We start from the raw sequence: 59,533 nt of genomic DNA on the forward strand, positions 1-59,533 counted from the left end.
AGAGAAGGAGACTCGGGAAAACAGGGTCCACACTCCACAACACCATTTCCTGGTCGTCAACCGCCCGGAACACACCGCTCGGGCGCAGACGCTGACCGTTAGGCGCGGGCGGGGCCGGGGTCACGTGACCGGCGCCGGGTCATATCCCGGCGTATGCGGGAGCACGCAGAGAGCGGCTCGGCCCTCGGCCGCGCGCTTGGCGTGCGCGCGCAGGCCGGGGGCGGTGCGCGGCGGGGCGGAGGCGGGGCCCTAGCAGGGCGGAGGGCGGAGGCGGGACCTACTTCTCCACCTCCTCCTCCTTCTTCTCTTCCTCCTCCTCCTCCTCCTCCGGCGGGGCTGGGCTGGCCGCGGCGGCGGGAGGCGGGTGACCCGCGGAGGGGCGCCTCGGCCATGACTGCGGAGCTGCAGCAGGACGACGCGGCCGGAGCAGCCGATCGCCACGGCTCGGTGGGCCCCGCGGCGGCGGGCGGGAGCCGGGGGGCTGGCTCCGGGTCCCGCGGGAGTAGGGGGTGCGGGGCCGGGATGGGAGCGGCGCGGGGCGCGGGCGGGCGGGCCTGCGGGGCTCTGGCTCGGGGCCAGGCGGGAGGGGGCTGCGGAGGGCGCCCGGGCCCAGCTGGGGAGAGGACGGCGCGCCTGCCGGGGTGAGCCCTGGGGCTCGAGGAGGAGGGTGAAGTCTCTGCAAGGCTCGGTCGCAGAGATTGAGGACTCTTTTCGGGTTCGGGGACGGGCTGAAGTTCGAGGGAGATTAGCTAATTTGGAAAATCAAATATAAAGGGCTGGACGTGGGCTGTCTGCATCAGGGATCTCTAAGAAGAGCGCTCCTGGCCCCCGACCAAGGGTGAGAAACTTCCGAAAGGGGCAGCTTTGGTGGTTTTTGTTTTTGTTTTTGTTTTTGTTTTCGAATCCGTTTTAGAGCAGTGCTGTTCTAAGAGTCTAAAGCAGACGGAAGTTATCTAAGTTAAAGCCAGGATTTATCTACACTGTGTGAAAGACCAGGGATCTTTGTTACCACTTCATGCCTTCCACACACACCCCTATTTTTTTAAGCAGAAAGCAGCCTTCCCAATTACTGCATTCATCGCTCTAGATTTTTAAGGAAGGGGGAGGAGCAGAACAGCGCGATGAATACAAGGTATGCTGATAATGCTTTCCCTTTTCTATTATCTAAGAAGATTGAAATCAATACGAGGATTTCTGGGCTAAGGTGGTGAGAGTAAAAGAATACTGGTTTGAGAGAAAATCAAACGGCTAATGTCTGTGCGAAAAAAACTTGGGAAGTGGGCAGTTTGAGAAAGTCTTCTAATGTTACTTTGGAATGTTATAACTTAAGACTACCCGTCACCCGTCAAGTGCTAAGCTGTTTCAAGACAGAATTGGAACCCTGTACCAAGTATTTAAATGCGAGTTTGGAAGTGAGGAATTTCATAAAATATTTACAGTACAGAGCTGTCAGATACTTCCACGTGAGAAACCTTTTATGCCTTTTTGTTCTTCCTCTTCAGGCACTCGGGAGACCAATAGTGTGTAAAGTGACCACACTTACTTTTTAAACTCCTGTAGTAAAAGATACCTCCGGGTCGTGGACTCAAAAATGAAAGTAGGCAGATGGTGTTTCATGTGCTGATTTGTCATAGAAAAATTGTTAGGTGTTTACCAATGTCTGTTGGAACCTGAGTCAGGATTTTCTTTGGTTTCAGAGATCAGTTCTATTTGTTTTTAGGACAGTGAGTTAAAAACAGGTGGGAAAATCTTAGCTTTGAGACAGTCATGTTGATTTGGAGAAGAGACTATTTTAAGGGAGAGCAAGTCATTTATATTCGTTGGTTGACACCATGTGCCTTTTGGTCAGCAGCAACTGCATTTACCTCTGCCGCAGTTTGACAGGTGACCATTGTCTCAGCACTCTCTGTTTAAGAGTTCATATGTGAGGTGTTTGATGAACACTTGTATATAAGTCATAGCTATTTTTGGAAAGCTTTGGAACTCCAGTGGCTGTGGCTAGCTGGAGGACCCTGATTCCTGGCAACCTGCAGAGTGATGACATTTACCGTTCTTCTCAGTGATTCGCCCCATACAGACAGATGATAAGCTTGGAATGCTTCATAATGTTTGCCCTTTTTGTTTTTGCTAATGTAAAATGCTTGAAGTTAGCAGGCTAGGCTGAAGGAGTCTTATATGAGGAAATTACCTTTCACATCTCAGAGGAAAGATTTTAATATCTTCTTCCTAATCTTCATAAGTTTCATGTTAGAATGGACTCTGTTTTGAATTCTCTGAAGCATTCTACCTTGCCCTTAAAGGATCTTTAATTGCTGTAATTGAGGGGAGCTCTCCTCCCCTGACACTCAATCTATTTAAAACCTAGAATGCTTCCCTTCCATTATTGGTCATTTGTACATGGAACAGGCAGAACCCATTATAGCCGTCCAAGATTTGAGTGCAAGAAAAATGTATTACTCTTGAAATATGTTCTCAGTATGTACTCGAGTCTGAAAGAGAGTACTCTTTCAATCAATTCTTGACTTAGATGAAAACCAGCAACAATGTTTACTGTTATTGTAGGTTAAACAACTTGAAGTCAGGTTGGCTCTTAGAAACCTGTGGTCCTTGGCAGCTATACCAGGGCTCTTCACACATTCTGCTAACTGAAGCCCTGTGAAAACCTGTCAGTTTCGGTGAAAATTTAATGCTTTCTTTTGATTTTTTGGCTTTACACCCTCTTTTACCTTGTCTCATTAATTGTGATTTTTGGCACATCAGTAAGTCAGTGCTTGGTTGGCTTCCACAACTCTCATGCCTCCAGCTACAAACAGTTCCTATTCATACAGTACTTTTAGTAAATTTATAAAACACATTAACAAGTAACACCTCACCAGGCAAGATCTTTCCATGTGTTTTGTTTCATCCAAGAAATTTAAAGCAATAGCCAAGTGAAACATTTTTCAAGGAAAATAATGACGCTGATAATAGTAGTAGATAACATTAATTGATCATGTACTATATGCCACACTCTGTGCTCCGAATTTAACATATATTATCTCAGTACTTACCACAACTCCAGGAAAGTTTCTTGTTTCTTGTTAAATAATTTGCCGAAGGTCACCAAGCTAGTCAATGGTACAGCCAGGACTGAACCCAGGCACTTCTGACTCCAAGGAGCCCAGGAAATCCCTGATCCTACTTCTTAGTCAGTGGACCCATTGTTTTGGGTCAGATCCTTTCTATTACTCTCTAGAACTCTCTTCCTGATCTTTTAAACTTTCAGTTCTCCCTGCACTCTTTCTAAATAGATAACCTTCCTTTCTACTTAACTGAGCTTACTGATACCTTAAGAGCTCTCTGTCTCATATTTGGGGTTTCCCCCCCCCCTTCAGCATCCCTCTTTCTCTCAGTGGAAGAGGTACCCTTCCCTTCTCCCTTCATTTCTTAGAGATGAATCTAAATCATTGGTGTCTAGAGACCTTTTTGATTGTGACTACTGGTCTCGGGAGAATGCTCCAGTAGAAGCCAGGGATGCTGCTAAACATCCTACAGTGTACAGGATAGTCCCCTCTAAACAAAAAGCTGTCTGGCCCAAAATGTCAATAATTTTGAGCTTAAGAAACCCTGATTTAGATGTCTCTCCTCACATGCCTAAGTTTTCTTACATCTTCCTTATCCGAGCCTAACCCCCAGGCTCCTTCACTGACTTCTGCTCCCTTGTGACTCAGAATATGGTCCATGGACCAGCAGCATCCACATCACCTAGGAGTTTGTTAGCAATGTAGAAATTTGGGTGTGCCGTAGCTAGCTTGTACTTGTCCTGCATCCAGAATTTTTTGACAATTTATGAAGCACTTTAACATTTATTCTCATTGAATCCATATAGCAATCCTATGAAGTAAAATTTAGTGCGACTAGGAAGTAGAATTTGCAGAGTGATGCAGCTAGTAAGTGATAAAACCAAAACGCTGGCACAGGCAGTTTTCTCCTAGGATATCAGTATTATTATTATTTTTTTTGTGGTACGCGGGCCTCTCACTGCTGTGGCCTCTCCCGTTGCGGAGCACAGGCTCCGGACGCGCAGGCCCGGCGGCCATGGCTCACGGGCCCAGCCGCTCCACGGCATGTAGGATCTTACCAAACCGGGGCACGAACCCGCGTCCCCTGCATCGGCAGGCGGACTCTCAACCACTGCGCCACCAGGGAAGCCCTAGGATATCAGTATTTTTACTACAACCTCTAGATGAGTTTTGTTAGATGGGCAGGTCACAGTATTTTACAGTTAAAAATCATTTTTTCATTTTAGTAACAATTCCTGTATGCATTACTTCATTTCATAGTCACACCAGTGCTGTCAAGGCTTATGGTATACTTTATTTTCCAGGTGTGGAAATCGATGCGCAAGAAAGTTGACATTTGCCTAGAGGCTAATGTGTGCTAAGAATCTGGGCTACTTAGTGCTATTTCCACCATCAAGGCTTTATAATAAAAAGGGAGGTCAAAATACTAGACATTCAAAGCCAAATAAAAGATCTGCGTGAATAGGTGCTGGCAGCTGCTGCATGATGGTTGGTAGTCAGGTTAAACTTGAGATGTCCTAAACAAATATTTCCTTTTTCAATATTCCAGCTCAAGTTAGTACTTTCCTGGTGTCTTTTTTCTTCGTGTGTGTGTGTGTGTGTGTGTACGTGCGTGCGCGCGATTGTGCAAAGCTTTCCCTTTTTATTCAGTTGAATAAATTCATATAATATAAAATTAACTATTTTAAAGTGTACATTTAGTATAGTCACAGTATTGCACAACCACCACTTCTGTCTAGTTCCAAAATATTTTTAACACCCCAAAAGAAAACCCACTAAGCTGTCACTCCCTATTCCCCCTCCCCCTGGCAACACCAGTCTGCTTTCTGTCTCTGCATTTACCTGTTCTGGATGTTTCATGTAAATGGAATTGTATAGTACGTGACCTTTTGTGTCTGGCTTCTTTCACTTAGTTTAATGTTTTTGAGGTTCATCCAAGTTATAGCATGTATCAGTACTTCATTCCTTTCAATAATGGCTAATATTCAACTCTGTGTATCTATTACATCTTATCTGTTTTTCCATTGGTGGACATTTGAGTTGTTCCCACCTTTTGTTTTTTATGAATAGTCCTTCTGTGAACATTCACGTACGAATATTTTGAGTACCTGCTTCCAATTCTTTTGGGTATATACCTAAAAGTAGAATTGCTGGATCATAGGGTAATTCTATGTTTAATGTTTTGAGGAACTGCCAGACTTTTCCACAGCAGCTGTACCGTTTTACATTCCCACCAGCAACGCACAAGGGCTCCAGTTTCTCCACATCCTCCCCAAACACTTGTTATTGTCCATTTTTGCTTTTTTTTTTTAACATCTTTATCGGAATATAATTGCTTTACAATGGTGTGTTAGTTTCTCCTTTATAACAAAGTGAATCAGCTGTACATATACATATATCCCCATATCTCCTCCCTCTTGTGTCTCCCTCCCACCCTCCCTATCCCCACCCCTCTAGGTGGTCACAAAGCACGGAGCTGATCTCCCTGTGCTATGTGGCTGCTTCCCACTAACTATCTATTTTACATTTGGTAGCATATATAAGTCCATGCCACTCTCTCACTTCCTCATTTAGTTTTGCTTTGCATTTTCCTAATGGCTAATGTTGTTAAGCATCTTTTCTTATGCTTATTGGCCATTTGTATCTCTTCTTTGGAGAAATGGCTGTTCAGATCCTTTGCTCATTTTTGAATTGGGTTTGTTTGTCTTTGGTGGTTTGAATTGTAAGAATTTTAATATAATCTGAATGCTAGACCCTTATCAGATTTATGATTTGAAAATATTTTCTCCCATCCTGTAGGTTGTCATTTCACTTTCTTGATAATGTCCTTGGATGCACAAAAGTTTTTAATTTTGATGAAGTGCCACTTACCTATTTTTTCTTCTGTTGCTTGTGCTTTTGGTATAATATAAAAAGAATCCATTGCCACATTCCAGATAATGAAGATTTACCTTTAATTTTCTTCTAACAGTTTCATAGCTTTAGCTCTTATATTTAGGTTGTTAATCCATTTTGAGTAAGTTTTTTAATATTGTGTGAAGTAGAGGTCAAACTTTACTCTTTTGGAAATGGATATCTAGTTGTCCTAGCACCATTTTTGTTTGTGGTGTGTGTAAATTTAAGGTGTACATTATGTTACTTTGGTAAATTTGTATATTATAATATGTGTGCTCCTGTAATGATACTTATCATATAACATACTTATAGTGCAATATTATTGTCTACGTTCAATAAACTGTACATTAAATCTCTGTGACTATTTTGGTACTTGTTACAAGTTTGTACTCTTAAACACCATCAATCTTATCCCTACAGCACCCCCAGTACCATTATTTTTTTTTTTTTTTTTTGCGGTACGCGGGCCTCTCACCGCTGTGGCCTCTCCCGTTGCGGAGCACAGGCTCCGGATGCGCAGGCTCAGCGGCCATGGCTCACGGGCCCAGCCGCTCCACGGCATGTGGGATCCTCCCAGACCGGGGCACGAACCCGTATCCCCTGCATCGGCAGGCGGACTCTCAACCACTGCGCCACCAGGGAGGCCCTCCAGTACCATTTTTTGAAGAGAATATTTTTCCCATCAAATGGTTTTGACACCCTTGTCAAGAATCAGTTGACCATAGATGTATTTTTTTTTCTGGACTCCCAATTCTTATTCATTTGTCCATATGCCTGTCCTTATGCCAGTACTACACTGTCACGATTACTGTAGTTTTGTAGTAGGTTTTGAAATCTTAAAGTGTGAGTCCTCTAACTTTGTTCTTTTTCAGTATTGTTTTGGCTATTCAGGGTCCATTGAAATTCCATATGAATTTGAGGATCAGCTTTTCCATTTCTGCAAAAAAGGTCATTGGAATTTTGATAGGGATTACACTGAATTTGTAGATCACTTTGGGTAGTATTGATATCTTAACAATATTAAACCTTTGTGATGATTAGTTTTATGTGTCAGCTTGACTAGACCAGGAGGTGCCCAGACATTTAGTCAAACATTATTCTGGGTATGTCTTCGAGGGTGTTTCTGGATGAGATTAGCATTTGAATTGGTAGGCTGAGTAAAGCTGATTGCCCTCCCTAGTGTCTGTGGGCCTTACCCCTTCAGTTGAAAACCTGAATAGAACAAAAAGCCTGAGTAAGAGGAAACTTTACCTACCTGACTGGGTGCAGGTCTTCTCCTGTCCTCCGACTGGAACTTATATCATCAGCTCTCCTCGTTTTCAGGCTTTGCAGATCTGACTGGAATGACACCCTTGACTGGTTCTCCAGCTTGCCAACTGCAGATCTTGGGACTTCTCAGCCTCCATAATCCCAAGAGCCAATTTCTAATAATAAATTTCTTAATTCACACGCACAGGAAACTAGGAATACAGGGTCTCTTCATGTGCTCGCACACACATGTGCCCTATTGGTTCTGTTTTTCTTGAGAACCCTGACGGATACAGTCATCCAATCCATGAACTTGGATGTTTTTCCATTTGTTAAGGTTTCCTGTAAGTTCTTTTTCAGTGTTACGTAGTTTTTAGTGTACAAGTCTTTCACCTTCTTGGTTAAATTTATTCCTAGGTATTTTATGCTTTTGGATATTATTGTAAGTGTAATTGTTTTCTAAATTTCCTTTTCAGATTGTTCATTGCTGCTGTATAGAAACACAGCTGATTTTTGCCTGTTGATCCTGTACTCTTCAGCTTTGCTGAATTTATTTATTAGCTCTAGTGACTTTTTTGTGGATTCTCTGGGATTGTATATATCATGTCATCTGTGAATAGAGATAGTTTTACTTTCTCCTTTCCAGTGTGGGTGCCTTTTATTTATTTTTCTTGCCTAATTGCTCTGGCTAGAACCTCTAGTATAATGTTGAATAACATTGGGCTTCTTTGTACTCATACTGATTTTAGGGGGAACTCTTTCAGTCTTTCACCATTGTGAATGATGTTAACTGTGAGTTTTTTTTAATAAAGGCTCTTTATCATGTTGAGGAAATGACCTTCTCTTCCTAGTTTCCTGATTGTTTTTATCATCAAAGGGTGTTGGATTTTTTCTGCATCAACCAAGATAACTGTGTTTTTATCCCCTTCATTCTGTTAGTGTGGCATATTACATTGGTTGGTTTTTACTGGTTTCCTTTCACGTCTTCGTCAATCACGTTCTCTTAGGCATCCATTTTCAAATATTTGGCTAAGCTTTATCTCTTCATTCCTTGAGATGTGGAGAGTATACTCTACCTTTCCATTTCTCCTGCCAGCTTCCTACCTCTGTCATCACACTTGGTTTATTCAGTAGCCCTGTAACTCATGGTTAAGCTTTCTTTCCCTAGTGTCATCCCACTTTAAACTAGTTGTTGACATGTGCTAGATGAATCCCCTTAAAGTACCTTTTTTACCCCTCATATTTCTTCCCTGCTGAGGAACCTGTAATTTTCATTGTTCATTAGATAAAGTCTAAACTCATCCTGACATTTAGAACCCTTCATAATCCAATCCCACATCACCTCTCTGGTCCCTGTTATTTATCAAATATGGAAACTACACACTGAGGCCCATCTATTAATAACTTAAAATTTTACTTTTAGATTTCTAAAACTATAACCATGTAAACTTTTGCCATATTTTCTTAGTTTCTCAGTACACCTTAGCAGTAGATTGCTGAATGGCATTTTCTTTAATTTTTGGAGATACATTTCATAAGACCTTATTGTAACAGTTTCCTGGCCTCGTTTCTTGTATTTAGTTGGGGCACATATGTATTTAAAGAAATGAAAAAAATATTGTCTTAATGTATTCAAAAGTAAGAAAAAAACAAGGTGCAGGACATGATGTATAGTATGAAAGAATATATTTGTGTGCATAGAACATTTCTGGAAAGATATGTCAGAAACTATTAATAGTGGTTAGTCCTGGGAAATGGGACTGGATAGGAGGAAGAGGGAAATTTCCCTTTCATTTTATATCTTTTTGTGCTGTTAGAATTTCCTACTCAGTGAATATGAAAAAAAAAGATGAAAAAATTTGAGTAAATAATGATTAGTTCTTTTTTTTCTTGCTTTTAATTTTAGTTTAAACCCCTCTATACCATTTAGAATTGGCTAACTTTTAAAAACTTTTAATGCTTTTTAAAAACTTTAAGCCAGTTGATGAACTGAAACAGTGATTTTCATCACGTACCTAATTTTTGCACCATTAAAATACGTTATCAAGTAGCCCATTTCGGGGGATTTAGTTTCATCCACTAAAAAAATGCTATTTGTCAATTGTAGAGTCATAAGGCACTTCAGATTTCTACGTTATGAGTAAATTGGACCAACATGGAGTTGTTGCTGGGAGAAAAACTGAAAAAATACCAGGGCTTTTGTGGACTTGTTCCTTGTTTCGTGGAAGTTGGAAAGGTTAGTGGCAGTCTCAGACTGTGTTGTTAAGACCCTGTTGTATAGGTTGGGTTTCTGGAGTTGCTGCTGTATATTTTCTTTGACTCCTAAAGTTATTCCTTTGCTTTCCTTGGGTATTTAAGTTTTATTTTAAAATTAGAAAACCAGATCTTTAACTTTGGAGGGAATTTCATTAGGCACACCTTGGTAGTTCTTTGGAGTAAAGTAACATTTATCAATTATGTACTTAGTTTTAAATTTAGAAATGGCTTTGTAAAAATAGTTGAGATCAGGAAATGTGTGCATGAGAATGATGAAAATAGCATCCTTGTTTGAAGGAATGGAATAATCTAGAAAGCACCTCATCACAGTGCTAAACTGAGTATTTGAAGATTGTGAGATTAGTAATCTCACTAATTTGCTGATCAAAGAGTTTTAATTTAGTTGCAGTAGGATTAGGACTATAAAACTTCATAGTTTAATGTTTTACTGGGTGACTAATCCTGTTTATTGCTTACTATAAGGTGAGTTATTGTCCTTGCTTTAAGAAAACCTCATTTCTGAGAAGTTTTGCACCAAAACCACGGAGTAGTTGAGGTCAGAAAGCTTGAGTTCCTTCTCTCTAGAGATTTGTGTGTGCCTGTCTTTTTTCACTGCCTCTGGGCAAGAAAAGAGAGTACTCTTTGTTTTATGAAAATAATGTGTATTTAGCTAGGGAAATGCAAACATGTTGGCTCTTGCCAGTTATTTGACTTCATTATGACTGGAGCACAGGCTTTGTCTTGTCTCATGTTGGGTGTGTATTTTATATGTAGCATCATAGTTAGGGTGAAGTTAATATTTAAATCAGCTTCCTGTGAAGTTCCAGAAGAAACTGTGAGTTAGTAATACAGTAGGATCCTAATGAGCTTAGCTTGTCTGTTGTGGTAAAATTAACATGTCATATATAGTACTGATCAGGATTTGCATTGTCTGTGTGAGAATTTAGGTTTACCTAAATATTTATAAGACTGAGTCATGTCATAGCAGTTGTTGATGTGTATCACTAGCATAGCTTAATCCTTGTGAAACTTGTTATTCAGACTCTTAATAGTTACTTTTGATTAATCTTTCAATTCAAGACACTTGATGACAAAATAGGTTTTGTAAACCTCAGTTTTCTAATTTACACAATGAAGATAATGATTCTTAACTTTTTTAGGGTTGTTCCAAGGATTACATGTGTGTGTGAGGCATCTCAGGTTCCTGACAGAAAAGCATTCAGTAAGTGTTAGTTACTTGTTAGTTACTTGTTAATAGCACTGTCCTAGGGCTAATTCAAATCAGGTAGTGTGTTGTGTGATTCTTGCCTTTACAGAGGCAGGAATTTCACTTAAAACAGTTAGGAAACCACGTGGTGAGAAATACCAGGTAAAGCCAGTAAGTCCTATTCCTTCGCAGGCTCATTCGTTCCCTCAGCATGGGAGGGGGAGAGGATAGTAAGGGACCAGAGTTCTTGAAGGAGGTAAGATGAATATAATGTCGCTCTTGACACTGTACAAAATGATTTTATGTAGCTGTCATCTCTGCCCAATCGCTTTTAAAAAAGGGAAACTAAGAGTTTATTTTCCTTTCCTGAGTGTATTATTCTAGATGTGTTAATGTCCACTGCTACCTGTTACAAAGTGGAGACACAGGAGTGGGACTTTAACCCACAGCCAAATGTAATGGTTAGTAAATTATTTATCATTTCAATACCGTATTTCATTGATTAGCATTTATTTGGCATTCTGAGATCTCTGAAATTGAGATGGTCCTTACATTTACTATCATCCAAGTAGCACATGTGGTGTAGTTACCATAGTCTGCACATGTGTGGGCTCAGCCATAGCTGTTCCTGCCGTCATGGCAGTCGGGTTATATGCACTCTTGGTACCGCACGGTTAGTTTACTTGCCATTTAAAAGGGCTTTAAAAGATCGAAAAAACTATGAAAAAAGGCACAGAAATAGAACAGCAGGGTACAGATTTGATTTCATGTGAAGTAAAATATTTGTCATTGGAGGAATGATTGCAGTTTCAAATTTTCTTGCAAAGCTACAATCAAGTGCATTATGGGACCTCAGAAAGGAAGATACTATAGGTGTTTTAAGCTTTTTGTTGTTGTTGCTGAGAAATATGCCAAAGAATTATGTATTGCATGCCAGGCAGTGCACCTGGAAGTAGGGTGAATTGCTTTATTTCTCAACATAAATGAGACATTTTGGAGCTACAAGAAGCTGATGTGACCAATTCATGTGTCTCCTAGGACTGTCATAAAGGCGTTGGCTCCTAGGACTGTCATGAAGGACTTCATCACACTTCACTGTCATGAAGGCATTTAAGTGGCAGCCGTTTTTGTCTTTGGTGGTGCATAAAATAATGGTGCTTTTTATAACTGATGGCACCTTACATTCCGTCCATTATAGTGTTTACCTCTCTACTTCCTGATGATAGCTTATTTGGAACTGATTGTACTACTAAGTAATCAAACTTGTGATTATATAAGGGCAGCTAAAATAAAAATAGGAAACTTGTTAAGATGCAGAGATCAAGGTCAAAGTATAAGAATAAAATGTTTGCATTGTTTTGCATTAAATAGGTATTCTTGCCTGTTTTCTTTGTCTTCTCAGATACAGCATGGCATAGAGGTTAGAGTGCAGACTCTGGAGTCAGGCAGCCTGGGGTCAAATCCCAGCTCCACCCCTTACTAGCAATAACTTTGTGTAAGTTACTTAACCTCTCTATGCCTCAGTTTTCTGTCAAATGGGCACAGTGTCTATCTCACAGGTTTGTTATGAGGCTTAAATTAGTGAACACATATGAAGTGTTTTGAACAGCACCTGGCTAAAAGTAAGCAGTGGGTGTGAGCTATTATTTTAACTGGGATTGTCTTCTGTGACTCCTGCATCAGTTGGTACACAGAGTAATTTGAGGTGAAGATGTGATTGTCTATCCCACTCTTACCTTCTTGGTTCCAGTTCAGGGCTGATATGCTACCCATTTCCTCTTCCTTTTATTCCACCCTTTTTTGGGTACATTGATTTGGATTTTTTAGAAAATTGGTTATGATTGACCTATATAGATTCACACACTTTTACACAATACGATCAATGGGATTAGAATTTGTTTGGAAACAAACTTTTTAATACTTTATTTTTCTAAAAATCATATGCTGTGTTTTCAGTGTTTTCCAAGGTTAAATCTGGATACCTCTTAGTGTGAGAGTCACTCTAGCAGTGCCCAGGCGGTGACTGCCTTTGACAGACTCAACAGCCTCCAGGACTGCTGGGATCAGCAGGGTAGGGTTCCATTTCTAGCCTATGACGATGACCTGTGACTAGAACAGAAAGACTGTTGATGCTTTTCCAAGGACTGTACAGGGGTGTTTCAGTTTGTTATTTCTAGTGGTGTGCTGCTTGAGTGTTGCATTGGGCCCTCAGCTGTTGAAGAACAGAGGATACTGTTTCTATTACAGCTGGCAGTGAACTAGACTGCCCCTTGGACACATAGTACTAACTGAAAGACAGTTAATGGTCAAGCATCAAGTATTGAATCGGGGCTTCATTCCAGTACAATGTTAAGAATAAATTAGATTTCTTCTCGCTGGATTAACTTTGAGCTATTTCATTTTCAGTATTCATCTGTAAGATCACTGTGTCTTCACTTGGGCCAGCCAATTGTTTAAATTGTTTAAAAGCTTACTTGTAAATAGGTTTTTTGTGTTAACTTGTCTGTGTTAACTTGTCAGTTGAAGACTTTAAGGCTGAAAAGGGTTATAAACTGATCTTGTAGCTGGAAGTTAATAAGAAAGATTTTTCCATGATTCAGATTAATGAAGAGAAAACATTCCATACTTTATTCCCTCCACAATTGTATTTATAATTCAGAAAATTCTAGCTTTATCTATACATTTTTTTAAGAAATCAAACCTAAAGTTTCAAATATGACATTGGTGGTATCGTTCGTTAATTACATGATTGGAAACTTAATGTCAGTGAAAAATGACACACACAAATGGCATGTGCAGTGAAGCTTAAAATAGCACATCTTCACATCCATGCAAATTCCCTGGACTCCTTATAATGACCTACTTACATACCGCTCACAGAGAGAAACCTGAGGCACTTGAAGCGTCCATTAAGGCTAGAATATTACATTTAAATGTTTTATGTATTTGTAGTTTTGCTATTTACTCATGTTTTGTCCACAAATGCCAAAAGCATTTTCCATGATTAAGCTTTTAAAAGAGCAATACATTTGGCATTTCAGAATGTGTCTGACAGTCAAGTACCTTGTTCCTTGGAGCTTGTTGGTTTTTTAAAGTAAACAATGCAAGTCCCAAGCCTGTTTACCCATGATGCTGGTGTCTATTCTTTAAATGTATCCAGATTTACTTTCCAATTGACATATGTCTGTGTTCTTTCTGTTTCTCAAATATAGAGCTGCCAAATGCTGTTAAATCAACTGCGGGAAATCACAGGCATTCAGGACCCTTCTTTTCTTCATGAAGCTCTAAAGGTTAGTCTCAAGGCCTCTATTCAACAGGTTTTAAAACTGTTGTTCAGGGCTTCCCTGGTGGCGCAGTGGTTGAGAGTCCGCCTGCCGATGCAGGGGACGTGGGTTCGTGCCCCGGTCCGGGAGGATCCCACATACCGTGGAGCAGCTGGGCCCGTGAGCCATGGCTGCTGAGCCTGCGCGTCCGGAGCCTGTGCTCCACAATGGGAGAGGCCACAACAGTGAGAGGCCCGCGTACCGCAAAAAAAACCAAAAAAAACAAAACAAAAACTGTTGTTCATATCACAGTTATGTCAGTTCAAGCTATATTTATGCCAAAATGAAAGTGCATACGTATAGGACAGAAGTTCTGAAGGTCAAATGACCCAGTATCTTCAACATGTAAATTATAAGAGCAGGAAAATGTTGAAGAGGGGAGAGACTCACAGTGCGGGGGAAGCCTACAGAGATTTAAGGTACCTATCAACTAACTGCACCGTATGGACCTTTTGTGGATCCTGATTCGAACTAAAAAATATTTGAGTCAGGGAAATTTGAACTGGTTATTTGTGTGAGGATAGCATTATGGGTTATATTTTTTTAAAAAATACATTCTGAAATGTTCACTGATGAAATGATAAGACACTTAGAATTTGCTTCAGAGTATCTGGGGGAGGAGAGGCAGAATAGGTAAAATAAGATCGACCAGGGCTCGGTAATTATCGAAGCTGAGTGATGGGCACATGGGGTTCAATTATACATTCCCTCTCCTGTTGTGTATGTTAGAATTTTTTCCTAAGAAAAGTTTAAAAAGTTAAAATGAAATAGAAGTATGGTCATCACGACAGAATATGATAACTGTTTGGCACCTTTACTGTAGGGGCTGACTTCATTTAGAATCTGTGTCAATCGCCAGCCTCCTTTTTGATACATCATGCCTTAGCTATTCTGTGAAATCAGGCGGCATAGTGTCCAAAGCAGTGAGATTTCATTCTTGTTTGCGTGTTGTGGGAAATCAGAGCATGACAACTCCCTTCCTGTAACTAGGAGTTTAATAGCAGTGCTTTAAGCATAATAGACCTACTATCCTCCACTGTACTCTGTTTCCTCCTTTATACCCTAGCATTATGCCTAGACTTATTCAGTATGTCACCAGGGTAATAAAGAGTTATAACCCCCAAACTAACTTGCTGCTTATTTTAAATGCTGTGATGCTTTACTTTTGAAATTTCTATTTTTTTCCTCCCCTCAGGCCAGTAATGGTGACATCACCCAGGCAGTCAGCCTTCTCACTGATGAAAGAGTTAAAGAGCCCAGCCAGGAGACTGCTGCTACAGAACCATCTGAAGTAGCGGGCAGTGCTGCCAACAAAGAAGAATTAGCAAGTAGGTATATCCTGGCTTGGTCCCGCTCTGATCTAGCGGAGAGTAAGAGATGAGTTTATGTGAGTGTCCTTTCCATCACACCAACCCTTCGGAAATAGTAGTAATAATGGCTAATTACTAAGCCATTACTAGGCGCCAGGCACAATTCTCAGCACTTCAATGGTTCCATTCATTCAGCACTTATTTAATGAACCCCTATTATGTGCCAAGCACTCTTTTAGGCACTGGAGATGAACAAAAGAAACAGGAACTGCTGCCCTGTGAGAGATGCGGCCATTGAGGGAACAAATGGGAGGCAGATCTTGCAGAGCCTTCATAGCTGCTTGGCATTTACTCTGACTTAAGAGGACTAGCCTTTGGAGAGCTTGGTGCAGAGGAATGCTGTAAACTGGTTTCCTTTGGCTAAAGATCATTCTGGCTGCTCTGCTGAGAACAGAATGTGTGGGAGGGAGTAGCAAGCATGGGGCAGAGCAGGGAGCCCAGGACGACTCAGTAAGCTATCGCAGATGAAGGCGGTGTGGGCCAGGATGCAGTGGTGGAAGGGTGACAAGTGCTTGCTCTACAGGATTTGCTTACAAAGGATCTGAGGGTTGTGGAAGAGAGAGGGGTTAAAGATGACTCCAGGTTTGTTTCCTAAGGAGCTGAAAGGATGGAGTTGCACTTAACTGACATGGGAATAATTGCAGATGGAGCAGATTTGGGGTGGAAAATGAGGAGATCGGTTTTGGCAATATTAAGTTTGAGATGCCTGTTAGACATCCAGGTGGAGTATCAAAAAGGCAGTGGAGGGCTTCCCTGGTGTGGCGCAGTGGTTGAGAGTCCGCCTGCCGATGCAGGGGACACGGGTTTGTGCCCTGGTCCGGGAATATCCCACATGCCGCAGAGCGGCTAGGCCTGTGAGCCATGGCCACTGGGCCTGTGCGTCCGGAGCCTGTGCTCCGCAACGGGAGAGGCCACAGCAGTGAGAGGCCCGTGTACCACACACACAAAAAAAAAGGCAGTGGAGGTCCAAGTGTGCAGTTCAAGGGAGAGATCTGGGCTGGAGTTGGATAAAACTTGGAATCATAAACCTGTTAATGGTACTTAAAGTTATGAGAAGGGATGACTCTCCAAGGGAGTGGGTATAGAAAACAGAAAAGGTTCAGTGACTCAGCAGTAGATCTTCCAGTGTTGAGATGTCTGGGCGGGGGGCAGGGGAGTAGGAGGAAGACCAGGAGAGTGGTGCTCTGGAGGCCAAAGAGGCTTCTGGGAGGAGGGACCTATCAGCTGCGCAAGGTGGTGTTAATGGATATTTGAGTTGTTTGCAGTTTTGAGCTATTCTGAATAATGCTGCTGTGAATATTCTTGTATATGTCTTTTGGTGCACGTAGTGACTTTTTCAATCCACATTTTTCTTTTCTAGACGCACTCATGTTGGTTGTAATTGTAGTTATTTCTTTTGACTGATGTGTAGTATTTCTTGGTCTGAATATACAACAGAACTGATGTATTTGTTGATTGACTTTGGGGTTGTTTTGAATTTTTTGGCTGTTGTAAACAAGGCTGCTGTGAGCTATTTTGATTTATGTTTCTTGTGCATGTATGCAAGAGTTTCTTCAGTGTATATGCCTAGCAGTGTAATTGGTGAGTATTAAGATGTGCTCATCTTCAACTTAGTAGCTATTATTAGTGACATTATTGTCCAAAGTGATTTTTTTAAAAAATATTTATTTATTTATTTGGTTGTGCCGTGTCTTAGTCGCGGCATGTAGGCTCCTTAGTTGCAGCCCGTGGGCTCCTTTAGTTGCGGCAGGCGGGCTCCTTAGTTGTGGCATGCGACCTCTTAGTTGCGGCATGCACGTGGGATCTATTTCCCTGGCCAGCGATCAAACCTGGGCCCCCCTGCATTGGGAGTGCGGAGTCTTAACCACTGTGCCACCAGGGAAGTCCCCAAAGTGATTTTTTTACATATTTATACTCCCACTAACAGGGTTTGAGAGTAACTCTTGCTCTCAAATTTGTTAGATTGTAAAATTGTTGCCTGTCTTTTTGATATGAAATGATAATCTGGTTTTTAATTAGAATTTTTAAAAATTAATTAATGAGATTGAGCATCTTTTCCCTTTTGACCATTCGTGTTTCCTCATGTGAAATTTCTTTTCATGTCTTCTGCTGGTTTTTCTGTTTGTTTGCCTCTTTTTATTGATTCTTGATATTCTTATTGATAATGACCTTATATTCTTGATATTAACCCATTTTTCTGGACTTGGGTGTTGCAGATATCTTCTCCTTGTTGATGACTTGTGTTTTTACACTATGGTGACGAACTAACAAATAGCTTTCATTTATTAATCTTCTGCTATGGTTTGTGTTTTTTGTTTAAGAACTCCTATACCGTGAAGCTATAGGATATTCTGTTATATTTTCTTCTAAAATTGTAATGTTTTGCTTTTCACATTTAAATCTTTAATTCATCTGAAATGGATTATCTTGGTAAGGCATAAGATAGAAACATAGTTCGATCCACCCCCTCACTTCCTCCAGCTATTCAGTTGGTCCAGGACCTTTATTGAAAAGGCTATACTTACCCACTGATTTACAGTATTAGCTCTGTGTTATATCAGATTTTCGTGTTTTCCATTCTATTTCATTGAGTATCTGTTTTTAGTTCTTTGGAATATATACCTAGGAGTGGAATTGCTAGGTCATATAACAATTCTGTGTTTAACTTAAAAAAAAATTCTAAAAGAGGACTCTTTTTTCATAACTGCAACAGTATTATCACACTTAAAAATTAATAACAATTTCTTAATCTCATCAAATACCAGTGTAGAAATGTCCCTGATTGTCTCACTAACAATATGTTTGTAATTGGTTTGTGAGAATAATGATCCACATAAAATGAAAACATTAAAGTATGTTTGAAATGTTTTTTAAGATCCCTTTTATCTATATAGTCCCCCTCTCTTTTTTTCTTGCAGTTTAATGTTTGAAGAAATAAAGTCCTTTGTTTCAGGATTTTATTTGACAGGATTTGCATGATACCACATGATTGCATTCCTGTGGTATCCTTTAATGGATTTTTATGTCCTCTGTCCTTCCTATTAATTTAGATGCTTATCTGGCATGACAAAGTCATAGGTAGTGTTGTGTGTATTTCTTCTATTTTCTCGTATCAAGAAGCAAATAATGTCTGGTCCCCGTCTTTGTGTGTTGTTAAAATCGTTAGTGTGTTCAGATTGTTAGTTTGATTAATTTATCATAAAATTCCCCACATAGTATTTCCAGCCACCATTGGTGATTATTGCTTAGATTCTTTATTTTATTGGATATTTCAAAATGGTAATATTTTATCTATCATTACTTCATAATTTATTAGTTGGAATTCTTTTTTTAAATTGTAGTTTAAAAACACATTAACATAAAATTTACATTTTAATCTTAAAAAAATTTTTTTTTCATCATGGATATTTTTTAGGGGGGGACATCAATTTTAATTAATTAATTTATTTATTTATTGGCCACGCCACGTGGCATGCTGGGTCTTAGTTCCCTGAGCAGATATTGAACCCTGCCCGCTGCAGTGGAAGCAGAGTCTTAACCACTGGACCTCTAGGGACCTCCCACATTTTAACCACTTTTAAGTGTACAGTTCAGTAGTGTTAAGTATATTCACATTATTGTATAAAAGATCTCTAGAACTTTTTCATCTTATAAATCTGAAACTTTGTTCCCATTAAACAACCCTTTTCTCCCTCCCCACCCCAGTAACAGCCTTCTACTTTCTGTTTCTGTGAATTTGAGTACTTTAGATACCTCATATAAGTGGAATCATATAGGATTTTTTTGTGTGACAAGCTTATTTCACCTAACATAATGTCCTCAGTGTTCATCCATGCAATGGCATGTGACAGGATTTCCTTTTTTTTTCTTTTCAATTTTTTTTATTATGGTAAAATACACATCACATAAAAGTTACTATCATAACCATCTTTAAGTTCAGTGGTATTATGTACATTCATGTCGTTGTGCAACCGTCACCACCATTCATCTCCAGAACTCTTTTTCTGTCTTGCAGGACTGAAACTCTCTACCCATTAAACAGTAACTCCCCATTACCCCGTCCCCCAGCTCCTAGCAACAACCACCATTCTACTTTCTGTTTTCTATGATTTTGACTACTCTAAGTACCTTATATAAGTGGAATCATACAGTATTTGTTCTTTAGTGGCTGGCTTATTTCACTTAGCATAATGTCTTCAAAGTTCATTCAGATTGTAGCACATTAGAATTTCCTTCCTATTTAAGGTTGAATAATACTCCATTGTATGTATATACCAAATTTTGTTTATCCATTTATCCATCAATGGATATTTGGGTTGCTTCCACCTCTTGGCTTTTGTGAATAGTGCCATTTGAACGTGCATGTGCAAACAGCTCCTTGAGACCCTGGTTTTTCATTTTGGATGTATTCCCTGAAGTGAGATTGCTCGATGATATGGTAGTTCTACTTTTAATTTTTTAAAAAGTGCTGGAACCTCCACACTGTTTCCCATAGCATTTGCACTATTTTATAATCCTGCCAACAGTGCAAAAGGGTTCCAGTTTCTCCGCATCCTCGCCAATACTTGTTATTTTCTGGTTTTTGTTTTTCTGATAGCCATTCTAATGGATGTGAGGCATTATCACATAGTGGTTTTAATTTGCATTTTCTCTGATGATTAGTGACATTGAGCATGTTTTCATATGTCTGTTATCCATATTATATCATCTTTGGAGAAATGTCTCTTCAAGTCTTGTGCCCATTTTAAAATCAGATTAGTTGATTTTTGTTGTTGTTGGGTTGTAACAGTTCTTTATATACTCTGGATATTAACCCTTTATCAGATACATGATTGGCAAATATTTTCTCCCATTCCCTAGGTTGCCTTTTGACTCTGTTGATTGTGTCCTTTCATGCTTTAAACGTTTTAAGTTTGATTTAGTCCCATTTGTTGATTTTTGTTTTTGTTTGTCGGTGCTTTTGGTGTCATATCCAAGAAATCAATGTCATGAAACTTTTTACGTTTCAATTTTGAAGAACTGCCAGCCTCCATTCTTCTAACTTCCACAGCAGCTGCACCATTTTACATTCCCACTAGCACTACACAGCGTTCTAACTTCTCTACATCTTCACCAACACTTGTTATTTAGCCATCCAAGTGGGTGTAAAATGATAATCTCCTTGTGGTTTTGATTTGCATTTCCTTAATGGCTAATGATGTGGAGCATCTTTTCATGTGCTTATTGGCCATTTGTGTATCTTCTTTGGAGAAATGTCTAATGAAATTCTTTTCCTATTTTTAAAGTTGGGCTGTTTGTCTTTGTTATTCAGTTGCAGGAGTTTATGTATTCTGTATATAGCTTCCTTACTAGATACATGATTTGCAAAATTTTTCTTTCATTCTGTGCTTTGTCTTTTCACCATCCTGATGGTGTCCTTTGAAGCCCAAAGATTTTTATTTGATAATGTCAGATTTACCAATCTTTCCTTTCACTGCTTGTGCTTTGATTGTCATCTGGAAGATGCCATTGTCTAATCCAAGGTCATGAAGATAGACCTGCTTACTTCTAAGAGTTTTGTAGTTTTAGCTCTTATCTTGAGGGCTTGATCCACTTTGAGTTCATTTTTGTAAATGATGTGGAGGAGGGGTTAAAAGCCACTCTTTCCCTATTGACTTGTCTTGGTACCTGTGTTGAAAATCAGTTGACTATAACTGTGAGGTTTATTCCTGGAGTGTCAGTTCAGTCCCACTCGTTTCCATTGATCCATATGTTTGTTCTTATGCCGGTAGCACAAGGTCCTGATTTTTAGTTTTGTGTTCTTTGTGGTTTTTTTCTTTATAAGTTAAGTATTTCATTGCTCATATATAGAAATTCATTCAACTTTTGTTCATTGATCTTTTATCTAACCATCTCTTATTTTTTTCTTTACATCTTTATTGGAGTATAATTGCTTTACAATGGTGTTAACCATCTCTTATTAACTATAACTATTTTCCATAGATTATTTTGGATTTCCCTTGTAGGTGATCATTATCTGTGAATTATGACAGAGGTGTTTCTTATTTTGCAATCTTTATTATTTTTTAAAATTTCTTTCATTTTGTTATCACACTGCCTGGAACTTTCAGAACCATGGTGAATAAAAGCCCTCAACAACAGACATCTTTGTCTTAGTCTTGGTTTTAAAGGAAATGCATGTAACATTTCACGATTAAGTGTAACGTTTGCTGTGGGCTTTCCATGGATATTCTTTCTCAGTCTAAAAATATTCTTTTCTCTTCCTACTTGGCTTAGAGTTTTTATTCCTTAATGGAGGTTGAATGTTATAAAATACTTTTTCTGTATCTATTGAGATGATCATTTTTTCCTTTAACTGTTAAGATAGTGGATTTTACTGGTCTGTTTTCTAACATTAACTCAGTATTTCATTCCTACAGTGAATTCAGATTGGTCTTAATATATAATCTTTTTTGGTGTGTTAGCAGGATTCTATTTGCTTTTCTTCAGGCTCTTTGCATCTGTGATCATGCGTGAGTTTGTCATTTTTCCTCTCTCTTACTCTTCTTGATTGGTTTGTGATATACCAAGGTGTTATGCTGACTTCATAAAATGAGTTGAGGAGTATATCCTCTGTTCTCTAGAGTAGTTTGTGTGAGATTGAAAATATCCATTCTTTGAATGTTCAACTTTTAGCTGATATTTTACAATGATAAGTAAAGAGACTATTTAACCTACAGGTATGGGATATATTTCTGACTCTGTGAAGTAAGACTGCAAAAGGGGGTATTTGATTCATTGCATTTTAGCAGCTTGTTATTACTGTACTGTTAGCTAATCATAAGGTTACAGTGTAGCTGTAAGTTATTCATTTGACTCTAACATAGAGTAATAAATTTGATTTTACACAGATGAGCCATTGTATTGAGAGTTAGGGAGTGTATCTAATTTTGTGAATGCTTTTACCTTTTTTCCTACAATACAAACAGAAAGGCAATGTTTCCTGCATGTAGACTAATTAAATTTCTATTTATCTTACAGAAGTAATAGACCTTACTCATGATAACAAAGATGATCTTCAGGCCGCCATTGCTTTGAGTCTGCTGGAGTCCCCCAAAATTCAAGCTGATGGAAGAGATCTTAACAGGTTATTGATTTAATTTATAATCTTTGCTCTGCACATTAGTGTGTAGGTCAAAGGCAGTATCTCTGTGAAACAGTTCTGCCAAGCTTCTTTAATTGCACCTAAATGAAATTTCTTTTATGAGAAAATTTAAATTCACATTCGCTTACTTACTCTTTGGTTCACTTTTGAAGAAGCTAAATATGATAAAGGTCTTATTGCAGCCTGTGGTCTTTGAGTTGAGTAGAAGCCTGCAAGGTTTTGTAGTTCACATTTGCTAGTGGGGAAAAACCGTCTAGGGCAAATAACTGATAAATATGTATTCTCTGTATTAACTTTGAGCCTTTGTAAACTTTGAATGTTTTGTTGTTGGCTATTGAAAATGAAAGTTATCACTCAGCTCCCCTAGACTAGGGGGATATATGTTTTGAATTGGTACTGATTTGGTGATTGTCTGGTATTGTTCACAGATATCCAGTTCCAGTGGTGGCCGGTCAGTTTCCAGACATGTTTATCCCCTCATACTGCCAAGTTGCTTCTTTCAGGGAAACATAGGGCCATGCTTTGTGTGCTAATCAATTTCGAGGCTCTCTTATCTTTAGCAGAGTGTCTCTCTTGCCTCTTTCAATGTCAAGGTCTGAGATAAGGCACTATTGTTGAAATGTAAAACTTTTAATATGGTAGCCATAAATAGTCTTGAGTCTCAACTCAGTTCCATCAGGGCCCTTGTTAGTAATAATCTCTGTTATGGCAGGATTAACAACTCGATATTTAAACCTTTTCACTTACATTGCAACCTTATAGTTATTATATAGCCAGTGGTTACCCAGTAAATAGTTTATCTGGCATTTTGAGTTACCTGTGAAAGCTTACCTACATTCTCCATATAGTATATTGTTGTTTAACTCTTTTCTTTTTTGATGTGTGATATGTTGGCACAATATAGGATGCACGAGGCAACCTCTGCAGAAACTAAACGTTCAAAGAGAAAACGCTGTGAAGTCTGGGGAGAAAATCCCAATCCCAATGACTGGAGGCGAGTTGATGGTTGGCCAGTTGGGCTGAAAAATGTTGGCAATACGTGTTGGTTTAGTGCTGTTATTCAGGTATGGTATTAAGAGACAACTGTGTCTTCTGGAAACGATTTTGTAATTTATTAAACTGAAATGTGAGAAACATAGCTTTAAAAAAATGGAAACAGATAAATAAAACTGGAGGGTTTTCCCCATGGCATTATTGTGTTTTGGTTGCTTTCTTGTGTTTTGGACCTAGATGCTCTTGTGTCTAAATTGGTCAGTACTGAAAACAGAATCTTCTGTGGTTGTAAAGAGGTTGAGGAGGTGTTTTGGTGAATGCTGTATTACGGCAGAGCAAGAGCTAATAAGGAGAAATCAGTCTTTGGGAGGCTATCATAAATGACCAGGCAGGAAGGAAATGATGGTGGCCTGGAATAGAGAAGTGGCATAAGCCATGGAAGGGAGGAGTCAAAGCATTCACGAGGTATTTAGGAGATCAGATCTATAGGATTTGATAAGCAACCGGGTCGGGATATGTGCAGGAGGGGCTGAGAAAGACTGCAAGGTTTCTAGCTTGAGGTACCAGGTGGACGATAGTGCCATTTAACACTGGAGGAGGAATAATTTGCATGAGTGTTAAATGGGGGATTTCAGTTAGTTTTAATCATGCTGAGTTTGAGGGTCCACGTGGAGATACCGTGTAGGAAGTTATCTATGTGAATCTGTTGTTCAGTAAAAAGATCTGGGTTTCAGATGTAGTTCTGGGAATCAGTAGCATGTAGATGGTGATAAAGCCAAGCTAGAGGATGAATTCCCATGGGGAGCGTGTTGCCTCTTAAACTTCACGTGGCTGCAGTGCAGCACCTGATCCCGCCCTGCAAGCTTCTCCTTCACAGTACTTGACACCAACCCAGCTGCTTAGCCAAAAATGGAATCCTCCGTTTCCACACATAAAATCCATGGGTTCCTTCAGCTTACTCTGTGCCTGGACTGTTTTAGCACTGGGGAAACAGCAGTGGATAAAACAAAGCCCTCACTCCCAAGGAGTTTACTTGGAAAAGAGTGGGACCGACAGGAAACAAAATATATATCAGGTGGCGATAAGTGCTATAAAGATGAATGAATGAGGGCAAGAGGGGCTAGAAAGGGTTCAGCTAGAGAGGGAAGGGGTGCTGTTTATATAGGGGGGTTAGGTATGGCCTTTCTGCTAAGGTGGGCATCTGAGTAGAGGCCTGACTTAGGCGAGGGAATGAGCCATGTAGTTCCATGAAGAATGTTTCATATAATTATATAGAGGACACTGCAGACAGGGAATAGCAAGTACAGAGACTCAGGTCAAGAGCTGAGAAATAGGAAGAAGGCTGGAACTGAGTGACCGAGGAGGGGGAGCAGACGGCTGTGAGTGCAGGGAGGTGGTGGAGGCTAGGGGGGCAGCTTGGGGTCGTGATGAGGGTTCAGGAATCATGTGAGGTGGGAAAGTATTGGAAGGTTTGGAGTAGACAAGCGCTGTGATCCTACTTCCATTTTAAGAGGCTCACTGGCCTCTGCATGGAGAATAGGATGTAGGAAGGTCCTGGGGAATGAGGGACAGGAGTCAGTTCTTTCCTTTTGAGAGAGAGGGAGAGGTTGAGATTGAGACCGAGACCCTTCCCTGGATTCACTTCCCTCCTGTGAGAGATGGTGAAAGAAGCGAGCCTATGGAGGGGATGACTGAGAAGGGCTTCTGAGAAAGCATGGGAGGACAGGACAGAGAGCAGGGCGTGGGGGGTGGGGGCTTGGCCTCCAACAGCAAGAGGGCGAGAGGGTAACAGGGGAGAGGACAAGGAGGAAATGATGACTGCCAATTAAAGTTGAAATAGTTCCTAGTAGTCGTTTTTTCCTCTGAAATAAGCAGCCATTTTTTGAGGCAGAGTGGAAGAGTGACAGAATCAGGTTTTAAAGGGAGTGAAAGTTTAAAATCGTTGTTGTAAACAGCGGGAAACCAGTTGGCACCAGAATACAATGGTAGGATTTCTGAAAATGTGAAGGTCTACTTGAGGTTGTAGACCTTAAATGTAGAGTGGTATCCATGTGTCCTGTTTGATCGGGACTTTTTCTCTTAGCAGTTCTCCAAAACGCTTAAGTGGAAAATTAAATTCATTTAAGTTGGAGGATTTGCTGGGTATGATGAAAGGACAAAAGAGCAGTTTGAGGGACTTCCCTGGTGGCACAGTGCAGTGGATAAGACTCCATGATCCCAAAGCAGGGGGTGCGGGTTCAATCCCTGGTCTGGGGAACTAGATCCCACAGGCATGCTGCAACTAGGAGTTCGCATACCATAACTAAGGAGCCTGCATGCTGCAGCTAAGACCTGGTGCAACCAAATAACTAAATATATAAATAACTAAAAGCTAAGAGATTGTTTAAAAAAAAAAAAGAGCAGTTTGAGAATTTAATGAAAGATGGGTAGAGACCATGGAATCAAAGCTGGGGAGAGGAAGAAATGAAGACAAGAAGGGAGGGCAGGAAAGAGGTCTGTTTGCTTGGGTTCCTGATGACGTCAAAGCACAGGTGTCCTGTGGGTCATTGAATAAACGAGCCAGAAGACAGGTTATGGTTCAAGAGGAAGTTTTTCTGAATTTGTGATCTGAGAAGCGGCAGTATTTCCGGTATTGACATATCCTGGGTATGTAGAGATGGAGTGGAGGAATAGGTCATGAGATGTGAGATGCTCAGGGAGCCGGGGGGTCCCTCAGCTGAACAAAAGTACCTGTGTTCCCTGAGAAAATGTGAATTGGACTCCTGCTGTGTGCCTAGCACTGTTCTAAGCCCTTGAGATATAGAAGTGAACCGGACCAAGACAGAGCCTTGCCCTTAGGGATTTAGATTCTTGTGAGGCAAGACAGACAAGGAACAATAAATAGTTGAAATAGGAATCAATAAATAGTTGAAAAACTAACTAGTTAACTACATAGATGTTTATATAGTATGTTAAACTCTGGTCAGTGTGATAGAAAAGAGAGCAGGGTAAGGGAGACTGGAGTTGCTGCAGGAGGGACGGGAGCATGTTCCAACATAAACTACGGTGTTAGGATAGGCCGCGCGAGGGGATGAGATTAGAGCAGAGGCCCGGGACGCAGCAGGCGAGGGAGTGAGCCAGGCAGCTGTCGGGGGAGAACATTCCATGTAGAAGGGAAAGCACCAAACTGTGGCCACAAGGTGGGAGTGAGCTTGGCATGTTCACAGGACATCAGAGTCCCGAGTGGCTGGAATGCTGGGAGTGGAGGCAAGGATCACTGGAGGTGGGGTTGGAGAGGTAACTTGTCTTGTGCTCTGAGTGAGATGGGGAGTCATGAGGGTTCTGAGCAGAGGAGTAATGGACTCTGACTCGAGTTTTAAAAGGCTCCCTCTGGCCACTGTGAGGAGAGCAGAATGGAGAGGGCGCGGATACAAGTGGAGAGACCTTGTGAAGGGGGCCGCTGCAGTCATCACTGAGAGGCCGTGCTGCCCTGGACCAGGCTGGTAGCCATGGAAATAGAGAAGAGGTTGGAATCTTGATTTATTCCCAGGGCAGAGCTGACAGGATGTCCTGTGGATTGGGCACTGACCAAAGTCACCTAGTAAGGATGGCAGACTTGGGATGGCAGAGCTCTCACCATATGACAGTCTTCAGTGAATCAGGTGCTTTATTTTGGTTACATTAGAAACATAGTTAGAAGGACCTGTGTGGAGAGTGGGCTGGTACAGAGGAGGTTCTAGAGGCAGGGAGACCATGTGCCGTGATCCAGGTGAGCAGTGATGGGAGTTTGATTAGAGCAGGTGATAGGGACTGATAGAGAAGAGGTGGTTATGAATAAAATAGCGCCCCAGAGGCAGAGTGCCAGGGACTTCTTACTGGATGTAAATGGTTGATAAAGGGAAAGGAGTCAGCGATTATTCTGAAGTTCTAAACTTTGATGCCTGGAGGAGGAGGATGTAATTAGTGCTACAGAGACTACAGGAGAAGAAGCAGATGTTGGAGGATCAAGTTGATATTGGTTTGGGAAATGAGTAACATTAGCTCACACTGTCGTAGTTTTTAAGAATAATAGCATCTTGGGGAAAAGCCAGATTTTGGTGAAGGTGAGGAGGTGGAGTGAAGGGACTTGAGAACGTAAAGCCATTTTTCTCAAGGTAGAACAGAAGTGCTGGAACATGTTACAGGATAGTCAGCCGAGTAGGGATGAAACCAGGAGGAATGGAGATGTGCTAAGTAGACGTGGGAGGTGGGAAGAGAAGAGACTGGGCTGCCTGTAGAGCTGAGCATCCCAGCCCTGGCTCCAGATGGAACTTTGGTATCGCATCCTAACCTGACTTAAGTTCCCAGTCCAGGTGTACACTCCTTCTATTGGCTGGATCCCAGTAGAGCTTGTAGTGGAGTGGGGGAAGTCGGAGGCTTATAGTCCACCCAGGATGCTGCTTCAAGAGTTCCAGTCTGTGGGCTGGAGGGCTTTTCATCTGAGGATTATGTTGGGATAAGGAGTTATATCCACACAAGAGATTTTTTAAAACATTAACTTTCAAAAGATATTCATAGTTGGAAAAATGTGTGATTTACAAACAGTAAAAAGGAATTCCTTTCCCTAATGCTGCCAGCCAGAGATATCTGTTAAAATTTCTTAAAATACAGTATTTAAGGCAAAGAGTGGCGAATAGTAAGCACCACTGTACTCACCACCAGCTTGAGAAAAAAATGTTCCAAATCCCTGTACTATTGAGTCCCCATTGTACCCATCACCCGTCATACCACCCCCTTCACACAGCTACACCCACAGGTGTATGTAACCCTAAACAGTGTATCATGTTGTTTTATACGATTAAACTTCTTATGAACAATATAATACTCTATCTTTCTACACCTTTTTCTCACACAGAATGTTTCCAAGATACATCTATGTTGATACATGTAGCTCCTGATCATTCATTTTTCCTGTGTAGTTGTCCTTTTATGAAAACATGGTTTCTACAGTATTATTTTAATGACTATATAATAATCTGTTATACAGATGTGCTATAGTTTATTTAATCTTTTCCTGCTAGCCATTAGGGTTTTTCTAGTTTTTTCCTAAAAAGGATTAACATTCTTTCGGCGAAATTTTTATGTGTAGCCATTATTATTTCCTTAGACATAGTAGAATTACTAGGTTGACAGTTATACATACTTTTAAGGTAAAAACTATTTTTTTGCTGAAGTTATTTTGAAAGAAAGGCCATTAATCCATTTCTTTATTTCAGTCTCTGTTTCAATTGCCTGAATTCCGAAGACTTGTCCTCAGCTATAGCCTACCACAGAACGTACTTGAAAATTGTCCAAGTCACACGGTAAATTGGTGTCAGGGAATCTTCACTGTTGTTTAGTCCCATTCTTCCCAAAGGCCTTTTAATTTTGGTTAAAGCTGGTTACTGTGATGCTCTTTAGCTTGTGCAGCATTTGTTTTCATTTCCAAATGGCTCTTTTTCTTTCTTTGTGACAAGAAATAATGTAAAGTTAAGCAGGAATAAAATTCTAAGAAAGTGGCAGGTCACCCTGATGGCCTCAGCTTTTCTGCCTCTGGGTGGGAGATTTAGAAATCCCTGTCTGTTTGCGCCTTCTTCAGGCTCCTTTAGTCACTTGCGCTGAGGGATGCAGAGTGGATGACCTGAGGCCGGGAGGCCTGGGCCTTCTTAGAAGAGCCTTTAGTCCGTTCTTGCCAAAGGATATAGCCTCCTGCTAAGATCTAACCCTTCCCAGGATTTTCCTTGGTGATGCCTTTCCCAAAAGGAGGGATGGCAGCGGTTTTAGAAAATAAACACTTTTGCTTTCTGACATTATTCTCTCTCTGGCTTCTACATAGATATTCTCGAGTTTAGGGCAGTCCCCTACACAGACTTTATCAGAGTACCTATAACAGTTTGAGACCTGATTCCAGTCTAGAACTTTGGAAACATAAATTAGGGAGAGACTGTTGACCACTTTTTTCTTTATGTGTTCAAATTTTCCAAATATGAGGTTTTAAGAGTACACATCGCTATCTTTCCTGCAGGAAAAGAGAAATATCGTGTTTATGCAGGAGCTTCAGTATTTGTTTGCTCTGATGATGGGATCAAATCGCAAGTTTGTAGACCCTTCAGCAGCCCTGGACCTCTTAAAGGGAGCATTCCGATCGCCTGAGGAGCAGCAGGTACAGGAAGCCCATAGTCCTCGTTCTTTCCCTCGACTCTGGAGTTTGCAGTGATGCCTTGTTAACTACTACTGTGATGTTGCCTTGTTTCAGCTGTGTAATAAGCTATGAACGTGACTATGCAGGACTCCGGGTGCCTGCTTTTGCCCTTTGTAATGCCTAAGGAACAAGTAAAAGAAAATGGGTGTGCATGTACGTGTTGTGTGGGGGAGGCTGGCTGTTTTAAAGGAAAGAAGAAAAAATAGTAGAAAGAATAGAATTTTCCAGGGGCTGTTGAAGTAGAAAGGAGGAGATTGGAAAATATCTCAGTAAATCATGGCAGAGGGTCACCAAGAAAAGGAAAGTCTGTCCTTTATCTGCACCTTTGTCTTGGGATGGCCCAAATAGAAATCCTTTTTTTTTTTTTTTTTTTTTTTGCGTACACGGGCCTCTCACTGCTGTGACCTCTCCCGTTGCGGAGCACAGACTCCGGACGCACAGGCTCAGCGGCCATGGCTCACGGGCCTAGCCGCTTCGCAGCATGTGGGATCTTCCCGGACCAGGGCACGAACCTGTGTCCCCTACATCAGCAGGCGGACTCTCAACCACTGCGCCACCAGGGAAGCCCAGAAATCCTATTTTTAAAACAATCTAAACCTGAGTTCAGTAGCTTTTCTGAGCAGTCTTTCTCTTCTAGACTCTAGTACGTTCCTTTCCCTACCTCCTATTCAGATCAAAGCTATCACTATTAGAGCAGCTTCTTCTTCATAAAATTACTTTTTTTCTCTATTTGTCTAAAGGTCCTGCAGTTCTACAAAATTCTCAAAACATTTCATAAATGTTTCCTTTCTCCATTCAGATCTCATATTGTTCTAGAGGACTTCAGTCTGTCCTTTGGACCTCTTTTTAAAGGCCTAACTGGAAGATTTTGTTTGTTAGTTTGTTACAAATAGATGTGGCTGGAAGGGGTAGTGTTCCCATTTCCTCCTAATCAGAAATCGCCCAATGGGTCTTGTGTGTTGTCTGCAGCAGCTGCATTCCAATGTTCCTTGTATCTTCACGATACTTGGACCTGAAAAAGAAATCCTTTGTAGTAATAGAATCTTAATCATTGGTGGGATAAGGGCAAATTTTCATTTCCCTAAGTATACTGTTGGGTCTAACTCATGCAATTTGTGCGTCTGTTACAGCAAGATGTGAGTGAATTCACACACAAGCTCCTGGATTGGCTAGAGGACGCATTCCAGCTAGCTGTTAATGTTAAGTGAGTGTTGAGGATTTGTTTGTACATCCTTCCTACTCACAGCGGGCCAGTGAGAATTACGATTTGGGGGGAAGTTATTCTTCTCAAGCAGAAATTGCTGATTTTTACCAAACCCTGTGGGGTAACCACTCATATTTGTCATTGTTTATCCCCCTTGCCTTTGGTTTTCCCCCTGTAGATAATCATATTAACCTGTAATGTTTTTTCTAAAAGTGTCATAACTATTAACTTTTTAAAAGTCATCACCTGTGCTGTAAAAGTATTGAAAGATACAAATCAATCCTTGATGTGAGAATGGAGGTATAATATGAATACATTGAATTTAATTATTTCAGTCACTGACAGAAGTAAAATTCAAAGCAAAGAACATAAATAGCCCTTGCCAAATACAGATGCAGAGATACTTGCTTCCTAAGTTTTTTTTTTTAAACTCATAAAACAGCTTTCCAAATAGCATCTTACGTAGTTAATTTAAGATAGGCTTATGGAAATAAGCTGTTTTCATTCCATCTCTATTGTGCCACCAGGAAAACATCTTCATATTCATTTGGAAAACTGCACAAGAGGGTTCATTCTTACTTTTTTTTTTTTTTTTTTGTGCGGTACGCGGGCCTCTCACTGCTGTGGCGTCTCCCGTCGTGGAGCACAGGCTCCGGACGCTCAGGCTCAGCGGCCATGGCTCACGGGCCCAGCCGCTCCGCGGCATGTGGGATCTTCCCAGACCGGGGCACGAACCCGTGTCCCCTGCATCGGCAGGCGGACTCTCAACCACTGCGCCATCAGGGAAGCCCCATTCTTACTTTTATATGACTTCTATACCTTATATATTTCTGTCACTGGATATAGATGTATATATTGAATGTACACACACACATGTATTTACATGTATGACTCCCCTCTTAGACTTTCAGTTCTGTAAGGCCAGGGATCATGCCTGTATTGCCTTTGTGTCTCCAGAATTTGATACAGTGCTGGGTATATACTTGTTTAATGAGGGGTTTTTTTGTTTTTTAAATTTTCTTTAACATCTTTATTGGAGTATAATTGCTTTACAATGGTGTGTTAGTTTCTGCTTTATAACAAAGTGAATCAGCTATACATATACATTTATCCCCGTATCTCCTCCCTCTTGCCTCTCCCTCCCTCCCACCCTCCCTATCCCACCCCTCTAGGTGGTCACAAAGCACCGAGCTGATCTCCCTGTGCTCTGCGGCTGCTTCCCACTAGCTATCTGTTTTACATTTGGTCGTGTATATATGTCCATGCCACTCTCTCACTTCGTCCCAGCTTACCCTTTCCCCTCCCAGTGTCCTCAAGTCCATTCTCTACATCTGCGTCTTTATTCTTGTCCTGCCCCTAGGTTCTTCATAACCATTTTATTTTTTTCTTTAGATTCCATATATAATGTGTTACCATACGGTATTTGTTTTTCTCTTTCTGACTTGCTTCACTCTATATGACAGACTCGAGGTCCATCTACCTCACTACAAATAACTCAATTCTGTTTCTTTTTATGGGTGAGTAATATTCCATTGTATATATGTGCCACATCTTCTCTATCCATTCATCTGTCGATGGACACTTAGGTTGCTTCCATGTCCTGGCTATTCAATAAGTTTTTGAACTGAACTAATCTGTTACTTATTTTAGAGCATACTTAGATCTTTGAGGGTTGATGAAAATGTATTATTTTTGCTTTTGATTGGTGGTTTGGCTTAACGTATTGCTTATCTGATCCAAATGATACAGAATTATTTCCTTGTTTTAAAAGCAGCAATCCCAGGAACAAATCTGAAAATCCAATGGTGCAGCTATTCTACGGTACTTTCCTCACTGAAGGGATTCGTGAAGGTAAATTCTCCACTCTAAATGTTAATTCTAGACTTGTGACCACATCTGTGTTACTGTGAAATGGCTTGAGAGTCAGACAAATGCAGATCTGAATACTGGTTCTGCCTCTTAGTATGTGTGTGATCGTGGACAAATTACATGAGATCCTGGATCCTCAGTCTCTTCATCTGTAAAATGGGCACAGTGTTCATCTCAGAGCTGCTATATTGAACTGTGTAATATTTGCACAGCCTAAATCTGGTATTAATGTCAGACACACACTGATGTTAATCAGTTTTCTCTGTTGTTTTATCTAATCTCAAGGTTTCATTGAGTCAGGCTGCCAAAAGTGTGTCTACTCTAGGGCCTTATCTAAGCTGCATGTTGGACACCTGGCCAATCATTCTCCATCTAACACCTGTCTTCTTTTACCCCTCTGATAGCCTTTGCAAAACAATCTAATCTAGGGACTTCCCTGGTGGTCCAGGGGTTAAGACTCTGTGCTTCCACTGCAGGGGGCATCGGTTCAATCCCTGGTCAGGGAACTAAGATTCCACATGCCACGCCGTGTGGAGAAAAAAAAAAAAATCTAATCCACCGTCACTCCCAAAAAACAGCATTTCTTGATATCATGTAACTAGTCAAGTGTTCAAACGCCCAATTTGTTTTACAATTTCATGTGTATATAAATATATAATTTTACATATGTAAAAGTAAATACACTTCCCCATATGTATACTTTTTTACAGTTTGTTTTAATCAGGATGCAAATGTGGCTCATTTATGATTGGTCTTTTAAGTTCTTTTCAAAATCTGCAGACTGTCCCTTCCCTCCATTCTTTCTTCCTTGAAATATATTTCTTAAGAAATTAGGTGGTTTGTTCTCTTATGTTCTCTACAGTCTAAAACTTTGCTGCTTGCGTATCTGTGACATAGTTTAACATGTTCCTCTCTGCTCCTCTTTTTGTAACTTGATAGTTGGATCTAGAGTTTGACCAGATTCAGGTAAGGCTTTTTAATTAGTCAAGACTAATTCACAGGTGGTGGGACAGTCTTTGATCAGGAGGCATAGTTGGTTGTCTTTCTTCTTGTGATGTTAGCAGTTGTTAATGATCTATGCCTGGATCCGCTGGTTCATTAGAGGTAGCCATCCCAGCTAAGTATACTTCTAACCAGTTCTCAGCAAGTTGCTGAATTAAGAAGATACTGTCTCTCTGGTGCCAGGAAAAAAAGCTTTCGATAGCAGTAATGATGTCTTTAAAAAAGCAATCTGTTTCTTTGCCTAGGGAAGCCCTTTTGTAACAATGAGACCTTCGGCCAGTATCCCCTTCAGGTAAATGGTTATCGCAACTTAGACGAATGTTTGGAAGGGGCCATGGTGGAGGGTGACATTGAGCTGCTTCCTTCCGATCATTCAGTGAAATATGGACAAGAGGTGAGTTGGATATTTTTATTTGCTTTGCCAAGACAAAGCCAGTTAAATAGGACTGAGCTTTTGGGCAAACTGTTTTCACACCACATATTAAATAACTTTGCACTAACAGGACTTCAACTAGTCTGAAGTCTCTCATGAGTTGATAAGAGTTAGTGAGTCTTAGTGTTTGATGAATAAATTCTTGTATGAATTTGAGTTAATCATGTGAAGGTTGTATGCTGCTTCTGACGTTTTAAGTATGATCAAGTTTCTCTCTTTCTGTTGAAGCCTACCTGTACCTGAGTAGGGAGAACCACTGCCTCCATATTTTCGGAGGGTAAAAGTACAGTGATTAACTCCTATGGTATGCCATTTAGAATATTTTCCCTATTATAGTGTTTACGTTTCTCAGTTGTAAATTCTGCCTTTGCTTTAAAAATTTTTTTAATGTAAGATTCATTTATTTATTTTTGTGGGTTGGAAAGAAAGGGGGAATTACAGGGCAAGCAAGGGTAATTAATATCTCAAAGTTACCGTTAAGAATTAGTTACATTGTAGCATAATTGCCAACACCACACAGCTTGCATTATTCTCCTTTCATCATACATTTTGAACAGAATTGTGCCTTATATATATGAGTCCAACTCAGTAATTACTTATAAGAGAAAGAAAATCTTTCTTGAATTAAATAGGGAGCCTGACATGAGCCTTGTTGTAGAGCAGTGCTGGAACTGGGAGACAGCTACCGCCTCCCTAGCTTTCCAAGGAAAGTATTAATTCCTGATTGGGAGGCATATCATCTGTGCCATCTGTGCAGAGCTGATGCTTGCTCTTACAAAAGGCAAGGAGTGTTCATTAGCAACTTAGACCCTCTGGAGACCTCTTTGCAAGAATGGGACCTCTCTATTAAAAAAAAAAAAAAGGAAAATTGTGCCTATTTAGGTATAGCTCTGAGGTGGTCAGGCAGGCTGTCTAGATTCACCTCATGCTGACAAGGGTATGTGGAGGGAATATAGCTATTTGCACCTTTGGTAAAGGGAACATTTTAAAGCTGTTCCTACAGACCTCTGGCATACAGGTGAATTGAACAGAAATGCCTTTCCGGGTTTAGCTTTTTCCTCATCTACTATCAGTGACAGTTGAGATCTTCTTTATAATTCAGTGCTTTCTGTTCTTGAAACTCAAGGCAACATTATAGGTTGATTTGACTAAGTCCTTTGTGAGATCTGTCAATTCTTGGAATTCAGAGATTTTCTCAGAAACTTCAGAACTCATAATCATGAAGCTATTTCAAGTTTCCTTTTTAGAAATAAAGGGGATTCAAATTACGGTTAATAGACTGTAAATAAATAGTATATAGTATATGTACACATATTAATCTTTCTGGACAATTTCTAATTCTTTGGTTAGGCTAGCCATTTTCTCCAGGTTTTAAACCTCTTGAATACTGATGATACAGTGAATGATGTGTAGATTCTTGGTGAAGTTTACATATTTAAGGGTCGTCACTTCTGAGGATGATAGTTGAGTTAAAATGTTATTCACTGGCTTGTAAATTTGGAGTCTTGAGAAGTGTTTAAATTAACCATATTCTCTAAGAAGGCATGATTCTAAGTGGTCATTTTACTGTTTGGAATAAAAAAAAAAGAACTCTAGTATGAGTTTGATTACCAAAGGAAGAAAGTCTGATGAGGGATAGTTTAAATCTGGCTATTGCTATTTCCTAAAATTAACTTTTCTCTCCCGCATTTCTACTCCTGACATAGCGTTGGTTTACAAAACTACCTCCAGTGTTGACCTTTGAACTCTCAAGATTTGAGTTCAATCAGTCCCTTGGTCAGCCAGAGAAGATTCACAATAAGCTGGAATTTCCTCAGATCATTTATATGGACAGGTGAGTTCTGTGGTTGATTGTCTTCTTAATGTGTTGTAGCAGTAGAAGTGAGCATATACTAAGTGTATTGTACATAGGACTCACCTGGAGCTCTTGATAATATACATATTTGGATTCAGTGGATCTAGGTTGCAACCTAAGAGTTTGCATTTCTAAGAAGCTCTCAGGGCAATGCTGTTTGATGCTTCTGATCTCTGGACCACAATTTGAGTAGCTAGGCTTTAGGTGAAAGCCCTGCTGTCTGGTGAACAGTATCTGGAGTAGCTGCTGTGTATTTCTTTCTCATTTAATACTATTTGTATTCCTGAAAAAAGAAAAAAATCCTAGACAGACTTACATTATAGAATTTTAATCTTCTTAAAGTCTGTTTTACTGTTTTATTGACATATAGTTTACATACAAAGAAATGTTACCATTCTTAGGTGTACAGCTGATGAATTTCAGCGAATGTATACAGCCAAGTAATACCACCATCACCCGGAAGGTGATATAGATACAGAACATTTCCATCACCTGGAAGGTTCCCTCGTGCCCCTTTGCAGTCAGTCCCTTCCCTCCACCTTCAGGCAACCACTTGTCTTCTGGCCCTGTACTTTTGTCATTTTTAAAATGTCATAATTAGGGACATCAATATTTAGCATGAGCCCTCTTGTGGCCGTCATCTTTCACTTAGAATAATGTATTTGGAATTCATCCATGTTGTTGCATATATCAGTGATTTCTTTCTTAATATTATTTAGTATTACATTGTATGGAGGTACCACAATATTTCTTCCATCAACTAGTTGATGAACATTTCAGATGTATCCAGTTTTAGGCTATTATGAATAAAGCTGCTGTGAACTTTCACATAAAAGTCTTGGTGTGGTTTTAGTGCTGCTGGGTAAAATACCTGGGAGTGAGATTGCTATTGTATGAAAAGTATATTTTTAACTTTATAAGAAATTTCCAAACTGTTTTCTAAAGTGGCTATACAGTTTTGCGTTCCTATCAGCAGTGTATGAGAGCTACATTTGCTCCAAATCCTCACCAATACTTGGAATTATCGGTCTTTTAAATTTTAGCCATTCTCTTGGGTTTGTAGGAGTATTTTCTTTTTTTTTTTTTTTGCGGTACGCGGGCCTCTCACTGTTGTGGCCTCTCCCGCTGCGGAGCACAGGCTCCGGATGCGCAGGCTCAGCAGCCATGGCTCACGGGCCCAGCCGCTCCACGGCATGTGGGATCATCCCGGACCGGGGCACGAACCCACGTCCCCTGCATCGGCAGGCGGACTCCCAACCACTGCGCCACCAGGGAAGCCCTTATTTTTCTTTTGATTTATAGTTCCCTGATAACTAACAATGTTGACCATATTTTCATGTGCTTAATTAATGGTCATTTGTATATTTTCTTAGGTGAAGGAAGTGTCTGTTCATATCTTTTGTCCACTTTTTAATTTGGTTGGTTGTGTTCATACTGAGTTGTAAGATACAAATCCAAATATTTTCTAACTCTACTTGTCTCTTCCATTTCTTTACTGGTATTTTTAGAAGAGTAGGGGTTTTTGGTTTTGATGAAGTCTAATGTATCAAGTGCCCTTTTATAGTTTGTGTTTTTTGTTTTCTAATTAAGAAATCTGCCAACCCAAGGTCACAAAGTTTTTCTTCGATATTTTTCTAGAAATTTTTAAATTTTAACTCTTATGTTTATGTCTATGACCCATTTAGAGTTTATTTTCATATATGGTATGAGGTAAGGGGATTTTTTTTGCAGGGTGGGTAAGGCGGCATGCGGATGTCCAATTATTCCAGCATCGTTTGCTGAAAAGACTCTCTTTTCCCCCATTGAATTACCTTGGTACTTTTGTCAAAAATTAGTTGAACTTGTATTTGTAGGCCTTTTTCTGGAGGTTTTATTCTGTCTATTGTATAATCTTATGCCAGTGCTACATTGTCTTGACTACTGTGATTTTTTTTTAAACATCTTTATTGGAGTATAATTGCTTTACAATGGTGTGTTAGTTTCTGCTGTATAACAAAGTGAATCAGTTATACATATACATATGTTCCCATATCTCTTCCCTCTTGCATCTCCCTCCCTCCCACCCTCCCTATCCCACCCCTCTAGGTGGTCACAAACCACCTGACTACTGTGATTTTATTGTACATCTTGACATCAGATAGTGTAAACCTCCCACTTTGCTATTCTTTTTTAAAAATTGTTTGGGCTATTATGATCCATTTCTATCTAAATATTAGAAGCAGCTTGTCAAAACCCCTAATAGCTATTAGGATTTTGATTGGGACTGTGTTGAACCGATAGATCAATTTGGGGAAATTGACATCTTAACAATTTTTAGTCCTTCAATCTATGAATATGGTATAGCTCCATTTACTTGAGTCTTTGCTAATTTCTCTCAACAGTGATTTATAAATTTTTTGTGTACAGTTCTTGAACATATCTGATTGTTTATCCCTAAATAATTATTGCTTTTGATATTATTATAAGGCTTTTTAAAAAACTTTACTTTTTGTTTGTTCTTTACAAGTATACAGAAATGCAATAGATTTTTTCCCTCTTTCTTTTTAAATTGACTTTGCATCTTTTGACCTTACTAAGAAATTCACTTATTAGTTCTGATGCATTTTTGTAGATTCCTTGAGATTTTCTATGTAGATGATCATGTTATCTGCAACTAAAGGCAGCTTTACTTCTTCCTTTTCTATCTGTATGACTTTTACTTCTTTTTTTTACCTTACTGCACTGGCTATGCCTCCAGTAAAACACTGAATAGAAGAGGCAAGAGTGGGCATTCTTGGATTGTTCCTGATACCAGGGGAAAGCTTTCAGTCTTTCACCATTAAATATGATGTTAGCTCTGTGTTTTCATAGATATCCTCTGTCTGATTAAGGCAGTTTCCTTGTATCCCAAGTTTGCTGAAACTTTGTGTCATTAATGTTTTTAAATATAAATTGTGTTTGTGGGATTATTATTTGCTTAGGTACATGTACAGGAGCAAAGAGCTTGTTCGAAGTAAAAGAGAGTGTATTCGAAAGTTGAAAGAGGAAATAAATGTTCTGCAGCAAAAACTGGAAAGGTAAGTCATCGACACCTTTGTACTTAGAAATGTGAAAGATAGAGTAGGGTATTAAAATCGGATAATTTGCTTTTATCTAAAAATTCAGAGTTTTGAGTATTAACTAGTGTTATTTTATAAAATAGATAAGAAAAATGTGTCTCTAAGTGGGAAGCTGTCTTTAAGATGTGCAATAGTAGTCCCAGGGAACATTAGTGACCCAAGTCTCACAGTTGGCAGTGTACTGAAGAGCGCCCAAGTTCTGATTTCACAGCTCTTTACTTTTTCTGCTCTCCTTGCCATCTTTTTCACAAACATAGGAGAGGTAACTGCCACAAAACTCTAATCCCTTTGTCTTGGGAAAGCAGTTTTGAGATGCCTGGGGAAGGTAAAACAATGGTGTTCTCTCTAGAGTGGTGCTGACTCAAACTGAAGGCCTGTATTTGTGACACATACCAAGTCCTTTCTCCTGTGGAGGGATCTTTCCCTTTTTGTTCATCTGTTCTGCAAGGACTGTTTCTGTGGACTCGCCACGTGACTTCCTAAGGGGGAGTCAGTGTCATTTCTCTCTAGTAGAAGAGAGCCCATTGATTTAATGTGCCGGAAGGAAATCATAAGTACACTGTAAGTGGCTTTTCCCCCTTTATCTACTTAGCATCTTGCTGCTACCACCCCACCTCTACCCACTTCATTGCCTGCTCAGTAATGTCCCTGACGGGCAGAACCTTCCATACCAGCCCGAGAAAGACCCTGTACCTATAGGTGCCCCTCCCCAGCTCCCTCTCTCTCACTTAGGAAGAACTTATCCAAGAGGTATTATGATCCATCACCTAGTTGTCTAAATATAGACTTAAGCCGGGGATTGATTCCTCACATACTCCTGGAAGTGACTTACGGGACTTTATACCTGTGGCAATATTTTACTTTTAAGGTTTTAGTGATACTTTGTAAGATTGGAAAGTTCTGTGTTTATACAACCAGATATACGTGATGCATTATAGCTCAGAAATGCTCAATTTGCCAGTAACCAGCAAGGCATTCTGGCTTATTTAGATTTTAAAGTAGTGTACAGGAACATTTTCTATAGTATGATACTACTTTCTTTTTAAAATAAAGTGGCTTTTAAAATTTCAGATAATTTTACTTAGGTAATTTTTTAAAAAATTGCTTGTCTGTGTGTGACATAATCCTGGGAATCTATACAAGACACTGTTAATGGATACCATTAGGTGGTAGAAGTGAGATGGGGGTGGATGGCTTTTGTGGTTTGTTTTACACTTTTTGTATTTGTTTTCTTACCAGGTACATGCATTACTTTTATTATTTAAAAAAAATAAAAATGTTCACCATTTCTTCTATAAGGTACTCTAATATTAAAAATAAGATTTCTTGTGTACAGTGTAGACATCTTTTTTGAAACTACTTTTGCTCTGATTCTACTAAATTAATACAAGTGCTGCATTGTATGAAGTAGTTGGTCTAAAGGAATTCAGTAGAAGAACAGAAAAATGATTGTCATAAAATTGAAGATAAGTTTCTTAGAGAAAATTTTTTCCTGAAATTTTGTATAAGTATCACATTAAAATACAGCAAACCTGACTGAGAAGAGTTACAGATGTAAAAGAATGACTTAAAATCTTATGACAGATTATCAATGCTGCAGTGCTAGTAAGAAGATGTTTCCTTTGGTCCAAGCCAGTGCTGTATTAATAACTTCTTTCAACAAACACTGAAAGCCTAAGAAGACATGTTAACCATGTCTATGGGATAGACAAGAGGTTTAGTTCATGTACTGTAGAAGTTCAGAGAGGGGAGATGTTCCTTTGGCATTTGGGGGCACGGCATATGGAGGGGAGACTTCATGGAGAAAGTAGATCTTGAAAGACCAGTTGAGTTTAGGTAAGCTGATAGCTGAAATTAAGCCAAGGAAATAGGAATGTAAGGAATGGAACAGTTCTTCAAAGTTCTTCTAGTTTTACATATTTAATATCCTTTTCAGTGAAAGCTGTAACTCTCTGTGGCAGGCAGATCCACAGGAGAAATCATTCTAGTTCTCCTTTCAGTTAGAGTAGCTGAAGTGTCTTTGCTGCATACCCTCTAACGTGGTTGATTTTGAGTCGCATTATATATTTTTTTTATTTCATAATGTCCTTTTTGATATAGAAACAGACAATTTTCCTTCTTCCTAGTTTTATGCCTGTTTCTTTTTTCACTTTCTTTAGAGAAATGTGAAGTGACTCTATCCTTTTATAAATGGAATCCCAGGATTATAGTTTACCTGTACCAATGAGTCAGCTTAATTATGTACCATTTAGACTGTCTTCTGCAGTGAGCTGTAGAATTCACTAAAGTAAATCTCTTTACTGAGTGTAGCATATGCTAGTAATGGCAGAACATTGGGTACTATTAAAATAATTAATTAGTTGTTTTGGTTACATATTGAAGACATTTATTATTTACTAATCCCAAAGAAATCTTCAATAATTTATTCCTGGCCTGTGCTGTTGAATGAGTATGTGAATAATAGGGTACGTAGGACTCGGCAGAAGAAAGATTTGCCTTTTCTTATCTCTGACCTTTGTCAATACCTGCTTCCCATTTCCAGATTTCTCTCTCTCGTTTTTCCTAATTTCAGAGTACTTGATCTAAAGGGCAGCAGAGAAGAAACCCTTGGGTACTAGTTCACCAGCATTATTTTCAGATTTGAGTAATGATAACATATCTCTTTTGCTTTAAGAAACAGAATTTACTTTTATGACAAGAGCCTAAATGATATGAATCAAGAGGAAGCATCACTGGCGTGACTTTGACTAGGAGCCCATTTTAAATGCTTTTTGCCAGGTGTAAAAATTTAGGTTATTGTCAGTTTTCACCTTTGTAGTTAGAGAACTTTTTGCTCTATAGATTAACGTATTAAATATTGTATGGCATTTAGGAATAAGCCTTTCCATTGACTCTCCAGAAAATAACAGATCTTTTGTCAGCGAGCCTGAAAATACAAGGCAGCCTTGGCAGTAGAGTACCATTGTCTCTGCCTCCTAGGTATGTGAAGTACGGCTCGGGCCCGGCTCGGTTCCCACTTCCGGACATGTTGAAATATGTTATTGAATTTGCTAGTACAAAACCTGCCTCAGAAAACTCTGCATCTCAAAGTGATGCACGCATGACGTTACCACTTTCTTCTGCGCACTGCCCGGCTTCTGACCTGATATCCAAGGAAAGGTAATGCAAACAAGTTTTAAAAATAGTATATAATGGGCTTTTTGGTTTAATTTGAACTGTGCACCATCTTTCCACCTGATTAACACTCACCCCGTAAGAGCTCAAAGGCCGTGAGCTCTTTGTCTTAAAGGGAAGGATTTTGCCAACTGTCACTTGGGTGAATTTTTCATAATAATTCCCACCGGTGCCTTCGTCTTGCCCACATGATAGTTGGGATTATTTCAGAGGCGTTTTGAACTATTTGGAATAGTGTTCATTCTCCAGCAGGCCCACCTTGCTTTGAGCTTGCTATAAGCTAGGTGCCACAAAAGGCCTTCCTCAGAGGAAACCTCAGCCCCAGATCTTCTAAAACATCTCATTTTCTCGTTTGCCGAAGAAGTGTGCATGGCTAAGTAAACATCAAGGGAGGGGAAACTTACAAATAGAAAATTAAGATATGGAAAAGAACTTGCTAGAAATTGAAGAGGACAGCCTAAAGGGGTTTACCCAGTAAAGAGACAGCGAGGCCACGTCACATGAGCCCTTGATTCTCTTGCAGCTCAGCCGTGTACAGCACCTTCTGTGGCCTGGAGGAGCCACTGGGGCCAGCGCGGATCAAATTTGATGTGTGTGTCCTGGCTAACAAAAACACTAGAACCTATAGAAAAGGTTAGACTCTGATGTTAAAAAAACAAAACAAAACAATCATTCTTCCAGCTCCCCCTGCCGCGCACACGTATTAATATTCATTCATTGATGTGTGTGCAGAAGTGCATATCTGGATAGAACATTCCAAATGGTAGGAGTGATTATCTCTAGGGGATGGCATGAGGCAAGGGGTGGGGGGTTCTTTTACTTTTATACTCTACCTATGCGTATTTCTTTGGATTTTTGTAGAATGTTTTTATGTCCTTTGTAAAATATAAATGGCTTTAATTTTTTAGAAGTGGTTTAATCTGTTTAATAACATAAAATAGTACTGCCTATATTAGATTTTAAAGTGCTCTGTGTGTGTGTGTAATCTTTTCTGAGATTGAGATGTCTGCTCTTTTGCTTATATTGGGCTTATTTTTCCATATGTATGGGTCCTTAGGGAAAAGAGGTTTTCTCCATTACTCTGTGTATAGGAGAAAGGCAGGTTGGAAAGGGAGAGAGGGTTTCTTTTAAGTCAGAGGTAGGAAGTTTATATTCTTCAGTTTTGGTGTGAAACAGAAACCTAAGTACAGTCACAGGATTAGTTTATATTCCTGCTGGTTTGTCTGTGTGCAGTTTGTTTGACATTAGTTAATTAGTAGATAAATTAACATTTACCTTACATACTTTATTCTTGGTTTACAACAACGATGTAAAGAAGTTAACATCCCACATTTCATAGCTGAGGTACTAGATTACTTGCCTGAGGCTACTAACTTTTCCTTGGGTATTTGGCTAAGGCGTGGTAGAGCTGAGATTGTCTGCCTTTAAGTCCTGCACCCTGTGCTCTCCCAGGGGGCCACCTATTTGTATTCCTGTGAGTTGGATGTTGAGCTGATACTATTTTTCTTCTGTGTATTTTGTTCCTGGATCTGTCTATCCATCTCACTTTAGTCAGTTGCATCTTGGAAACACTATAGTTGATTCCTTGATTATTCCAGTCCCAATCTTCTCTTTTCCATGTTCCTTCCCATCCTTTCTTCATGAAAAGGCAAGTGGTTAGAGAGCAGGAGGCATAGACTCTTAAACCCAGGCAGATCTGGGTGTAAATCCCTCTCTGTCATTTACTAGCTGGGTGAACTTGGATACGTTGCTTTATTTCTCTAAATGTTTGTAGTTGGTAAAATAGGGATGGTCATAGTACCTGCCTCATGAGCAAGTTGTGTTAAATGAGATGATGCATGTAAAGGAAAGGTTTGGCTCAGTAACTCTGCAGAGTAAACGCTAAGTTATAGCTGTACTTCTCCACGTAGCAGCTTGCTTTTAGAAAGCGCATTAATTTAGGCCAAGGCATATTTTGGAAATCATCATCTGAGCATGTTTTTTATCTTCCTTCAGTACAAGTAAAGAGAGCACGTCTCAAGATGCTGAAAGTACCTTTTCTTCTGAAGATTCTCTACACAAATCTAAGGTGGCGAATCAGCCACTTACACCTTCCCGATCTTCCATGGAAATGCCCTCACACCCAGCTCCTCGAACGGTCACAGATGAGGAGATAAACTTTGTTAAGACTTGCCTTCAGAGGTGGAGGAGCGAGATTGAACAAGATATACAAGGTTGGCTCTTTCAATACTTCCCAGTTACTCTTTGCCTTTTCTGTTTGTTTGAACATGTGGAAGTTAGGTACCTTGGGTCCATGTCCTGCCATTGCCATGTATACTGTTGAATTTTGGGGATTGTGACCTCTTTGGTACTTTTTGTTCCCTGTGAGATTGGGTCACACACTTTTGTTTTCCAACCATGAAAAGATTCCCCTCTGGATTCCCTCCTCAAAATTTCTGGGAAATCCTGGGTAGCTTGGACACTCATGACACTTAACCTTTGGCTGAGAATTTTCTGCATCTGCTGATTTTCTTTTCCCATAGTTTATCTGAACTCTGGCTTCAGTTGACCCAAACTTAGAATTTTGTTTTCCTGAATTACCACTTTTAAAGTCTTGTCTACATGAAGTATGCTTTATTGAAGGTTAATGAAGCAAAGACTATTTGAGTAATGCACGCAATGTAAAGTCGTATTATTCAGCATTCTGTTCCGAAAATCCTTTGGCCTCGTTGTCTTGTTGCTCGGACTTCCCCTCCTCCCCTTCTTTCTCCTTTTATCCAGGGAGCAGTAAATAAAGAAGGAATACAAATCCCGATTCCTCCCAGGTTCTTATTCATAGAAATCTGGCCCTGCCTTTTGTTCCGCCTTCTCCTTTCCGGTCCTGTCCCTGGGACATGTATTTTACACCCAGGTGCCCCATTAAGGTCTTTTTCTAGAAACTGTTTTCTCTCTAAGAAATTCTGGTGTGAATTATAAGAGGTGATTTTTAAAAAATCTTAATGTAGTTATATTAAACTAAAAGCCTTTGTAACCTAAAGCTCCACCTACTTTAAAACTGCGTCCTTCTTCGTGGTTCATAGCGTGAAGGTGAACTGGTCAGAACCCCAGGTGCAGAGAAGCCGTACTCTTTGCAGAGCTAAAGCTGCCTGGCTGACGTGTAATGAAATCACTTTAACTAAGTATTCTTTTTTTTTTTTAACAGATTTAAAGAACTGTATTGCAAGCACTACCCAGACTATTGAGCAGATGTACTGTGATCCTCTCCTCCGTCAGGTAGAATGAAAATTGATGGGAAGGTAGTCAAGGCATGCTCTAATGGTGCTAATGGTAGATACAAAAAGGAAAGTTGATGGTTTTCTTTGAAACTGAATGGAAACTTCCCTGAGATATAAAAATAACTTTAGGAAAGAAATAGCTAGTATTCTATATTTTAGGCTAAAAAAAAAAGCAGTGTATCTTCTGTCACCAACAGAACCTAAAATATATTTGTTTTGATTCTGCCACATGGTATTTTTTTCATGTATTTGAAAGGTTTGTCATTAAATATTAATAAAAATTTCTCATAAAATGGTAACTTAAGTAGTGCAGTGGGGGCAACCTGACCAGGGTCTGGTTCCCCATCCTTTCCAAAGTACCATGATCCTTCGTGATCCTTTGTTTAGCAGCGTGCTTTCAAGCTTTATATCTCTAGTAATTCCAAAAGGGAGGTAGGCAGGGCAGAAATTTTAGTTTCCACATATGTTTTTTTTTAGAGTAACATTCTGGGCATAGAGGGGAAAGAGGCTCCAGTTAGGGGCCTGCCCTCCACTGGCTTCTGTGTGAACGATAGGCCGTGGGAGGAGAGCTCTGTTTCTAGGGTCGCGTGGAGGCACAGTTGTGTTGCACAGCAGGAGTGCGTCATGTAAATCTTGGCTGTTCCCCATTTTCTCTTTTCTATTTAAAAAATTTCACCACCAGTAAAAACATGTCAAGGTACTGATTAAATGTAAGTTTACTTTGATTCGATGGCTGACTTTCCTTTCTTTCACCAGTACTTACTTGGCACTTAAGCATTGCTCTGTTTTCCCCATATTGGGGGAAAAAAGGCTTTTCACATGTTGAAACAAACAAGTATGTCGTTAAAAGGGTCTTCACCCCCAGATAAGTGGATGATTACTTGCAAGAAGAAATATAGAGTCCACGAGACTGACTCATAATGAAATATGCTAACTTAGATTTTGTTAACAAATAAAATAGGCATAGAACAAGATAGCTGCTAAACTTGTTGTAGGTACCAAGTGTGGTAAACATCTTCACAACATGAGTAGTCATGGTGGTTCTGTTTTTAGATAAACTGAGTTTGGAACTCGGGGGATAAATAGGTCTCAGTTATCTTTCGTTTTAGATCTATAACCTTAGGAGTTTAGAGTTGAAAGAGGCCTCAACGAGGTCTTCTAGTTCAATTGTCCGATTTTAAAGATTCAGGAACCAAGACATAATTAGGAGATTCCAAGGCTGTGTTTTCGTTAGTTCATCTTGAATCAACAAGATGTTTTGATGTGAACCTAACATCAAACACTTGTATAAACAGGCAGTTTTCTGATGTCCGATAGTTGGGTATACTTTTGAATTTTAGTAGCCTAAGTCTTGTCAGATTATTTTGCTTAACCTGATACAGGAATTGCTTTGTGATTTGCAGGTGCCTTATCGTTTGCATGCAGTTCTTGTTCATGAAGGACAAGCAAATGCAGGACACTACTGGGCCTTTATCTATAATCAGCCCCGACAAGTCTGGCTCAAGTACAACGACATCTCTGTTACCGAGTCTTCCTGGGAAGAACTTGAAAGGGATTCCTATGGGGGCCTGAGAAATGTTAGTGCTTACTGCCTGATGTACATTAATGACAAGCTACCCCACTTCAGTGCAGGTAAAAACACCTTAACAGAAGCCTGGGGTGGGGGAAATCTGTACTGCTCAGGGAAGGGAACAATCTTGTAGTTTAAAATAAAAATTTTAACTCAGATTTATTATAAAGTAATCATGTATTTAAAAAATACAAATAGTATAAAGGAGACTAAAAAGGAAAAATAAATGTGCTTTCCTACATCCGTCCTTGAGCCCAACGAGCATCCATTCTTAGGTTTCATGTGTAGTCTTCAAGAAATGTTCTATGCAGAGGCTAGATTTTATCTATCGACATCTATCCCACACCCAATTTTTCCCCCCAAAGGGGATATTTTTCCATTCTGTTCTCCCTCTTTTTCATTAATTGTTTTTCTTAGTGATCTCTATATTTTTATAAATAGAACCAACTTATTCTTTTTAACAACTGCATAATAATTCCATTGCATGGAATATGTATATAATCTATGAAACCAGCCTCCCATTGATAGACTTTTAAGTTGCCTCTAGTTTCTTTTCTCTTGTAGTGACATTCTTGCACGCATATTTTTACACCCTTTGGAGAATAGCTAGATGTTACAAGTGGATTTGCTTGAACGATTTCATACTTCTCATAATACTACTGCTAATGCTAAGAGCAATCATAATTATCATTTATGTTGGTACTTTAATCCTTACTGCACGCTTTCAAACTTTATTTCTCTAATAACTTATAACTAACTCTAAAAGGGAGGTAGGCAGGGCAGGAATTTTTTTTTTTTTTTTTTTTTTTTTTTTTTTTGCTGTACGCAGGCTTCTCACTGTTGTGGCCTCTCCCGTTGCGGAGCACAGGCTCCGGACGCACAGGCTCAGCGGCCATGGCTCACAGGCCCAGCCGCTCCGTGGCATGTGGGATCTTCCCGGACCGGGGCACGAACCCGTGTCCCCTGCATCGGCAGGTGGACTCTCAACCACTGCGCCACCAGGAAAGCCCCTGTCTGGAGTCTTATAGCCAGTAAATATTCTGATTCCAGGTTCTGTGCTGTTTTCCATTTATATTACTCTCTCTTTCTTTCTTCCTTTCACATATGAGATCATGGAAGGCATCTTCTTATAGTGTTCAAACTTCACTGTGTTGCATAAGTAAGAAAACACGTAAGGCATTTTGTCCAGGCAGCAAATGATCTTTCTGATTTGTTAGTGTGTGCTTGAGGGATAAGGGATAGAGAGAATGATCACTTAACGGTAACTGATCTTCATAATTGCATGTTTGCAGTGTGAAAGCAGGAACAGCTGCTCGTGGGAGTTACTGTACAAATAATTGTGCTGGCTGTTGGTGGTATATAGGAGCCTTGTTGTTACACGTATGGCTCATTTTTATATTACAGAAACAGACAAAAAGTGGAAACTGTCATTTGCTTAGTGAAAAGACTAGTTAATAGCAACCAGTACGTGAATGTGCTATTCTGCTGTAGGTTTTTATGTTTTGTTTTGGTCACAGGGTTAGAAATGAGATTTAATATGTCCTTGATATCCTTGCCACTCTTCATCATAGCCTTTAATGAACCAGGTATTATTGACCATCTAACCTTTGTATCAGTTTGCTTTCTTATAGCACTTGATTGTGTGAAACTTAAGGCAGTATAAATGTCTTGGAATTCATCTCTAACCGTCTTGAGATGGATATTCTTATCAGTAACAGGAGCATTGGTTACACTGATAAAACTATCTACCTTGAAATATCCATTGGATCTCATGATTTTCTCAGTTTCCAAGAAATGTTTGGTTTGTTCTTGCTGCTTTGTCACTGATTGGCCTCTATTCCAAATCCTTAGTCATTATCGTCGATTGATTCATTTAACAAATATTCAATGTGCCTACCTACTGATATGCCAGGCACTGTTACTGGGGTGCTGTGACTGTTGGCCTGATACTGTCAGTACTTCAGATGGATTATGTACGTGTGTATGTATTTTTCATTAGGAGTAAGAAAAAAAGCAAAGTGTCTTTTCTTTCTTTCTAGAAAGGACCTTTGGATTTCTTGAGGCCTTTTGCTTGGTGACACTTCGTTTAAACCCTGTCTTTGTTCTTCCTCAGAGGCGGCCCCGAATGAATTAGATCAGATGTCAGGAGAAGTGGAAGCCCTCTCTGTTGAACTTAAGCATTACATTCAGGAAGATAACTGGAGGTTTGAGCAGGACGTAGAGGAGTGGGAAGAAGAGCAGTCTTGCAAAATCCCTCAAATGGAGTCTTCCGGCAGCTCAGCATCACAGGATTTCTCTCCATCACAAGGTACCTGAGAAGGGCATGTATGCCGGTGATCTGGTGGGATTCATGCTGCACTCCAGTAGCCAGTCCCGTGCACTTCATGTGAGAGAGCCGTGCCACGGTCTGCACACTGGAGTTCAGATAGAGTTGGTGTTGCACAACCTGACGGCCTAGCCTGTGGCTCTAGACTGTCATTTCTGCTGAGCAGAAGTAAGAGCAGGAAGACTAGCTACCTGTACTTTCACTCTGTTTAGCTTTTTGCTTATTTCCCAGGTTGCAGGAGAAACTACGTAGGATTAATAGGTAGATTTTATGAAAACTATTCTCCAAAGGTGATCTTCCTAACAGATGGTCGTTCGTAGGAAGGCTTCTTGGCATAAAGAAATATGACAACATCAGGAGCACATTAAACTTTACAGCATCATCAGTGGCTTCTTGCTAAAGTAGCCATTTCTTTTAGTCACTAGTTTCTAGGGGAAAGTTGCATAGGTTTTTTAAAAAGGTTTGTTAGAAGGTTTGCACATGAAACATTGTATCATTCCTGCTTGCCTTTTACAGAGTGTTCTAGAGGTTACTTCTCATCAGATGCTAATTCCTTTGTGCGGTTCTTTATCAGAGTCTTCAGTCGCCTCTTCCCACGGGGCTCGCTGCTTGTCCTCCGAGCATGCCGTGATCGTGAAGGAACAGACCGCCCAGGCTATTGCAAACACGGCACGCGCCTACGAGAAGAGTGGTGTGGAAGCAGCGCTGAGTGAGGTGAGAATGGCTTAGAAGCCCAAGTGCAAGAGGGGTGGGCTCTCGGCAATAACGGCCACAGTTTCTCGCATTTCTGTTATCCTGTGCCTGCTGCATTTAACCAATCCCTCTTTATTTCTTCTGTTTTTTTCTTACTCTTTCTCTCCATTCTGCTGCCACAGCTTAAGGAAGCTGAACCCCAGAAGCCCATGTCCCCGGAAACAGACCTTGCAGAGCAGCCCGAGCAGCCCGCACAGGCTCATGACGCAGAGTCTGCTGCCCAGCCTAATGCTGAGGTCTCTGAAGTCGAGATTCCCAGTGTGGGAAGGATTCTGGTTAGATCTGATGCAGATGGATATGATGAGGAGGTACAGAGATGAGTCAGGGTTTAGCTGTCTGTTGTCAGTCTTGTATTTCCTTCTCATGTGACTGAATAGAGTTGTGTGAGGTGTTTGGCAATAGTTACTATTTTCTCATTGACGCAAATAATGGGCAGGAGGGCCTATCTCAGTTATCACTGTACACTGCTGCTGGTATATACCTACCCAGACCTGTCCTTATGAGGGCCGCTGCGGAGTCCAGATGGCTCAGAAAGGCAGAATTTAGTTTTTTGTTTGGTATTATGAGCAAAGAAATTGCCTTTAGGAGTCTTTGTCTTTGGTAATATTAGTCCATTGTGTCTCCTCCAAATATAAAGTTTTCAGTTGTCTAGTGAGCAAAAAAACAGATGTGACTTGAAGGTGTTTTTAATTCTGAAGCTTTAGGGAGAAGCTGTAGAATCCCAGGTTGTTCATTGTCTGCCGCCTGTACAGTTGTCACCACACACTAACTGTCAGGAATCCTGTCCTCAGGTTTGTTTTTTCCTGTGGGGCATTTTTTTAATTATTGTAAGAGTTTCACTTTGTAAAGTGTTATTTGTGTATCCCCTAGTTTCCAGACTGTTTAAAATGTGCTCTTCATCCTAGTAAAACTCTAAAATACTGGTGTATTTAGGATATACACCCAAATTACAGAACTCAATTGGAACTCTCGCCTCAGACACTTCCCCTCTGAGAGCTGTAATTTAACTCAATTCTGTAGCAGCACCACATCGCAGGTATTTTTAGACATACATCTTTATTCATTGGCTAAATTAGAGAGAATATGTAGGAATAGCTTGTCATGGGCAAAGTCTTGACATTGTGCAGAGGGCCAGGGCTGTGAATGTGTGTAGGACCCGGTGTGTGAGCCTTGCCTCGCAGTGGGTTCCAGCCACGGAGCACGCTGCCATGCTTCCCTGCAGCCGTCTGTTCACCTTTCTTTCATACAGTCTTCTTTTGAACCTTTCTTCTCTCCTTTTTCTCTCTGTTTTGTTCCCTCTTGTGGTAGGTGATGCTGAGCCCTGCCATGCAAGGGGTCATCCTGGCCATAGCTAAAGCCCGTCAGACCTTTGACCGAGATGGGTCTGAAGCAGGGCTTATTAAGGTATCTTTGTTTTTTGAATTCTCATCCTTATACCACAGGTATCATAACACGGGGCAGTAATTTCCTTAGATGCTAAAAAATGGGATTAAAAGGTTTTCATCGAAGTAAAACATAGAACTTCCTTTCCTGCCTGGCTAACGACCCAGCCACCTCCCAGCACTGATGGCTTCTCCTCTCTTGGCACTGACGTGGCTTTGGTGTTCTGTGTTACACCTGGCCTGGAGGGCTTGTTGTTCTTAGGAGCCGTCTGTTCATAAAGCTGTGAATGGGACCTTGCCTTTGTAATTTGTGGGCCATAATATAAGAATGAAGGCCATGCTTTTTAAGGTACTTGAATAAAATTTAAGGTACTTGAAGAAATTGCATTCATATAGATTTTTAAATTTCAGATCCTTGGTACTCAAGGATATGCCTGAAACAATTAAAACTAAATATTTGTTTTTCTGAGAACTTTATGAGGAAAATGAGTTTCTTGTGAGTACAGTATGTCTTTGGTGCCAGAGGAGTTTTATCCTTATGAAATGAAAGAAACTTTCAGATTCCATAGTTGCCTCTGTCATGTCTCAGTAAGAAGGACTTCCCAGAAGTCTTCTTAGAGTGATGAAAACCTCTGTAGCACTTAGGTGTCAGTTTCTGTGTGTAGAAGGTCACAGTGTGTGCTTTTCTAACCACCAATTCTGTCTTCGACAGGCATTCCATGAAGAGTACTCCAGGCTCTATCAGCTCGCCAAAGAGACCCCCACCTCTCACAGTGATCCTCGACTTCAGCATGTGCTTGTCTACTTCTTCCAAAATGAAGCGCCGAAAAGGGTAGTAGAGCGGACCCTTCTGGAACAATTTGCAGACAAAAATCTTAGCTATGATGAAAGGTGAGGAGGGGCTACTTCGGTGAACCACCCTTCCTTCTGGATCTGGCTTGACTAACTTCTCTGAAGGGGGAGCTTTCATTGCTTTTGGAACTTTGTTCACAGGTCAATAAGTATTATGAAGGTGGCTCAAGCGAAACTGAAGGAGATTGGTCCAGATGACATGAATATGGAGGAGTACAAGGTGAGATCTTCTCTTTACATCTACAAAGCAGACACATTAAGGCCAAACCAACAATTTTATATTATCACAGACTGACCACCCGCCGCCCACCCCCCCAAAAAAAAGCTGGGTGAGAATGAATGAATGATCTTTTCTTACCCTTAGAATAGCCAGTTTCTTTATTCCATTGTTCTGTTAGACTGAATCAGCACTTCATTTCTCTTAAATACCCACTTTAGCCCTGTTCTGGGCAATAAAATTCTTGAATTCATGGCTTTGGTTTGCTTTAAATAATTTAGTTCTCTAACATTTCTGTATCGGAAATTAGATTTTTACACATTAAAATGCATGCATGACTAGACAGATTTTCAAAAAAGTCATCGTGTTGTAGGAAAGACACTGTCCTGTGCCACCTAAAGTATGTCACCACCCCCACTGAGCTTAGTGTTGTTCTGTGAGGTTGGAATGGCCATGTCCCTCCATCTTCCATCATCTGGATGGTTTTGTCAGAACTCGGGAGGCCATTCATTTAGACCAGAGCTGAATGACTTTGACGTGGGTGTTGGAAATTAAGATCCTAAATTCTAAAGCTCATATGAAATGAGTATTTCTGTTCCTTGGTGGAAGGAACAAGACATGCAAAATTAAGGTCAGCGGTAGACGTTAATTCTAAATGTCGAATACTTTATTATCTGAAAGCCTTTGTGTCTCCTGTTCTTGTGCCTGGCCATATGTGCTCAATGAGTATTTGTACTGAGTTTGAAGTTTACTGTGGTGGAAAGGGTAGAAGTAGTGGTGGTCATAATCGTGAATGGCTGTCATTCCTTTTCAGAAGTGGCATGAAGATTACAGTTTGTTTCGAAAGGTGTCTGTGTATCTCCTGACAGGCCTGGAACTCTATCAGAAAGGAAAGTAAGTTGGCCTCTTATGTCACTGAGACTACTGGTCAGGACACTTATTGATGCCTACCAGAAATTCAGAAGACCACAGCACCTTCACTCCCCTTCTCACATATACCCTGTGCCTCTACCTTTTTCCAGTGTTTCACTTCACTTTTGCTCTGAACATCACACATGTTTTTTCATCCTTTACATAATGATAGATTTCTTAGTTGAGAGGTATAATGGCCAGGTTTTCTTGGTGATAAATGAAAATGAACTCAGAAAGTGAATTTTAAGAGTTGGTGTGGACCTTAGTGAGCCTCTCGTCCACTTCTTTGTTTTAGAGTTGGGAGAAACAGAAGCCCGGGGACGTTCCATGATTTGCCTTGGGTTTCTCGGCCAGTTTTCAGAGGAGCTGAGACTGGCTGTGGTCTTTGGCCCTCAGGTTTTTCCCAGTGCTCCATGCTGCCTCGATCATTAAGACTTTTCCATCATTTCAGCCAGTTGCATTCTTGTATTAGGGAACAGTGGGGACTAAGCCCTGGATTTGGGGAAGGAGCACTGAGCTGTTTTTTATCTGCCACTTTCTAATAAGGTACCAAGAGGCGCTTTCCTACCTGGTGTACGCCTACCAGAGCAATGCCGCTCTGCTGATGAAGGGCCCCCGGCGGGGCGTGAAAGAGTCGGTGATCGCTTTATACCGAAGAAAATGCCTTCTGGTTTGTACTGATTGTAAAGCCTTATGACTATTTTATTATTTTATTGTGTTTACCTCTGCTCCTTGAAGCCATGAAAAAATACAACTTTAAAAAATCTCCAGGGGCTTCCCTGGTGGCGCAGTGGTTGAGAGTCTGCCTGCCGATGCAGGGGACATGGGTTCGTGCCCCGGTCTGGGAGGATCCCACATGCCGCGGAGCGGCTGGGCCCGTGAGCCATGGCCGCTGAGCCTGCGCGTCCGGAGCCTGTGCTCTGCAACAGGAGAGGCCACAACAGTGAGAGGCCCGCATACAGCCAAAAAAAAAAAAAAAAAAAAAAAAATCTCCAGCAGGTTTTCGATTTTTCCAAACTCTGAAGAGTAGTTTACACTGAAACAAATTACTTTAAGTTACTTCAGTGAATGTCATTCTTCTTCCACCCCTGATAGAAGTTAGGTGAGAATCACTTATCCCCATTTCGGTGCCCTTTATATGTACTGCATTATAGCTTTTATCACATGGCCTGTCTACTAGATTGTGAGTTCCTGAGCACAGTTCCTCTTCTTATTCAGCTGGTTTCTCGGTGTCTGGCCCAGAGTAAACGTGTAAGACATGTGTGTTTTTCCTGTGTTCCCTGCTAAGCTAGTAGATGAGAGTTTTAGTGAGTTCTAAAGAGATTCCAGTTTTTTTAAAAAAGGTATGAACCATCAGGATTGGTCCTGCCATTCTGTTAATATCCTCGTCATACACCACTGGAGATCTATCCTGACCTATTTTGCATTTGGCCGCCACGTGGGAAGGAGACCCATATCCCCTCTGCTTCCCCAGGGGTTCCTGCAGGTGCTTGTCCTTCAGAAACTATGGAGGCGGCTTTCCCAGACCCACGTGCTTGCCTTTAGCCCCTCTGACACCCGGCAGGATCACCCTTCACGGGAGGAGTCAGGCCGGCATTTCTCCCACTGCTTCTGTTAATACCAAGCGGAGGAGATTGTCATGACATATTTATCTCAGAAGCTTCATTTTCTGATTAGACTTGGGTTCCTGCTTCAGTTATAGGTATGGCAGGGCACTCTGAAGCTGAAAAAAGGGTCTTGTAGATTTGATGGACCTAAATTTTAGTAAAGACATGCTTTTATTTTTTAAATCACCAAATACGGATTACATTTTGAATGTCCCACTCTGCTGCTACAGGGAGACAGTACTAGGGATTTGGATTCTTTCCACCTCTGGCTCTCAACCCCCAGTGTGCGTCAGAATCGCCTAAGGAGCTTTCACATGATTGGGATCCAGGCATCTCCCCAGACAGTTAAACCAGTCTCCTGGGGAGGCGCCTGGACATCAGCTTGCCTTCCGCAGGTGATTCTGATGTTCAGTAAAGATTGAGAACCATTGAATGGGCCTTTTGATAGAAGCGGGTGTTAAGTATGACCTTGACTTGTAAGTTTAGGCCACTGGGTCAGAGACTTTGCTGCATTCGGATCACCTGGGAGCATTAAAAAAAAAAAATCCCAGTGCCCAGGTCACCCAAATACCAGTCAGTCAGCTTGCTTGGGTTGGGGCATCGGTAGTTTTTAAAGATCCCCAGGCAATTCCAGTGTACAGTGAAGTTTGGGAAGTACTTGTTTAGGCTCTTCTAAAATAGATATTTATCTTCTCTTTCAGACTTTTACTTTTGTTCACTCTGTTGTTTATCTATAGGAGCTGAATGCCAAAGCGGCTTCTCTCTTTGAAACAAATGATGAGCACTCGGTAACAGAGGGTATTAATGTGATGAATGAGTTGATCATTCCCTGCATTCACCTTATCATTAATAACGACATCTCCAAGGATGACTTGGACGCCATTGAGATCATGAGAAACCACTGGTGCTCTTACCTTGGGCAAGATATCGCAGGTGTGTTGTTGTTGCCGCTTCCAGTAATTTCCAAAGCCCTTGAGAATTCTAAAAATTGCAGTGGACTCAGTCTGTAGTACTGGTTGTCAAACCATTTTAAGGCACTGGAATCCCCTAGAATATAAATGAGTCAAAAGTGCATCTACTCTATTGAAACAAGGAGTGGGAGCCTGCACCCCTGTCCTTCTCAGCCTCCCCGTACCTCCTCTGTGGCTGCTGAATCACCTCCACAGCCAGCCAGCCAGCTCTGTTTGAAATAAATCACTGCTCTCCAGGAATGTCAGACTGCTGTTACTTTTTCATCTGCCGAAATCTGAACTTTAATTTTATAGTTTAAAAACAAAAATCTATTTATGCAGCTTGATTACCTGTTGGTGCCATAATTAAATTTTCCTGTGACTTGAAGTTGCAAGACATAAACATATTATTAACTATGATGCCTTCAGGGTTAACAAATTAGTAAATGGAACGTCTGTGCATGTCCAAAGCATTTTGGAGAGGGAGCCTAAAACTAGGTATTTTTAGGTGAGTTTGATAGATTGAGAAAGTTGCTATGTATCCTAATACGAATCCTCTTTGTTAGTTTCTCGCTGATGTAGCGATATTCTGTTGACTTGTTAAAGTGTTCAAGTTTATAATATTTATTGAAAAATACTATAATAATTGGTAGCTATGAATTTTGTTTTAATGCCTTCCGTTTTTATTTAGACCATGTGTGATACATAGCTTTACATAGTGCCATGTACACACTGGTATATTTTAATTACTTGAAGGAAAAGAGCAGCATTGTATTTACGGCAATAGTATATTTACGGTACATTATATTTACGGCAACAGTGTATTTATGGTACATTATATTTATGGTACTTTCTCAAATTTTAAAGGATGATTGATTGGAAGACGTGTTCATAATGAAGTGAATATATAGTGTTATTCTGCCGCACGTCACATGGCTTGAAACAGTGACCTAAAACTTTGGTATATTTGGCAAATAGGTCTTTGCTACTGGTTTGGCCTGAAGGAATCATCATTTGTCATTAGCTGGCCAGAACAGTGCTTTAACCTTTCAGGTTGGGTGATGGCTATATGAAAGACCTTCTCCTATCACTGCAGACTTATTAGTTTTTACTCAGAGATTTATTTAGCTGTATAGTAACCATACATTTTTCCTCCACAGAAAATCTGCAGCTGTGCTTAGGGGAGTTTCTACCCAGACTTCTAGATCCTTCTGCAGAAATCATTGTCTTAAAGGAGCCTCCAACTATTCGACCCAATTCGCCCTATGACCTTTGTAGCAGGTTTGCAGCTGTCATGGAGTCAATTCAAGGAGTGTCAACTGTGACGGTGAAATAAGCCCCCACGTGTTCAAGTCCCATCCTGGTCTTTGGTTGACTGCCTGTTGCACAGAAGTCTGTTGTCACAGTGTTTACCTTGGGAAAGGGATTAGGTGGAAAAGTAAGATTCAGATCCAGACCCCAACCATGCTGTGTATGTAAAGAAGGATTGAAAATAAAATTGCACTTTTTAGGTACAGAATCATAAAAGCGATTTCACTAAAAAAGGCAGGAACCAGTGTATTAAGGTATTGATTTATGGCAGAAGACCTGAAATGCCTCTTGTACCTACAAGCGTGCTTGGGCTTTTCTAAGCCTCTTGACACTTTTAACATGATCCTTCAGGCATAAGCATTTCTGACAGCAGAGTAGAAGGGTGATTCATCAGAACCTGAACCATATGAACAGCTACTAGTTATTTTATCAAATACAGATGACATTAAAAAATTCGTAACTGCAAGAGAGGAGAAGTATGCACCTTGCCTGGCTCTTGACAGGAGATGACAAAATAGGTTGTTGATGAACCACTACCCTTTCACACGTGGGTAGAACGTAAGGTCATGTATGTGGCAGTAAGATGTTCAAAAGTCAAAAGAAAGCTGCCTCTCCTTTCTTTCTTCTCTCTTTTACTTTATATTTTTAAATAAACCAGAAAACCTCATACTCAGTCCTGAGTGAAAGAAAGGAAAGCATTAAGGACTTCAGACGGAGTAACAGCATTGTGAAACTTGACTAAAGATCACGTTTTCATAGTTAACCATTTAGGTAAAATTTTCTGGTGTCTGAAAATTGTCAAAACCCATGTCTAAGGCTGCTGCTGGCCCAGAAGAACATTTTGATGCCCCTCCCCTTTTTTGCTTTTAACAAATAAGGGATGTGGGTTTGTAAAAAGAAAAAAAAATCTATATATATATGTATATGTATATGTAGAGAGAGAAATATCCCCTGTTGATCATTTTTAAAAGGCTCCATATTGGGTATCCAAATTTTAAGATTAATGAGGGAATTGTGGGAGGGAAAAACACTTACTACAACAATGCAGATTTTATAAATGTGCAATAAAAGTATTTGTTTTACCTTTGGTATGCAGTATGGCCTTTATTTAAATATATATTTTCTATTTTGGAAATGGATGGACTCAATAAGCATTTCTCATGTTTCAGTTTTTCTTCTTGAAAAGAAAAAGGCAGATTAGAGCATTGAGAAGCTTGATGGGAATGAAAGGCAGTGGTCACTTCTTGAGCAGCACCTAGTGGTGACTGATCTCTTTTCATCTCATTTGCTAGTTGCATTGCATGTAAGTGTATCCACTTGGTAATTTTTCTGATTTAGAAGGCAAAAAAATTACTTTCTTGAAACCAAATTCTTATATTTTGGATAAATTAATGGTTAGGCCATCTTTTACAGATGTTCGGAGGTGCTTCTGTGTTTTAAAGCTCACTGCAAAGATCTGTTTCATGGGAAATTGATCAATTTTCTTACCCATTGATTACCTTTTACTATTTAAAATTCTAGGCAGTAGCACCATTTGCCTTCTGCTTTTAAATACCTGTCATTACTGATTACTGTGCACAGTTATAGAACAACCCTGGGATGAAAATGGGGACTATGGTTTGCCCAAGGTCATAGGTGTCCTAAGTAGTGGAGCCAGGACACTAACCCTTGGTGTGTCTCACTTCATAGCCTGTGCTATTAACAACTGCTTGACTGCCCTTGGAAGTCTTGTAAAATCTTTTGCTTTGTACCTTTCCACATTAGTTATTTCCTGATGAGCTTTTGAGAACCTGCAGTTGGTGAAGAAAGGAACAGCTGTACATCTGTAGTGTTGGATCCACTCAGACCACCATGACGGGTACTGGTGCTGCCTTAGGTACAGCTTAGTTTCTTTCAGGGTCAGCAAACTGTCTCAAGCTAAGAATGGCTTTACTTATTTAAAGGGTTGTGAAAAAGAAGGATGAGGGGAAGGGATGTTGGGGGTGGGGTGGGAGAAAGAACCAGTGTGACCCTTAACCAGAAATGATTTCAAGAGTTTGGGCAGGGTACTTGACCTCAGCATAAATT

The 59,533-nt window shown here is 40.3% G+C and overlaps 1 protein-coding gene across 10 annotated transcripts; it reads left to right on the forward strand.

Moving 5' to 3' along the window:
* Positions 1-301: 301 nt before the first annotated feature.
* On the forward strand, positions 302-58,548 carry USP28 (ubiquitin specific peptidase 28). 10 transcript variants are annotated; one of them, XM_081240953.1, is made up of 26 exons: positions 302-447; positions 13,881-13,958; positions 15,187-15,319; positions 22,382-22,487; positions 23,410-23,569; positions 28,733-28,819; positions 29,521-29,658; positions 30,828-30,901; positions 32,673-32,752; positions 34,018-34,166; positions 35,912-36,039; positions 39,021-39,116; positions 42,138-42,317; positions 44,328-44,545; positions 45,514-45,584; positions 46,990-47,218; positions 49,270-49,464; positions 50,057-50,196; positions 50,358-50,543; positions 51,544-51,639; positions 52,330-52,508; positions 52,611-52,689; positions 53,501-53,580; positions 54,145-54,268; positions 55,943-56,138; positions 57,316-58,548. In XM_081240953.1, the coding sequence occupies exons 1-26, from the start codon at positions 391-393 to the stop codon at positions 57,489-57,491; spliced, it is 3,435 nt and encodes a 1,144-aa protein (XP_081097079.1). In that variant the 5' UTR covers positions 302-390; the 3' UTR covers positions 57,492-58,548. The 10 variants fall into 10 exon arrangements, with proteins under 10 accessions (XP_081097079.1, XP_081097071.1, XP_081097073.1 ...); XM_081240945.1 differs by having other exon boundaries at positions 32,676-32,752; XM_081240944.1 differs by lacking the exons at positions 50,358-50,543; positions 51,544-51,639 and adding an exon at positions 9,313-9,441 and having other exon boundaries at positions 344-447.
* The last annotated feature ends 985 nt before the right edge of the window (positions 58,549-59,533 follow it).

Source organism: Mesoplodon bidens (genome assembly GCF_964165515.1).
Source record: "Mesoplodon bidens genome assembly, chromosome: 7".
Taxonomy (NCBI): domain Eukaryota; kingdom Metazoa; phylum Chordata; class Mammalia; order Artiodactyla; family Ziphiidae; genus Mesoplodon; species Mesoplodon bidens.

Bases quoted from the DNA above. Each gene is read 5' to 3' on its own strand.
- USP28 (XM_081240953.1), top strand. From the start codon at position 391: ATGACTGCGGAGCTGCAGCAGGACGACGCGGCCGGAGCAGCCGATCGC. The intron at 448-13,880 runs GTGGGCCCCGCG...TCTCAAATATAG, and splicing joins CAGCCGATCGCCACGGCTCG to AGCTGCCAAATGCTGTTAAA. The intron at 44,546-45,513 runs GTTGGCTCTTTC...TTTTTTTAACAG, and splicing joins GATTGAACAAGATATACAAG to ATTTAAAGAACTGTATTGCA.